This window comes from Primulina eburnea, chromosome 15, assembly GCF_022965805.1.
Source record: "Primulina eburnea isolate SZY01 chromosome 15, ASM2296580v1, whole genome shotgun sequence".
NCBI lineage: Eukaryota > Viridiplantae > Streptophyta > Magnoliopsida > Lamiales > Gesneriaceae > Primulina > Primulina eburnea.
In genome coordinates, this window is record NC_133115.1 from 7142631 (window position 1) to 7214719 (window position 72089).

At 36.1% G+C, this 72089-nt stretch overlaps 1 protein-coding gene across 8 annotated transcripts; it reads right to left on the reverse strand.

Annotated features, from left to right (window-relative positions):
* Positions 1-38112: 38112 nt before the first annotated feature.
* Positions 38113-55966, reverse strand: LOC140814323 (uncharacterized). Of its 8 annotated transcripts, XR_012114091.1 has the most exons (15): positions 55833-55966; positions 55544-55701; positions 55380-55428; positions 54787-54933; positions 54334-54434; positions 54204-54273; positions 54003-54093; positions 40742-40811; positions 40512-40607; positions 40321-40420; positions 40118-40204; positions 39937-40028; positions 39695-39853; positions 38845-38892; positions 38113-38357 (listed from the first exon to the last, which is right to left on the reverse strand). XR_012114091.1 is itself a non-coding variant. In XM_073173273.1 (14 exons), the coding sequence occupies exons 1-13, from the start codon at positions 55882-55884 to the stop codon at positions 39722-39724; spliced, it is 1245 nt and encodes a 414-aa protein (XP_073029374.1). In that variant the 5' UTR covers positions 55885-55966; the 3' UTR covers positions 38113-38354; positions 39695-39721. The 8 variants fall into 8 exon arrangements, 7 of the variants coding, with proteins under 7 accessions (XP_073029374.1, XP_073029368.1, XP_073029370.1 ...); XM_073173273.1 differs by lacking the exon at positions 38845-38892 and having other exon boundaries at positions 38113-38354; XM_073173267.1 differs by lacking the exon at positions 38845-38892.
* Between the last annotated feature and the right edge of the window lie 16123 nt (positions 55967-72089).

Below are 72089 nucleotides of genomic sequence, written 5' to 3' on the forward strand. Positions count from 1 at the left end.
GTTCAATTTATGAAACTAAAATGCAAATTCATCATTAACACGATCAAAACTGAAATTTTTGCAAATTATAGGATAAAAAATACAATTTTTCCAATATATTACACACACATTTTATGCTACAATGCGGTGCCCATAGACCTTGGTAAGTTCATGCATCTGCAGATTTTTTATGTGTTATATGCAGATTTTTTTATGTGTTGAGACTTATGAACGTAGATTTTTTCGTAGTGCATTGTATTTGGATTTGAATATGAAGGATTAGGTATTTGTGAAAGAGCTATCTTTTACTTCTCAAAAATTTACATCAAACATTGACAATCTGTTTAGAGAACTTTTATAAGTCATATGTTGTTATGTAAGCAGTCTCCGACACTTTACTTTATTTTTAGTGTAGTAATAACTTGAAAATAGCGCATCTCCGAGAAAATAAAACTCATATTTGATTCATATACTTTAAATTTTACTCTAAAGCAGAGCATTCTCTACCATTTTATTTACACCCACTAATATCAGTGTTTAAATTTATAATTATATGTACTTGTTTGATTTAATATTTGGGAAAATTGGTTTTAAATCCCCAAACTCAACTTTACCCTAACTCCCTACCCTTCAAAAACTTTGCCCAAACTCTGTAAAAACCCAAAATGTGACAAAAACACCCACATATTCAAGTGATTGATTTTCTGGGCCTAAAAATGGTATCAGAGCCTATACAAAATTATTTCAAATATACAAAATTATTATTATCATGTAATTAAATGTTTGAGGAGGAGAATTTTCTCAAATAACAGGAATCTGAACCTAGGTTCGAGATTATTTATTTACAGGAATCAGAACTCTGGAATATTTGCAACAGGAAGATCTAACTAAGGTTAGATATCAAGAAAGAACTTATCAGAGTTCTAAGGTAAATTTATGATTCAAAATAACAGGTTCTTAGAGATAGTACTGGATTCCTCTAAACTCTCGGGAGATCTTAAAGAAATTCAAAAGATGGTACAAAATTATGGTAATATGTTATATTATGTACCACAAAATATGGAAAAAATTCTTGAAAACAAAGAAGAAATTCTTGGAATATTAAAGGATATTCGAACAAGAGTTCAAATACTAGAACAAAGTCCTAGTAAGAGAACTTCAGAAAGAAAGTTATCACCATCCTTTGGAACTGAACTCTTGTTACATCAAAAAAGGAAGGCCAAGGTCGTGCAAAAAAATTTGACTAAAGAAGAAAAGATGATCAATCTAATTAAATCTGTCTCAGAATTGAAATTATGATGACAACTTTAGAAAGGATTTATCTAGAGGATCTACAATAGCTTGCAGAATCTTTTGTAAATCTCAAAGTCGTAGATCTGAAGATGAACACGACAGGAGGTGAACAACTTTCTATAGCCTGGTCTTCGCAGGAACCACCAAGAGAAAGTGTGGGGATCTTAGTATATAATTATGAGAGAATCCCAATCATACTTATACACTGGTGGAGAAGCACACCCAGCAGGAACCAGGTCAAGGAAGAATCAAATTCTTTTGCACCAAACACCCTATGGGAAATCTGTTTTAGAGCCAATACATCCTTACGAGGTTATGCTTAACCTTGATGTATTAGATTTCAAAAACAGACAATATCTCAAGATGATTGGACATCAGCTATGAGAATCGCAGCAGGAACGCTTGATCTCAACAGAGAAAGATTCATTAAACTTTTGGAAATGAGTCTTATGTGATCAGTGAAAATTGCTTGGGACATGACTTCGGTAGAAACCAAAGAATCAGTCCTAGCCGGATAATCTCTTAGCGAGATAGCCGGAAGAATGGCTACTCTTTTTAAAGCTCAATTTATAGGGGTAGACTATTTTAACAGTCAAGATACAAAAAATAAAAAGAAATATACTCAAGCTCTGTATAGTCTTGAATTACATGATATATGTTTAGTGTATAAATACATTATGTTATTAACTAAATATAGATGGAATTCTGGAGTCGAAGAAGACATAACAATGCAGCTCTTCTTATCCAAGATGCAAGTCCCTGGAGAGAAATGTTAATCAGGGAATATATTCCTGGCAATCCAGATACATTAGCACGAAGAGCCTCTTTCCTTAAAGGAAAATTGGCAGAATGGTGCCATTTGGCAGCATTACAAAAGAATTACAAACATTTAAGAGGTATGAACGCGTACTTCTTTGTGTTGTAAAGAAAATGATCTTCCAACAATTATTGGAAGTAAACCACAGAAGCATAAGAGAAAAAGTTTAAGAATTCATTTTTATGCTAGAAGTGGAAGAAGTTTTTGGAAACCAAGAATAGTTTGGTCTAGACAGAAAGTCAGATCTTACAAATCTGGACAAAGAAGTGGACCATCAAGAAGTAGGATATCATCCCAAGCATCATGTACCTCTCGAAGCACAGGAAGAACACCTACAAAGAAAACTTTCAAAAGATCTCATACTCGAGCTAATGAAGATTTTAAAGGCTGTAATTGCTGGACATGTGGAGCAAGAGGTCATATATCGACCAATTGTCCAGAAAATGAAAAAAGAGGTATTAAACGCTTCGATCCAACCCTGGATATTGAAGAAGCAGTTTATTACCAAGATCTTATTCAGGTATACCAATTTGAGGACATTGCCTCAGATGAAAGTATATATGAAGAAGAAGAAGTTTTGAGTCAGGAAGAATCTGATGGAACATAATCGGAATCTGACTGAAGACGAAGTGTTTCGACACAAAACACATGAGGATTTGTCTGGATTCTTTAGCCAGACAACAATATCTCATAATACGGTTCAAAGAATCATGAGAGAAAATCCTAGTCTAAAGAGATATCAAGGATTCTCTGCAGGACCAGTAGAAAAATTCTTAGGAAGTCTTGGCTTAAGGAACATAAAGCATCATCTAATCTATAAAGTTTCCAGAAGGGAAATGACAATTCTTATGGAACTTACAGGAAATAGTATGGAGATGCAACTAATTCCTTCCGAATAAATTAAGGAGGAATTGCAAAAACTCAAGATAGAAGTAGCAAGGACTATGTCCTGGATTCATATCGGAGCAATCTAGATTATGATAAAAGCTACTTTCAAAGAAAGAATAGATTCATTCATTGATATTGTATACGCGATAAAAGAATCGGGAACCTTCAAGATTCAGTACTGGGAACTATCTCAGGAAATCTCTGCTCAGGAAAGATTGTAGGAATAATTTATCGAGACTTGTCTACAACTTAGCAGATCGAGATTTTAGTCGAGTCTTGACATTACATCAAAATTTAAAGGAAAAAAGACCAATGAAAGAAGATAATAGACCACATTCTATTACCTATCTAATTTCATATGCTCTATCTAATACACATCATTCAGAATTGTTTATTAGAAATGAGTTCATTGAAATACCCGAGATACTTGGAAAAGTTGCCTAGTCTGTTTATCCAGAAAGAGTTGACTTTCCTTTAATACAGGAAACAAATATCCAAATACAAGACAAACCGATTATACAAAGGAATCAAAGTCTTAGATTGAAATTAAGGAGACTATCTTTTCAAGGAGATAGAATTACGAGTTACAGGTGGGGAAAAGCGCATGTCCTAGAAACCCAACATGAGCCAAAAAAACTTTTCCACCATAAGAAAGCTTACATATCCAGAAGGGTGAAAGGAAGTAGAAATAGTATTTGATATTACGAAACAAAGAAATCAATTTCCTTGTAATACCATATACTATTTGGAACAACCTATGATAGGAACTTACCAAAGAATGATCAATATCGGAGAATTGGAAGTTCATATCAAAGGAATTCCAGGAAAAGAATCATATCGGCTGGTTCTTGGACTAGAGTTTCTCGAGGAATATAAACCTTGGAAATGTCTTGAGTATGGAATGAAGTTTATGGCAGATGTTAAGATAAGGAAAATCCAATTACCACAAGCACATTCTCGATATACATTCCAGTAGGAATGTTGTACGAACAATATAAGGCAGAATATTTTGCTGCTTATATTGATTCAGGTGTTGGAATCTGTACAGCAAAAAGAGGAGTTTTTCCAAATAAATTTGGATGAAGAATTACCAAAGATTGTTGGAAGAAATTTTTCCAGAAAAATCTTAATCCTATGCAAGGGGATTAAAATGATAGAAATCGTAATTGGCGGTGCTGGACAAACATCTTGGTACAAGGTAAAAACACCACCAATTTATTTTCTTGATACAGGAGCTGACATTTTGCTAGGAAATAATTTCCTAAAAATGTTCAAATCCTATACTCAAGAAAAAGAAACTAGACGATTAGTATTCACAACACCATGTGATTATAAAATCACAATCCAGCGATTAAGAGAGGCATTTTACAGAAAATTGCCCATCCAATTTCGCAGCAAGCATGGTGATGAAGGAAAACTTCTGAACCCAAAAATGAAGGATTCTAGACAGTTTGGAGAAACAATGCTCCAACTAAGAGCAGATAAAGAGCTCCAACCTGAAGAAATAGAATGCTTTAAGATAGCTCTACATAAAAATGAGATATAGTTTGAATCTAAGGTATCATTGGAAGATGTCAATAAAAAGATCAAAGAAAATTACAATAAAGATCCCTTGGCATGGTGGGACAAAAATCAACTAAAATCTTACCTTAAAATTGAGGAAGACAAAGAGTATAAATTTGTCCGTTGTAAGCATATCCCAATGAATATCATTGATCAAAGGGATATGCAAATTATAATCAAGGAACATTTGGACTTTGGTTTAATCAAAGCAGGAATTTCACCATACAGCAGCCCAGGATTCCTGGTAAGAAATCATGGTGAAATAAAAAGGAAGAAACTCACACTAGTTATTAATTATCAAGAGATTAATAAGATTATGGAGTTGGATGGGTATTTTATACCTAGCAGAGAACATCTAATCAGTTGCATACACAATGCAAAGATATTGTCAAAGTTCGATTGTAAGTCTGGTTTTTAAATGATTCGAATGGAGGAAGAGAGCAAGAAATTCACAGCTTTTTGCACACCACAAGGACACTATATCTGGGAGATATTACTAATGAGATTGGCTAATACACCACAGATATTTCAAAGAAATATGGATAATCTATTTAAAGATTATTTCAAATTTATGTGTCTATATTAATGATGTTTTAATTGCATCTAAAAATATAGAAGAACATATTAAGTATATAGAGATTTTCTCTGATGTTTGTAAAAAGGAAGAACTGGTTCTATCAGAAAAGAAAGCGATCATTGCCACAAGAAAGATTGAATTCCTCGGAATAGAAATCGATGAGTCTGAAACAATTTTGCAAAAACATACAGTAGAAAAGGTACAAAAATTTCCAAACGAGTTAAAAGAAAAGAAACAACTTCAAAGTTTTCTAGGAGTTGTTAATTTTGCTGTGATATTTATAAAAAACCTAACAAAACATAGGAATGTGTTTAGTCCATTATTAAAGAAAGATGCAAGATTTATACGGACAAAAGAACACACAGAAGGACTTGTCGAGTTAAAGGAGATCTGTAAAAATCTTCCGAAAATGGCTATTCCTCAATGATAATTGGTGGGCGGCAGTCTTAACAAAGCTCACTCCAAATGGAGAACAGCCATGCAGATATTGCAGTGTACTATTCTCAGATACAGAAGCCATAAGATGACATATCAATGAAAAAGAATTCTATGCAGTAAAAAGGGCTTTTGAAAAATTGCCATTATGTTTACTCACCAAGAAATTCACTTTAAAAGTTGATAATACACAGGTGAAAGCTTTCTTAAGGAATAGAATTGAGTCTAAACCTGAGAAGGCCAGATTATTAAGATGGCAAGCACTATGTCAGAATTATATTTTTGGTATTGTGATAATTATATCTCATTAAAATATTCTTGTAGATTTTTTAACAAGAGATAGACAACGGTGATATCGATGCCATCATCAAGATGCAGAGTCATTTGAGGGAATACCTTGAAATTCTTCAAAAAGATTTTAACAAGCTGGTCTTAAATACAGAAGTTGCGGGAAGACTATAACAAGCCGATAAGAGAATTGTCTCTGATCGAATCACAGTATGTTTACAGGCTTATACTCAGTTATGGTCTGTAATGCAAAGGCCTATCATCCAAGGCATTGAGAAGCCATTGGCTTCCAAAATGGAGAGTTTTCGAGTATAGGACTCTATACCTGGAGCAGGGGATTCAAATACCCCTAGCACAAGTGTTAAGTCAGGATCATCTCCAGATGATTCGGCTAAAATAAAAATTGAGACTCCAGATCCTTATCTCGAGTCTTCAAGTCAACCCTTCACCTCGAGGATTGAAGAGGGAAAGATCAATCTTAGGCCTAATACTGACAAAGGCAAATCTGAGGTTGATATTAATGAAGCCACAATTTCTCCATTAAAAGTGTACCAACAAAATTGGGAGAAATTGAAAACCAGAATAGGCATTAATCCAGTTACTACCAGGGTTGATGTTGCAGGAAAATATCCTAGGGTATGGATGGAACCAAATTCATATCCAAAAGAGGTCAAAGCTTGGTATGAATTTGGGGCTCTTGCCTCAGTTTATACCACATCACCAAGCTTCCAAGAAATTTCAGGTCTACCAAAATGATCCAGGAAGCTGTTCATGAAACTTGGGCGAATAAGGATTATTTGTCCGGAGGAGATACTCCGGAGCTACACTTTTTCAGTACAATACCAGAACAAGCAGGGAAAGGCTCACACGAAGCTTTTCATTTTATCAAGTTAAGGAGGACAGATTCAAATGTCCAGAAATTTATCAAGGATCCTCCGTCAGAAGAAACACCCCTAGTTGTTTCAATTATTGAAGATGATATTTCTACCAGAAGAGCATGAGGTTTATGGGTCTGTCTAACTGAGATGGACAAATTCAATTTTTCGTTTAAATTTTATCATAATTCGGTAAACGGATCATTCCTGTTAAATACTTTGACATGAAAAACCACAAGTTTTGCAGAAGATCTATTCGAAAAGAAAAGAAATCTTCTGTGGAATAGCAAGCTGTCGGGGAGTAAAAAAACTCGTCGGAAATTCTACAATATGGCTCATGTGGGAAGATGGTCAGAACATATCTGCCCAGAGTTCCCGAATCAAAAAGAGCCAGAATTTGGCAAGGGCTTCAAACCTCGGTCAGACATGAAACATCTTCTAGAGACAGGACCAAGTGGTGAAGGACCACAACCACGTTTCTCTCGGGGAAACCAAAAGTTTAAGATTTCTCGACAAAAAAATGGACATGTGACTACCATCACTTTTCTTAGGGGATAACAAAAGCTGAAAGATTCTCCGACAGGAGGTAGTGGGTATGTGAGAAGCCCACTAAATGACCAAGAAAACTTGGACCCAAACGACTATAAATAAAGAGTAAATGGGAACAAGAAAATCCATACAAGAAATAACCCGAAATTCGGAAACAAAGAAATGTATACAACATATCTTAAAGTTTCCAAACGAAGGATCAAAGCAATAAGAAAGAAGCTGGAACCTCTTAGATACATACATAAATATAAAATATAATCAGGAAAAGAGATCTCAGCCGATATAATACAGACGCATATCCACTAGTTATGCCAGGAGATAAAATCAGAAGAACAAGCCAATTCTAGATTAATGATCTAGAAAGGGACAAAACAAGAAAAAGTGGAGGGACCATTCAATCACCCACTCAGCCCACTCAATAAATAATGCCAAACACAGCTGGATGGCAAAAGCTATGGCAAGAGTTGAAGTCCGTGAATCAAATTCGCAAAGGGCTTCTATAAATAAGAAGGCAGAAGGAAGATGAAGGCATCACTCAACCTCTTCGTTTTTCTTCAAACATTTGTAATATTTTCTCTTTCAAGTTTTTTTGTGAAGTAAGTTCAGCTACGATTAGCAGTTAAACATGTTTCTCCTCCTATACATGAGGTTACTATGTAATAATAGTTTGTATGTTTGAATAAAAGAACCAAGGCTTTTGCCTCTCTCATATATGGTTTCAAATTGAGCTTTTTACTATACACCCTAAGGTAGGAAACAAAACAGGTTTATGCTAAGTATTGTTGAAGGAATCTGCATCAGAAACCTTTTGTTATGACTGCATGGTTAGGCTGTGAGGATCAGTCTGTAAAACCCGGTGGATATAACCCGAAGATTCTCCGGTCAAAGAGGTAAACAGTTCAATTCATTATACAGTTGAATGATGGGCCTTTAAAAAAATCGATCATTTGAGAATGGTATATAGCCTGGAGACCTTGCGTAGCTACATGTCTTGGGGCTATATGCCTTCAAAAACAGACTCGATAGGTATGACAATACCACGTACCAAAATCATATAATTAAGGATATTTTTGAAAATTTTAGAAAAATGGGGAGTTTAAACAAAGAAATAGATGGATGTGGAGTGAGAAGAAAGTTGAGAATAGAAATGAGGAGTTATTGCAAGTTTGCCCTTAATAATTTCAGATAATTTTAAAAAGTATTTAACTTTAACAACTTATATTAATAACCATTTCTTCACCGGTTAGACTTGCAGAAGGAATATCCTCATGCATTTCTTCTGTAATGTCAGCAGCTGGAATTGTCACAGGTGAAGTCGAAGCCCTGCTGTCTTGATCTTCTGAAATATCAATATTAGCTTCCATCCAAGCTTCAAATGGGACACCTTCTTCCTCAGTTATTTTTTTGTATCCTTAGCAGAAGAAGGGTTCATCTTTGACTGGTCGAATTCAAACAGTAACAGAGAATTTACCACTTCATTAATAGATATTAGTGGTATATCTAGAAGCTAACTGTTCTGATTCACTGAAGGTCGTGGAGAAGATGATGTTAATGCAACAACAGCTTGTTCAGAGGTTGGCACTTGAGAATCTTCAAGACTAGTAGTTGGAGCGACCGAGTCTGCGAGTCTTCCTTAGAAGATTTCTCAGCGGCCAGAGTTACTTCTGTTTGAGTTTTTTTTAGAGTATGGCTAGTCTCCAACTTGAGTTCCTCCGAAATCAAAAGTTTCTGCATTGTCTTCTTCTTCAGGTGTCGAGAGTTCATACTCTTGTCTTTGTCGGTCGGACTATGATCATTGAAGTTATCACCTTTCTACTTAATGAACTTTCTCAACAGACTCTCTCAAATCTCCAATTCAATAAATTTTCTTTGTGCAAGTGCTTTGGAGACCATATCCATTTTAGCCCAGTCCAACATTTGCTTTCTAGTTCTAAGAGGTGTGGTCGGGTTACTGAAGACCAACTCGAGCAGATGATTCTTATTCCACTGGAGACATGGTCCATGGAGATTTGGATCTTGTTGTCAGACCTCTGGATTTTCATTTTAATTTGCAACATCATCTTCTTGAGATTCTTGAGATAACTGATAAGTGCAAGATTTGCACTTAATTTATACAATAATCCATATTGAATTATGTTAGTTTCGAACGGAATTATGTGTTTTTGGCTTGTTTTGATTGTCATTTCAGGTATGGAGAAAAAGTGAAAACGAAGTCAAGTGGACCAAGAAATGCACAGCCACGAGCACGCCATCGGACAAAGGTGCGCGCGCGGCCGCGCAACATCATACGCAGCCGCCCACGCAGACACACAACCAAGGCAAAAGCTTGCGTGCGGCCGCGCGACTTCATGCACAACCGCGCGCGCAGCGTTCAGAAAACTTATAAAAAGCCGTGAGCTAGGTCAGAAACGGGGAGTCCGCCGCCGTGGGAGAAAGAAACACGAGAAAAACACCATTTGGAGAGAAAAACACACGGGATAGAAGCGCGGACAATAGACGAAGATCTAGAGTGCGAAGAATAATCACAAATACAAAGAACGACGGATCTGGGGACAGAGACGACACTTCGGATTTGTCATCTATTCTTTCGCCTTTATATTTTCTTGTATTTCGATGTCAAAACCTTCCAATATGTGTTGTTTTTATTAAGAATTCATCATGAACTGATTTTATAGTCTAGAGAATGACATAACTTTGTAGATACGATGATTTGACGCAGTGGTTGTTTATTTGATTGAATTTCGTTTTTGTTTAATTGTGTTCTCCGTGTTTATTTTACCGCAATTTACTTGCCATAAATTGTGTGTTGTTTGATTGATCTTACAACTCGGGAGAGGGACTAAGATTATAGATAATTAGAAACACATCGTTGAATGTTTATAACGTTCGGAAGGCGTATAACTTTAGCGAGGCTTAGGTAAGAACATTGTTTGCATTTATCAATTAAACTTAGATTTTATTACGAATAATTGAATCGAAGTTTAATTGATACAATTTATTCGTCACTTGGGAAAGGGGGAATAAAATAATTAAGTGTTCTTAGTCTTAAATAATTGGAATTCGTGATTATAAAGTTACCTGGGAATAATTATCATGGAAACTTGGTAAATCACTTCTCTAGATATTTTCTCTCATTGTTATTTCTCAACTCGTTGATTAGATTAATTATTTATTTTCAATTAATTCATTTAAGTAAACCAAATCTCTTTTGATTTTTCTAAATAAAGTTGAGACCATTTTAATTATAAGCACTGATATAATTTTAGTTTACACTCCTCGTGGGATCGACACTCGTACTTAAAAATTCATTTTACTATAACTTGACGTCGTGCGCTTGCGAGCATTCAAGAAAACACGCAACAAGTTTTTGGCGCCGTTGCCGGGAAGTGTCAAATTTGAATTTATATCAGTATTGTTACCAATTAGTCTAGATTTTAATTTAGAGTTTTTATTTTATTTTATATTGATTGAGTTTTTCATTTTTTTTCTGCTTGACACTGCATGCTAAGATCGCAAAACTCTGACTCGCTTATCTTTGATCCGGAAATCGAAAAAACTGCAAGAAGATTAAGAAAAGCAAGAAGAGAGCAAATACAAACAATGGCTGAACATAGAGAAAATGACAGACAAATCCCGCTAGAGGCTATTCCTATCAGAGATCACTTCCGACCAGTGATCAACAATCATTACTCTGGTATTGCAAGAGGGACCATCAACGCCAATATTTCGAGTTGAAGCCTCCTTTGATCAATATGGTTCAGCAAAACCAGTTTGCTGGAACAGCCACTTCTGATCCTCGTGTTCATTTGAGGACCTTCTTCGAGATAACGGATACGGTAAAGATTAATAATGTTCCTGATGATATTATTAGACTGCGTTTGTTTCCGTTTTCTCTCAGGGATCAAGCAAGAGGATGGCTCCAATCGCTTCCCTTGGGAAGTATCACGACATGGCAGGAGCTGGCGACGAAATTTATGGCCCTGCAAAGTCTGCACAGTTGAAGATTGAGATTAGTACGTTCAGGCAAACTGATTTTGAGCAATTGTATGAGGCATGGGAGAGATACAAGGAGCTGTTGAGGAAATGCCCGAATCATGGTTTTGAAGATTGGGTGCAGATTGAGCTATTCTATAACGGGCTGAATGGTCCGACACGGACAACAGTGGATGTAGCGGCAGGTGGCACAATCTTTGCGAATTCTCCTGCTCAAGCCTATGATTTTCTTGAGCAGATGACTATTAATAGCTACCAATGGCCGTCTGAAAGGCCAGGAGTAAAGAGGACAGCTGGAGTTTATGTCGTGGATCCTATCACATCACTCACAGCGCAAGTCTCAGTGTTGACTACACAGATAGCAACCATGAATAAAGTGAGTACATCAAACACTGAGGGACCACCGCTTGTTGTTGAAGAACCACATTTTCTTGAAGAAGTTCAATACATCAACAACAAAATCTTTGGAGGCTATGGAGGATATCAAGGTAACCCTCCCCCTAATACTTATCACCCTGGATTGAGAAATCATGAAAATTTTTCATATGCAAATAATAAGAATGCATTGAATCCTCCACCGGGTTCAATACATCAAATGGGGAAGGGAAGCCATCATTTGAGGATTTGGTTGAGACATTCGTTTCTGAATCTTGAAAGAGGATGGCTAGGACTAAGTCTAGGCTTGACAACCTAGAGACACGCATGGCAAATATTGGTGCTTCCTTGAAAATCCTTGAGTCCCAGGTGGGGCAGATAATGAAGCAACTCATGTCTCAACCATCAGGCGAAATACAAAAGACTGCAGATCCAAATCTGAGGGAAGTGAATGCTATCTTTATACATCATGAGGAGATTGGGATGATAGAAGGAGAAGAGAAAAAAATTGATCGCACACCCAGCCGGGAAGATAAGACGACTCCAAGCAAAGGAAACCGAGGTAAGAAAGGTATGAGTTATGATTTTGATCAATATATTGATATTTCTTTGCTTCCCTATCCCAGAGATTTTTACAATTACAAGCTGAATTTCACAAGAAAAAAGGTCTTGAAGATTTCAAGAGCCTACACTTTAACATTCAGTCTGCAGAGTAGGAAGATGTGGCATTTACTGGAGGAGATGATAAGGGGAAGCAAGGAAATTTTCCTCAGAAGCTACAAGACCCCGGAGAATTTGTAGTACCATGTGAAATAAGGGGTAAATTTGTGGAAAAAGCTATCTTTGATTCAGGAGCAAGTGTGAATATAATGTCAAGTTCTCTTTACGAAAAACTTGGATTGAGTAGGATAAAGCACAGGACTAAACTTGCAGATGACAGATAAATCGGTCAGGACACCGCTGGGTATTGTGGAAGACGTTAAACTTAAGATTGATAAAATAAGGCTTCTAGCAGATTTTGTGGTGCTTGACATGGGGAACAGTCACAATGTTCGTGCTATTTTAGGACGACCATTTTTGGCTACTGCTGGAGCCATCATTGACGTGAAACGAGGAAAGTTGACCATGAAAGTTGAAGGTCAAATGGTGGCAATAAAGGCATCCAAGAAATCATACGACCCACCATGAACAGGAGTAGTGACAGTCGGGCTGACGACATTAAACCAAGCACTGTGTGGGAGGCAACCCACAATGCATTCGTTTTGTTTATGTTATTTCATTTTAATCTTTTATTTGTTAATTTTAATTTTTTTTATTCGAATACTGATTCAATTGTTTGATTTTTTTAGGTATATATATATTAAAAAAGTGGACAGACGTATGCGTGCAGTCGCGCCATTTCTCGATCAGCAGCGCGCTCAGAACATGTGGGCAGGAACAGAAGCATGCGCGCAGCCGCACCACTTCTTGCACGACCGCGCGCACTCAATCATCGAGTGGAAACCAAAACAATTCTCTCCCTCAAAACAATCACCCCCTCAAAGCTTTCATTCCACCACCACCAGATCTACCACTGCAGCCCATGGATAATGATGATGAAGATGCTGCGGACGAAAATTTGAGCGACGAGTTCTGACACTCGTGCTAGAGGTATGTGTTGTCACGTTTATCGTTTAAATTATATATTGAGGAAAATGCATACTGTAATTTTGGGGGGGTCAATTGCTTTGCGTATTGATTGTTTGAATTGTTAATTCATTGTTAGTTTAGTTATTTTCTGCACAGTAGCTAGAATTTTTGTTTATTGCTTGCTAATTTTGTTAGGAAGAGTCATGGATGCGTCATTGTGAGGCCGACGAAGAAAATGAAATCGTGGTTGTAATGCATATATGTATTCATGATAATTTGAGAGTCACAAATATCTTTGCATGGTCATGTTTGTTGATATTATCAAGGCTTGGAGACAATTTACATACCTGTGATGCTAAACAGACAATAGATATCTGAATACCAGTAGTTCTCACATGACATTAACTGACATATTTGCAAACACAGAAATGACCTAGGCAATCTTTCTCAATGTCTTTGGGCCTGTTTCATTGTTATTATCGTTCGTTAGCCCATTGAGCCTCGAGCTGATTAAGATGCTTGATTTTTCTTTGTGCACCTATCTCATATATCATTTTGATTGAAAAATACATGTGATTAGTTTGTATGAGATGAATAATGGATTGACGGTAATCTAGAACTTGTTTGAGTACTTTTCGAGGCGAAATACTGATAATATGTGACATAGAAATGATTTAGGCGATCTTTGGAGCCGTTTTGAGCCTTAAAGCCTACCAAATGAACATGAAATATCCCTAGTGTACTATTTTGAGCCTACTAAAAATCAAGTGATGTATGTCAATGACATACAATTAGCCCCCACTTGTATCTATTCTGCATCCCACAACAACCACCTAATAAAGCTTATGCACTTAATGTCCTAACTAATTTTTTGAGAGAAATAAGTTCATGGGTGTTGTAATGATTCATATACTTCTTGTAAAAAAAATGTGCAAAAAGGAGTTAAAAAAGAGACCGAAAAGAAGAAGAAAAATTTGTGAATCAAAAGTGGTGAAAAAGAAAATATATGGGAGATGAAGGACATGAACTAGAAGAAAACAATAAGTGGATGGTGAATGAAAAAAGAATGAAAATGAGGGAAATTGATAAAGTTCAAATATTTCTCTCAAATTTTGTTATCATACCATTATTGTAGCCACGAGCCGTAGCCTAACGTTACAAGCCTATAAGACCTATTAACCTTGTCATATTTATCCAATATACTAGTGGAGAAAAGTTGTTCAAGTCAAGCTTATGAATACCTGATAAACATGGTTAACAAGTATAGACTTTAATCATTTGCACGCAAGCATCTCATTGTGTGACTTCATCTTTGGTATCCTTGTGTTGAATATCTTATGAGCCAAATAATCACCAATAAAGTCATTTGTGATCTGTGAATGTGAATTTGTATTTTAATGAAATGTGAGTCGAACTGAACTGAAGATCTCTTGAGTTTATAATGCTAGTGGGAGTTGTAAATTTAATTGAGAATTCGATGGGATAAATGAACATTGACATATCACACACACACGTGACTCCTTGGGAATCAGTAATTACATGAAATTAGATAAATCGGAGGTCAATATCACTTTTTGCATATCCATGACTATAGTCGTTAGCGTTAATTTTTTCTTGATTATTTGATTTTATTTTATTGTGCTCGGGACTAGCAAAAGTTCAAGTTTGGGGGGTTTGATAAGTGCAAGATTTGCACTTCATTTATATAAGAATCCATATTGAATTATGTTAGTTTCGAACGGAATTATGCGTTTTTGATTTGTTTTGATTGTCATTTCAGGTATGGAGAAAAAGTGGAAACGAAGCCAAGTGGACCAAGAAATGCACAGCCACGAGCACGCCATCGGACAAAGGTGCGCGCGCGGCCGCGCAACATCACACACAACCGTGCGCGCAGAAATGCAACAAAGGAAGAAGCTTGAGCGCGGCCGCGCTACTTCATGCGCAACCGCGCGCGCGGCGTTCAGAAAACTTATAAAAATCCGTGATATAATGCTAGTGGGAGTTGTAAATTTAATTGAGAATTCGATGGGATAAATGAACATTGACATATCACACACACACGTGACTCCTTGGGAATCAGTAATTACATGAAATTAGATAAATCGGAGGTCAATATCACTTTTTGCATATCCATGACTATAGTCGTTAGCGTTAATTTTTTCTTGATTATTTGATTTTATTTTATTGTGCTCGGGACTAGCAAAAGTTCAAGTTTGGGGGGTTTGATAAGTGCAAGATTTGCACTTCATTTATATAAGAATCCATATTGAATTATGTTAGTTTCGAACGGAATTATGCGTTTTTGATTTGTTTTGATTGTCATTTCAGGTATGGAGAAAAAGTGGAAACGAAGCCAAGTGGACCAAGAAATGCACAGCCACGAGCACGCCATCGGACAAAGGTGCGCGCGCGGCCGCGCAACATCACACACAACCGTGCGCGCAGAAATGCAACAAAGGAAGAAGCTTGAGCGCGGCCGCGCGACTTCATGCGCAACCGCGCGCGCGGCGTTCAGAAAACTTATAAAAATCCGTGAGCTAGGTCAGAAACGAGGAGTCAGCCGCCGTGGGAGAAAGAAACACGAGAAAAAACACCATTTGGAGAGAAAAACACACGGGATAGAAGCACGGAAACGAGACGAAGATCTAGAGTGCGAAGAATAATCACAAATACGAAGAACGACAGATCTGGGGACAGAGACGACACTTCGGATTTGTCATCTATTCTTTTGCGTTTATATTTTCTTGTATTTCGATGTCAAAACCTTCGAATATGTGTTGTTTTTATTTAGAATTCATCATGAACTGATTTTCTAGTCTAGAGAATAACGTAACTTTGTGGATACGATGATTTGACGCAGTGGTTGTTTATTTGATTGAATTCCATTTTTGTTTAATTGTGTTCTCTGTGTTTATTTTACCGCAATTTACTGGCCATAAATTGTGTTTTGTTTGATTGATCTATAAACTCGGGAGGGAGACTAGGATTATAGACCATTAGAGACACATCATTGAATGTTTATAGCGTTCGGAAGACGTATAACTTTAGCGAGGCTTAGATAAGAACATTGTTTGCATTTATCAATTAAAATTAGATTTTATTACGAATAATTGAATCGAAGTTTGATTGATACAATTTATTCGTCACTTGGGAAAGGGGGAATAAAATAATTAAATATTCTTGTTCATTAAATAATTAGAATTCGTGAATATAAAGTTACCTAGGAATAATTATCATGGAAACTTGGTGAAAACATTTCTCTAGATATTTTCTCTCATTGTTATTTCTCAACTCGTTGATTAGTTTAATTATTTATTTTCAATTAATTCGTTTAAGTAAACCAAATCTCTTTTGATTTTTCTAAATAAAGTTCAGACCATTTTAATTATAAGCACTGATATAATTTTAGTGTACACTCCTCGTGGGATCGACACTCGTACTTAAAAATTCATTTTACTATAACTTGACGTCGTGCGCTTGCGAGCATTCAAGAAAAAATGCAACGATAACCCAGGCTAAAGGTCATTCATCAGCTCAGCTTCTTCAACGACTTGATTATGTGTGTTTTCTTCATATCCGATTGGACTTGCTTCAGGAATCAGGAATGACTCCAACCATTCTTAAATCCATCGTATTATCACTTCCTGAATCAAGGTTAGTATCATCCAATTATTGTTATCATCCATAATCATCAGGGTACATAATTTTCCCCCTATTCTCATCACATGTATTGGACAAAATAAGTCAATATGAAGAAGTTTCAAACATCAAGTCATTAAATTACTTCATTTGTTCTTGAATGTTAATCAGACATGCTTTCTTCTCTGGCATGCAAAACAAACCTTATCTTTAGTAAAATCAATTTAGGAAAACCAAACATCGATTCTTCCTTACTTAAGTTGGCAATATATTATAAATTAAGGCGATTGGGTTGTTTATTCTATAATTAGTAACTATTATCATGTAAAGTAACAAAACACGTAAAAGCATCAAATTCATTATCATTCCAGCTAACTTTATAAGCGTTTTGTTCTTTTGTCTAGTTAACATGACATCTTCATTTGTGGATTTAACCAAACATGTGTTAGTGAAACTCAACAGAGTAACCATTATCATATAAGTGTCTAATACATCAAGTTGTAACAAATATTTTCAACTAACAACATATTTTTAATAATTAATTTGCCATGAATAATATTACCCTTACTCACAGTCTTATCCTTAGAGTTGTCCCTGAATGTGATTCTTGGTCCTTCATGATTGATGAATTCAGTCAAGAATTTGAAGCTTGTAATCAATAAAATAGACCTCATGTACCCAAATCTAGTTGGGTCATAAACTAATTAACACTTTTAGTACACACACTTGAATTAGTCTATTAGCTTACTAGTGTGTGTATCCAAAAGAGTTTGATTTTGTGCAAAGCTTTGTGATGTTATGTGATGTGTTATATCTCTCACTATTTGTTGTTTAAGCTATTCATTCTTCTCTTTTAGTCTGTATCTCTTTAGAACCAGCTTGTAATTGTGATGAAGTCTAGTTTTCAATTTCATAGAGTAATGTTCTTTTGGACTTGGCTTCTTACAAGAACAATTTGAGCTGGAATGACTAACTTGACTTTGTCTGAACATTATACATGTCAAGCTGGACTTAGAACTCTCTGGTTCAACATATTGAGTATCTGCCTCATAATAACTACATTCATTGTTGTCAAATCCTATGCTAGTACTGTTTCTGGATGGTTTCTGCAACTCATGCATCTTCTCAATGGAAGCAAAAGAATTGTTCCAAGAATTGACTAGTAACGTCAACCGTTTATTCTCATTGATAGTTACTTGGAATACTCTTTTCATGTCATCATTTTCAACCAATAGTAAATTAAGTTTCATCCTCAGACCGTCAAGTTCCTTTTGCTGCGAGCAGCTAGAGTTTTTTGAATTATTTATTATACCTTGATTTCCTCGAATGATTGAAAAAGTCTTTTATACTCGTATACCGTGTTATGCAGTGTGCTGACAAGATTCGCTCGTGTAAATTCATCGTAATAGAAGTCAAATACCATATCATCATCGGCAATCTTCAGTTCAACATATGTGATATGTTGGGATTTATTAGTTTCAAAGTTTGAAAAATTGACCAATAACATATCAGAAGACCTGAACTGAACCGATAATTGAACTGGTAAAGCATAATTGAATTGAAGGAGACTTAGAAATTTAATAGAACTAGTAGAACTGAAGTAAACCAACTAAAGTTCTCAATGGATTTAAAGTCTCAAACTAATGAATCGAAGATTGACTGATACCAGATATAAAAAACTGAATATTTTATTTGAAAGACTGATATGGCTTAACCGAAAACTGAATTGGAAGGTTCAAACTGAAAAGACATCAGTTAGAACTGATCTTGTCCAGCTGAAATGATCATTCAACAATTTTGACTGCTGATCAGTCAGTTGTAATTTGAATCTCAGCTGAAAAACCGACATTCTGTACCTAAGCAGAACAGATGAAGAAGAACAATATGATACATCGTATATCTGTCAGAAAAAGTCATCTACATGGACTAAAAGATGATTCCATGGATATTAATCATTAAATGCATTCAATGTGACCATTGTAATTGAAGACAATATATAGCTGATGAGTTCAGTTGGATAAAATGTTAACAATCCACAAACAACTACATTGAGAACAAATCAGCCAATTGTGATTCACTTTCAAGTTTATTCAATTTGTAAATCGCAAAATTTAGCTCTCATTTCATTAATTTATTTGTAGCATTCAGGCTACTCATTAGAGCTATTCAGTTAACAACTGATAAGTGATAAGAAAAACTAAGAGTTTCAGTTTGATATTGTTCAAAGTCCAACTAAAATGGGTTATTACAGTTTTTATAATCAATCAAAGTCTTTTAGTAAATTCCTATGATTGAGATAGAAGGGATAACGTAGGAGCAGTTAAATTCTCTGAACATTCATAAAACTCTTTGTATCCATCATTTTTTCATTCTGTTATCACAATAACATTGCCAAATATTCAATCAATCATTCAATTTGTTTCCACATTATTATTATTTAATCTGATCGATATTGATATACAAGATTACATGATCATTTCATTAAATAACTTAATAATATCTGAAAGGATTTCAAAAATTGAAGTTTTTATTCAACACCCTTTTTTAAACATATCATCTAAATTAACCGATTCTAACAAATGGTATCAGAGCGGTTAAAATCTTGTCTTGAATATTTCAATACACTCATCTGATAACCATCTCTTCATTCAACAAAATTCCTATGTTTCCAGAGAGGAATTTGATGATTGGAAAATTAGAATTCAGGCTCATCTAACTGCACAAGATGACAATATTTGGTACGTCATAACTGACAGAACAATGAGAATAATGAAGGTAAATACTGCAGTTTCTCTAACTAACGGAGTACCTCATCTCATTGAGAAGCCACACGATAAGTGGAAAACATAAGGTAAAAGGAACACAAATTTATACAATGTTGCCAAGGACATTCTTTAAAAAACGCTGGATAAGAAAACTTTCAGCAAGATCAAAATGTGTAAATATGCCAAAGAAATTTGGAAAAAGCTGATCTAGTTATATGAAGGAAACGAGAAAATCAAGGAGAATAAATTTTCATTGTCGTGCAGAAATTCGATAATATCAAAATGAAGGTTAGAGAATCAATGAAGAAGTTTGATGAAAGAGTATGCAACATCGTTCCTAGTGTATTCAAACAAATAAATTGCTATGAAAGTGATGTGCGGCCTTCCCAAAGAATGAGATGTTAAAACTATTGCCATGCGAGAATCAAAAGACCTCAACAAGGTGGAACTACATGATTTGTTAGACCTGAAAGCCTATAAATTCAAAAATGCAAACAAAAAAAGGTGAACCTGTAGTCCCACCAGTCAAAACTGCCCTCAGCGCTCTGAAACTGGAGCCAACAATTTTAGTTGAGAAGATAGATGAACAGCTGAAGAATGACGCGATGTCATTGTTCGTCAGGAAATTAGGAAGATTCATAAGAAATAATCAAGGATCATTCCAAATAAATTACCACATGAATGAATCAAAAGAAGAACTGAATGCGTGCTACAACTGTGGCAAAACTGGTCACTTCGTAATTGATTGTCCCAAACCAAAGAAGGACAACAAGATACTAGTTAAAAAGGGTAAGAAGCCCTTCAAGCATAGGAGAAGATCAAAGGATTACAAGAAATCATCCATGAGAAAGCACAACGCCCTAGTAGCTGAACAGAACAAATCAAAATGAGCAGAAAATGATATCGAAGCATCATAAACTGAGAGCTCAAGCAGCTCTGGTGATGAAGAAGAGGTTAAATACCTCATGGCTAATGATGCTGAAATATAATCTAGCGGCGTGAAGGTATTCAATTTCATCTATACTGATTTTACACGAGAAGAACTTATTTCTACATTGCACGATATGGTAAATGAGTATCGTTGAAGTCTGAGAACTCTAGACTAACTGATCTGATTCAAGTTTGGAACAAGTCGTCAGTCACGTTGACTGAAATACAAGGTTTACATAAACTAGTTGGGGAAAAAATCGGTTTAGGCTTTAATAGCCAAGATGAACCCTCAGCAAGCGGTATAAAGCCAAAACTGAATATGTGCAAAGTGAAATATATTCACTTTGTTAAAAGAATTATGGTATATAAACAATCTGAACCCAATAAGCCGGTTTAACAGTCGATTGAGAACATGAATAAGGCTAAAATTTGATACAATCCAAATAGTTCAGTTTTATTCAGGCAACTGGTCACCTAAGAGGTCTAGTTATAGCAAACAGAACTATGTGAAAGGCTATTACAATCACTATTATAATTGCAAGCATGTTCAAAAACGATATCAGATGAACCACAAGGTTAACAGAGCAAAAACACATGTTGTATCATCTGCACACAACACACCTATCACACACAAATTAGGTAAATCTTTTTGGAATACAACGAATGAAAATTCAGTTCGACTGATCCAAGTCCGGGTTCCTAAAGAACTATTCAGTTTAGAACCCAAATAGATTTGGGTACCAAATTTATTTATTATTTGTTATGGCAGATTACAAGAAAACTGATCAAAAACTCAGTTTGGTACTTCGACAGTGGATGTTCAAGACACATGACTAGAGACGCTGAATTAATATCTCAACTGGTCAAATACTTAGGTCCCAAAATCAATTTTGGAGACGCATCTCAAGGTAGAAATTTGAAATATAATTTGATTTGCATCAGTCAATTACGTGACCAATAATCATACAGTTGAATTCAGGAAACAAACTTGTACTGTTAAGAATACAACTGGTGACATCATTATGACAGGAAATAAATGTGGTAACACATGTAAAATGAGTTGGAGTAATCAACCCAATGAACCAGTCTGCTTTGTAGCCTCAAATCAATCTAAGAACTTGTTATGACATAAAATGTTGAACCACCTAAACTTCAAAACCATTGCACAACTGAGTAACAACGAACTGGTAACTGGTCTACCAAAGATCTAGTCCAATACCAGTCATGAGCATAGGGGGAAAGAAATAAAATTTAGTGATTGTTGATTATTTCTCAAGATTTACTAGGGTAATCTTTCTCAAATATAAAGATCAAACTGCTTCACAAGTGATAAAACTTTTAAAACGGCTTTTAAATGAGTGATCAATTGGAATTGACAAAATAAGATCCGATCGGAGAATTGAATTTGTCAATCAAACTCTATCTCAGTTCTTGAAAATCTTGAAATCAGACATGAGTTCTCAGCTGCAAGAACACCACAACAATATGGTGTAGACGAAGAAATCGAACTCTTAAGGAGGCAATGAGAACTATGGTAGCTGATTCTGGTATTTCTCAAAGGTTTTTGGCAGAAGCATTTAAGACATCATGTTACACTGAACAGATCGATGATTAATAAGAATCATTTGAAAGCACCTTATGAGATATGACATGGTAAGAAAAGTGTGGTCTCATAATTCAAAATATTTGGGTGTAAGTGCTTCATTCACAATCATGGCAAAAATCACTTAACTGACTTTGATGTTAAATCAGAAGAATGATTATTTCTTAGTTATTCATCATTTAGTAAAGCTTAGAGAATATTTAATAAGTATACTCTTAATGTCGAAGAATCAATACATATTGTTTTTGATGAAACTGGACTAACTGATATGCCAACTGATCCAGTTGAGATGACAAACTGCTCAACATATATCAGTCTAGAGTATGACAATGAAGATGAAACTCACACTATCTGAAATATCCTTCAAACACCAGAACCCGAAGTGATAAATCAAGCAGTTGGACAAGACGCAGCTCCTAATGATGGGTTGAGGTACATCAAGATGATATTCAAACACAAACTGAAGTCATTCCAACTGAAGTAGAAGAAACTGGTGAGTTACAAACTGAACCAGTTGCGCAAAGAAGTTTGACAGATCCAACCTATAGATGGAGCAAAAATCATCCTGCTTAATTTATTTATACACTCTACTTTTATATCTCAAATAGAACCAAAGAAAATTGATGAAACTCTGGATGATCCCAGTTGGGTAATTGCTATGCAATAAGGGCTAAATCAGTTTATCCATAACAATGTCTGGATTTTAGTTCCAAGACCGCCTTCAAAATCTATTATATGTACAAAGTGGGTGTACATGAACATGTCAATTGCTTTGGTTCCAGTGGATCATGTCAATTTCTAGAAGATAGACTGATCTCATGTCTTAGCAAGAAGCAAACATCCATTGCGACTTTCACAATTGAAGCTAAATACCTAGGTGCTGGAAGTTGATGTGCTCAATTGCTCTGATTCAACAACAACTTAAAGACTAGGGAGTTATTGATGAAGAAACACAAATATTTCGTGATAACTTCAGCTCAATTGTGATAATATACAATCCAGTTTCTTCATTCCAGAACCAAACATATTGATGTCAGACATCACTTCATCAGAGATCATGCTTTAAAGAAGGACATTTAGCTAGAGTACATATCAACTAAACAGCAAGCAGTTGATATCTTCACTAGATCTCTATCCGAGACTAAGATTTCTTACTTAAAAAATATTTTAGGGCTTATTGATTTATCTTAATGCTTAATTTAGCGGAAACTTTGAATTTTAGTGTTAACTGATTAGACAAATGTTGGTTGTTCATGAACTGAACTGAGTCTGTTTCAAACTGATCAATCAGTACTTGAATCAACTGTATTATCAAATAGGTTGACTAACTTTAATTTGATTCAGTTCTGTAATGAAAATCGTGACTGACTGAGATTTGTTAATTTAAAATTATTCAGATTTTAAATCTAAATCCAGTTTTTTCATAACTGACCGATTTCAGTTTCTAAAATAAATAAAAACGGTTGAACGACCTAAATTAATGGTCAAACTACTCATGGGCTGACACATGTCCAAAATTTTAAAACTCACAAAACATATTTAGTAACCGTCTTTCTCAGATTTCAATTAACAGTGTCAAAATTCTCTAACTCTCAAATCTCCAGAGTAAATTACTTGCATTTCCTCTCTTTTTTCACAGACAAATCTATTTTGAAATCGCAGCCCAAACTCTGTATTTCTATTGAACATTGATATCGATTTCAACTCCATTGTCACTGTTAAGGATGAAGTATTCAAGGAAGTATTTCAGAAGATTGAAGCGTTTGGGCTTCGTCATTTCTTGGGGCTGGCTTTTCAAAAATTATACTCAACAGAGCTCTTGTCTGTCTATGAAACCAGCTCAGTATCTGATGATGGAAAGATCATATGATGGTCAACAATCACTCCATGATTGTTGATTAAGAGTTCCTCAGGAATTTGTTCCAACTGCCACCTGAGGGATTTAAAGCTTTTCAGAAGTAGTTGCTTTTGATATTGAAGAGATGAAAACTCTTCTCTCAGCCAGTGGAATTTGATCAAAATGTCAAAAGCGAAGAGAGAACTGAAGCCGGAGTATCATTTGCTGGCAGATATTGCTGCCAAGGGCATCTTGGCCAAGGCTGGTTCCTTTGCCGCCTTGACATTGGAGAATTTTCAAGTGATGACCGCTATAGTTAAAGGAATCAAGATGAATTGGTCATCAATTTTATTCAATATACTGAAAAACATGGTGCAGTCGATGAAGCAGTCCAAGGGTTTTGGACCATAGCTGAGTAAACTAATTGAAGATTCCAGAATCCCTCTGCATCTATCTCAACAGTTACTAAATTCAAGATCTAAAATGCTTTCAAGAAGGCTAGATATGAGAAGGAATTTGTTAAAAGGAAGAAAGTTGCTAAGCCCAAAACAGTTGCTCCTCCCAAATCAAAGAGAAAACTGGTTCTGACAACCAGTGATTCTGAGAAGACTCCTCCCCACAACTGATCAAGAAACCTCGGTCTTAGAAGACCAAGATAGTTGCTACTCCCGGAGCTCCACCAGAGCTCATATTACTTCCATCAAGAGCAGAGGCACCGATTTCTACAGTACCAATTCAATCAGTCCAACCAGCTAGCTGCAGAGCTTAGATCCAAAAAGAAAGAAGACTATCCTCAGTAGATAGTAACTGAATCTGGGAAACTCAGAAGCTGATTGGGATTCCAGCTTCCCTCATCATAGTTGTCTGCCCGACCATTCTTCCTCAGGCACGACAAAAATGAGTTCTAATCAGAGAAGTGGTGGACACGACTGGATTTATCACATGCCCTGGCTGATCCAATGGGCAAGGCCAAGCTGATTGAAGAGCCAAGGCCGAACAATGCCACTCAGACTCAAATCGACCTCATAATGGATGAAATCAACGAGTATGCTGAGCTGAAAAGTAGACACTTTGATGAATGGGTACAGTTTAGGACTGTAACCCTTGCCAAGAAGCTGAAGAAGAAATCAGTTCTGAAGCGATTTATTTCGTTGGAATCAGAAGTGATGAAGGCAGCGAAAGCTACTTCAGTCGCCCAATACATGGAAAGAAGGGCGTACTTCTTCGATTTGATGAGAATCAAGAAGCTAACTGAAGTGACGGCTGAACTAAAGAAAAACTATGATCCAGTTGGACCAACTGTGTATGCCGGTCGGGTAGTATTTCAGCAACTAGACTCTGATCTAAAAAATTTGGAGATGGGACAGATGCTGCACATTCCAGTTGACACTAGCAGTCCAACTGAGGAATTTATTTCAGTTGTTGCTGAATCTATTGCTGAAAAAGTTGATGAGGAATCAGTTCAAGAACCTCTTGTCAAAGAAACAACAGACTGCTCATCCATCAGTTTCTGATTCAGCTCAACCCTCATTCTCCACATCTTTAATCATTCTACCAGTCTCTGAACCAACAACTCAACTGACCACCTATACTGAAGAAGAGCTATCCTTAGCCAATGTGGATGATTTGTTGTTATCAGTTGCTGAAGAAATTCAGTAGGAGCATATCGAAGACTAACCTGTTGATGAAGTTTTTGTTAAAATAGTAGCAGAAGAAGAAGTGCCCCAATAACTGAGGTTGGGATACAAGCTGAAGAAGTTCAGTTGGGAATTGAAGAGATTACTAATGATAAAGAAAAGCCAACAGTCCAGGAACCATCAGTTTTACCAAACTGATTTCCACTATCTTGGTGGTTCCTAAGACTTTCTTTATTTCAAAACTTCACACAAACTGATCTCTTAAAAAAAGACTGTTGTGGCACCCAGTACTTCAACGGATCAACCTCAGAGTTTGTCTGTACAGTAAGAGGCAGTCAATGAGGTTGCAGAAGATGTTGATTAATATGCTAGCCCTGGATAGTTAGCAGTGGTGAATTTCAGTAAGAATGGAAAAGGGAAAGCCCCAGCTTTTACTAAAGATCTCTCCCCTGAACTACCACTTGCAACTGATGTCATGCTTGACAGCATACTATCCAGTCTACAAGATCTTGGATCCACGGTCTCACAAGTTAAATCTACACAACTCCTGCATTAAGTCTTGACACTCTTAAAGACCATACAATGAAAGACTTAAAGAAGTTGACAAAGGACATATCTGCTCTATTCTCAACAATTGAAAAGTTGAAAACATAAGCAGTTATGACACCTAAACCGATCATCTCCTAGGAGTCACTAGGCAACATGATTGATTTTGTGCATACGAGTCTATCAAATAAAATTGACTCTGTACAAAATCAGTTAGCTAAAGTTTCTGCTCAAGTCAGTTTAGAATTTCTTCTCATTTACAGAGTGGCGGGTGTTGACAAAAAAGGGGAAGAACGGAATAAGACAACATAGACAAATAAGAAGCACAGTGAACCAGACAGACCAACTGACAAAGGACCATGAAACGTCTATTACTCGTTTTATTTTTAAAATATACTAGAAATTTTTTTCTTTATACCATTCAGCCGATATACATACATATATACACATACATATATATATATACATATATATATATATATTGCATCATTTAAAATAAACCAACCAACCTTATTATTTAAAAATCCAAAAAAACGCATTACAAAACTCAAATCGTAAATCGTCAAACTATACCTAAAACTAGTATTTTCAAAAATAGCATAAACTCTTAAATCCTCTCAAAAATCACTTAAAAGCATTAAAATCATAAAATATTTAAAATTATACTAATGCGGAAAAATAGCAAAGGTCTTCGGCTTATCTGCACCAACAGTCCAGGTAGTTCAACCATCAAGTCCTCCAGCATCATCAAGATTATTCTCACATGCATCGATCACACCTAGTGAGTGTATTGACTCAGCAAACCTTAACCATGATATCAAGTTATACATATACATTCACAAGCAATAATGAAAATACTTTTAATAAAAATAGTCTTTCATGAATATGCATAACTTTAAACTTTTTTCCTTTCATCGTATCCTTTTTTCTTTCATCATATACATATACGTTTCCATTTTATTGAATTCAGGTCATTGATTGTGACTTTCGTATCAGCTGTAGGTCGTTAGATTCATCAACGTATAACTATGGTACCAGGCGACAAGGACATCAACGACACTCTCACCCGTCAACTGAGTTTTGGCCTTACATATCATCATATCCTTTCGTATTAGTCACAATCAAGTCACCTCCTTCAACCTTTCATTATAATCATCACTTGTAAAAATTCATGCATATATATTAATTTTCTTTTAAACCAAGCATGCAACACGTCTTTTAGCATATATCGTTTTTCATCAAAAAATTCATAAAATAGAAAAATAAACATTTTAAAATTCATTACAGCATTCAAGGCTCTGCCAAGACGTCTAACAATTTTCAGGTGTAAAATGACCGTTTTGTCCCTGAAACCTCAACTTTTTCAATTTACCATTAGTCCTTAAAACGACGACCCGAATCCATCCAAACTTAACATGAATCATTAAAATACTCTCATAAAAAATTCTAAGATGTAAACTTAAGCTCCTCAAATAATTTTTCATTTCGTTTTAAAACTTGAACGTTCCAGTTTTAACTCGAATCAACTCGAAACTTAACCAAAATTTCTCAAACTTGAACCATAGCTTATTAACACCTAACCATACCTTATGCAATCCAAATCAAGTGAATTAAAACCATGAAGGACACATAGAACCTTGTTGGAAAATTATGCCCTAGTTTCGAAACCCAAAATGGAACAAACCCCAAAGGCCTTTGACCCTAGCCCATGGCCGACCCAACCAGACACTAGCTGACCATCACTACAAGAAAATAGACATTCAACAACAAATCAAAGACAACAGTTTTTTACTAAAACCATTGTGTTTTTTCTTTTAACAATGGTTTCATCAAAAACCGTTGTCGTAGCATAAAAAAAACCCGCTCATAGACAACATTTTTTTATAGACCATTGTCTATTAGCGTGTTTTTTTTTTTGGACAAATGACAACGTTTTTAGAAACTGTTGCGGATTAGCATGTTTTCTGGACAAACAAAAACGGTTATCTTAAACTGTTGCAATATTTAGCAACGGTTTTGCTAAAATCGTCATATTTTTAAATTAGCGACGATTTTTATTTAAAATTAACGATGGTTTTTGTTAAAACTGTCACTAATTTAAAAATTGCGACGGTTTTATTAAACAACCGTGCTAAAATCGTCGTATTTTTAAATTAGCGACGATTTTTATTTAAAATTAACGACGATTTTTGTTAAAACTGTCACTAATTTAAAAATTGCGACGGTTTTATTAAACAACTGTCGCTATAATAACCATCGCAAACCAAAAATTGTCACAAATTGTCTATAAATATTTGAAATATTTCAAACATTATTTATCTGTTCAGCAGATTTTTCCTACATGTAGATTCTTCGCTTGCAGTCGAATATGGATATTGTTGTGTTAGCTTTTATAATCTTCATTGGGCGGTTTGTGATTATATATCACATGTCATCATCATGTGCTGCTAAGTGTGCCTGCATTCGTATATTTCAATCATCATAATCTTCTTTTGAGAACATAATGATCTTGTTAAATATGTCAATATTAATATATGATTATAAAAGTTCAATAAAAAAAATCGCTTTGATGTCACTTGTTGGGATCGAAATAAAGTTTATAGGGAGTGAATAAACTCTTTTAAAATTTCTTATAAAACTTAAGTTGGTTTTAAAACCCTTTCTTGAACAGCTAGGTTTAACTGGACTACATAAAATGATTTTGAGTGCGAAAAATGGTTTGTTTAAATTTAATGATAAAGTATATATTCAATAGAAGCTGGAGTTAACAAAACATCTAGAATAAGAAAGCAAACAAGATAAAGTGCGTAAGTAAATTGGATAGAATTTATGAATGTTTGGAGATACACACTCATATGTCACCCCTTATTCCACTTAGGAAGAAATTTACTAAAAGACTTTGATTTATAACATCCTTGTACAAGCTTACTTCGAATAGGACTTATCACACAGTCTAAGTAGAAAGTCTTAGTCTCAATTCAACACAAGTTCTGGCTTGACTAAGAACCCTCGGTTTCTCAAAAAGAACAAATTTTCCAATGATCAGCTTTGGACGACTACATTTGGTAGGGTAGCACGAGTTGATCTTTGAAGATCTGATACGAACAGATAGGCGTGTGCTAAGTGAGCAGTTTGATATCTTAGAAAAAATTATTGTGCTCGAATTCTTCATATATGCAAATTGTAAGCTTGACTCTTGTTAATTGAATCGTTGTAATATGTCTTCTGAAACTGTATATCTATACTTTAAAAGCTTCAACGGTCGGAAAACTTTTCACCGATCATCTGTGCTAACTCTCGACATAATGACATTGTCAATTTCTCTTCATCGTACGATGCATTAAATGCACATTTAATGTTTCTTTGTTTTTTACGGCTTCGTCTTATAGCTTCTGAAAAGTTGATTTACTTTTTTATATTTTAGGAAATATTTATGTTAATCGAAAGTTGGTAGGATATTATGTTTGTCACTTTATCTGATAGTCATGGAACGACTTTATTTGTTGTATCCATCTTGATATGATAATATCCGATTGACTAGTTTGGAAGTCAGACTCTGAGAATACTTCGATAGAGAGGTCTGACTTGAAACACATACAAGTAATCATCTTCTGCTGATGTCTAAAGCTTCTGCTTCTGATAAAATAATGAACGGTTTGACTTATCCAACGGCTAAAATCCTGTATTTACATGAAAAAGAAATATGTGCCTGGAATGGCTCGATGTTGTTGTTTGTCATTGACTAGTAGTGATTGAGCTTCGGAAGTTGATTTACTTCACCAAAAAAACTCCTATTAAATTGTCTTACAGGTCAATTTTGTGTGATGAATTTTTGATTCATTCTGAATCGAGTCAAATTATCTAAAAAAAAAAATTACCCTTACTCAAATGATAGGAATAAGGTATATTAAATACTCAAGATTTGTTGGGAGACTGGACAACACAACAAATTTATGGATTAGGATATCCTATTTTAAAATAGGTCAGAGAATATCTTGTCTTTTTTATATTATTTAAAAAATGTGTTGATGGGTGACAAATTTTCTAGAAAACATGTATTTGATTTGATTTTTTTTTAATAAAATTTTTAATTTTCATAAATATTATATTAAATTATGGTGTATTGATAATGTGATGGATCTTGGTCAAAAAAATAACAAAAAATGGAAAACAAATACAGGTTCTGAGACTGAAATGCAAATCATCGTTGACATGACCAAAATTGGAAAATTTTGAAAATTATATGATAAAAAATATCAATATATTACACGTAGATTTAATGCTACTATGTGGTGCCCTACATCTTAGTAAGTTCATGCATATGTAGTTTTTTTTTATATGCTCTGATACTTACGAACGTAGATTTTTCGTAGTGCATTGAATTTGAATTGGATATGAATGATCAAATATTTGTGAAGTAATTTTATCTCTTTATTCTCTGTAATTTACATCAAACATTGACAATCTATTTGGATAACTTTTATAACATATGTTGTTACGTATATAATATTTGACTCTTTATTCTATTTTAGTGTAGCGCTAACTTAAAAATAGCGTATTTTGCGACAAAATAAAACTCAAATCCAGCTCATCAACTTCAAAGTAAAGCATAATATTGCCGACAATTTTATTTGCAATAATTGTCTTATCGCCCTAAATATGAATGTTATATTTATAATTATATGTACTTATTTGGTTTAATTAATTCAATTAATTTTAAAAAATTTATTTAATTTAAGAACAGTTTATACTAATAGCATGAATAGAATCAAATGATCAATTGATTATATCCAGCTGGTAAGGAGAATGAAGATATTTGCATGGATCAAGATTAATAGACTTTTCTATAAAATCTAATTTCATGTCTTCGAACCGTCTATATCCTTATGATTTAGCCATATGAGATATAATTTTACGATTAAATAATTAAATTAATATTTGAGAATTATATTCTCGCCAAAATTAGCTTTGTGTATTTGTATTAATAATCATTTTGAGTAACATATGTTTTTAAATTTACTTATAAAAAAATGGGTAAAAATTAGTCGAATTAAAATTATTGTAGGAAATTCTATTTAACATAAACGGTAAAAAAACTATGTGTATCAGACATTAATATTGTCCTAGATATTGTAACATCTAATAACAATACACAGCGAACTAATAAAACAAAAAAATAAATAACTTAAATAAAATAACTCAGTGATAAATATGTACAAGTATAAATACTTTCACAATATTGTCTTCAAACGTCTCCAACAACCACGACTACATTGTTGTTAACAGTGAGATTATTATCCAAAAAATTAACAGCTAGTAAATAAATATGATCTAACCTATGTATATATGAATTTCCTAATCTTCAATTGTTGGTGCATCGTATTCTCGCACCCAAGACACAATGGAAGTTTAAAATTTTTGTTCTTGGGCATCGTGTGTTTACAAACATTCATAGGACGTTTAGAATTATACTTTTGTTTTCTAAACGCAGGGCTCCAAACTATTCTGGTGTTTAGGCAGATATAGTTTTTCTTGTAAATCCCTACGAACTGCTCTTCTCATTTGATCGCCTAATTATGTCCACGAACGAAGACTGTCTTCCTCGCTTGGTTTGCACTAGAAAATCCAAACGATTTATGCGTTGAGACTGTGGTCTCCGAATTTCCGAAATCCGGAGGCGGTGCGGCGGCGGCGGAAGAACGAGGTGGCCGAAAATTTTCTTTTCACCAAGTCTTGTGATGGCCGAGAGTTTTTTCAAAGTGGAGAAAATAATTGATTCATAATCAATCATTATCCAAGCTAATCAAATCATTAATCCATAATATTGCATGACTTGATTTTAAACTCAACTTGGCCGTAGGATTCTTTGCAATTGGGAGAGGAATTTTGTGAAAAATTATGGTGCTCATTTACGAGTCCTAGTGGTGTATGTATAGAGGTTGACTCCTAATCCCATTAGGAGTTCCTCTTCCATAAGCACTCTAATAATTTCATTATATCAAAAACTCTCATACAATTAATATATAATGTTTTATTAATTTTTAATATTACATTATATAACAATACCATATACAAATATTTTATATTACCATATAAAATTAAATAACCATTATTTCATTATAAATTAACTCATTGTTTAATTTAATTGTAGAGTCTTCTAGAACATATATGAGAATTTGTGCATGTTAGTAATCATCACTATCAGCACAATCATTTAATTAGTAAATTTTAAATTCACAAAAAAATGATTCCGAACTCATTATAATCTCGATCGACGATCTCATAGCGCCGAGGTACCAATGATACAAATCTTGTTCATATAATGAAAATTTAAAATTTCAAAGATCAAAATTTTCATTTACCAAATTTAGAACTTACCATATATGGCAGTTACCATATTTGGCACCTGTCAATTTTGTAAACACCTGTACTAAAACATGCAGTTTCACTCTCATTCCTTATTTAGCAACCAAGCTATCTTTCATTTCTTCCATCTTATAGAATCAGCTCATAAACTCCTATATAAGCTTCTTGTTTGATCTCCATCAAACTACAGTCGCCAAATTCCAACTCCTTGAAATTTGACTATCTCAACGAGAACACAGAGTCTGATACCCGTGTGACCCTCAATGATTCAGGGATACAGCTAGTCGTTGGTTCACATCTCCATGTTATTCAGAATAACATTTATTCCTATTCGGGCTTACCCTAGTTAGCCTTATTCTTTTCATCGACACCTTGATCAAGAATGTCAGAACTCATTTCTAATTGCACCCATCGGATCATGGTAAGAGCATCTAGTAGCATCTCCCGATGATCCCCTAGATATCACTGATAGTGGCTGCAAGAACTTTTAGTCATGGTTAACATACAGTACGGTCCCTTCAACCCATATATCCCGATCGAATATGCAACAATTGGTATATCGAGAGTTGCATATGAATTCGACAACGATGTGATTTATCTTTGAGTACTAATAGTGACATGATATGTGCAACAGGGAAAACACCTTTCCCTAAAGCACATTTCTTGCTCTGGCCAGTTACTCCTTGCACTATCAACTCATCAGATCACATAGGATATCTGCACCCGTAGGAGAATGGTTAATCCTCGATAATGCATTTGCTCCTACGTATTTTGAAACTACATCCAACCTCGCCACCTGATGACCTTTGATCGAGTCGGTAAACAGATCAAAGTGCATGCTAGTACGTATAGCCCCTACATTGTCTCGGGTCAAAGGACTAATGGTGTACAATCATAACTGTGCACTATTCCACTTGATAAGTGAGAACCACTTGGACAGTCCGAGGGAGGGATGTTCAGTGCATCATCATATGATCACCCATATATGTGAATGGACATCTCCGTGCCTTTGCCAATGAAACATGACGATTACACCGTAGATGGTAGTCTCAAGCTCGAGCAAAGTTTATCCTTGTTTTCGGCGGATCAACAAGGAACCTGTTTTTGAATATACGGTACACTTCTTAATGAGTTCCATGATCTTATGTTGCGACGCAGACCTCATGATACCTATTGTATATTCAAAAACTTTATCTATGAAGCTTGCATGAGTATACAAATAAAGTATAATGCCATAATCGAATGAAATCGTAAAATATTATTAAAATAAAGATTGTTTTACATTAAAGTCAATAAAAGCTCGAGCCACAAGTTGGCTTTCTGGGCACCTACTCTAACATCAATATCAACATGTAAAAGACATTCGACAAATTATTTATTATGAGAATTGGCGTTGATACAAATTCAAGTATATGCGAACTTCCAATTTTGATTGTTGTGATTTTGTTTCCAAATCCATCAGATGATGAATACGTTCCTTGCTCGCTAGTTGGTGTACCGGCACTCAAGCAAAAAAGAAAAAATGGGAGACAAAGAGATTACTTGGTTCGGCCTTGAATGACCTACTTCCACGAGAAAAAGAACGACCAGATCTTTTATCAATCACCAGGGAATATTTACAATTATAGAGATATGAATAACACACAAGAATTTACAACGAAGCCTAATATTCTTGATCTCTTCTCTCTTCTTGTGCTTGAGCCTCTCGTAACTTTACTTTTTGTGTCTTCTGTGTGTTCTCTCTTCCTTCTTCAGCCGAGAAATTCCCCTTTTAAACCATAACCTGACCTGTGTTCCTTTCTTCACAGCTTATCCAACTCCCCAAAGTAACAGCTCCCAACTCCTCCAACTGACGTAACACATCCAGGCAATTAACTCAACGATTTTCAGCTCCCATTGACTTAAATTTGAAGCATCTTTTGAGAGACATCAACCTTCTCTCAACAGATAATAATACACCTGAATATATGCTTTGGTTGTATAAACAGCCCTAAATGGGCTATAACCCACCAATTTTGGGAAGATCTTCTAGTATAGCCACTGTTATAAAAAGTGGTACGTGGACGATTGCCTAGTGCCTAGCGCTTAAGGGGGCGCCTAGGAGATTTTTAAAATTAATTTTTATATTATTTAGTAATAATATATATTAATATCTTTGATTTTATTTTATTTATTTTTTTATTTTAAGGTAAATAATTGTTTGATAGATAGAGATTACATGAATAATAAGAAAATAGATGAAATTTTTTATTTTATAATATTAAAATATTGTTTTAAACTAACTCAATATTATCATTATGATCCTCCTCTTCATTGGATACAAAATCATCCTCGTTAAGTTTTATCATTTTAGATTGCAGATGAAGATAAAGTTTGATGTGTTAGGGACCAACAAGAAATCACATTTCTTGTTGGACTCTTGATGATAACAAAAATTTTTTGTACCTGAGGTTTGGTCTGATGAGCAAAAATTACCTGATGGTTTGTGATATGAATCTGATCGGACGTTACGAGCTAATTATTGGAAATAAGTTCCAGAAAACTCCTCAAGGATTCATGGCGAGCTACCAAGACCATACCAATCAAGTTTGGGGCCATTATAATATCATTCAAGTACTAAAGAACCAAGGGAAGAGAGGCCAGGCCGAGGACAGCGCGCCCCAATAGAAGAAAAGTCCCGCCCCAGTATGCCAGGGCAGAGGCAGTCCCACCCAAGCTCGCGAAATTCCTCGCCCCAGCTTGCCCTCTGCGCAACAACCCGTCCCAACAGAAGAAATTCCCCGCTCCAGCACGCATAAATCCAATTTGAAGATGGAAATCCTAAATACGAATTTTAGTGTATTTTTATATAAAACAAAAGTTGTAACTTTTATATAACAATTATTGAAGATTGAATATATTTATTTGAGTTTTCTCTCAAGATTTTCCAAGCTTTGCTTTGTACAATCAAAAATCAAACTCATCGAAAATTTAATTTTTGTGGTGTTTATCGATTGTTCTTCACTCAGACTGTCAAAGGCGAGTTCTTTGAAGATTCGTTTGAGATAAGTTGTTATCTTCGTGGATATTTATTGTTAAGTTTTCGTAGCTTAAAGGTGAATATCACAAACAGTTGTTTGTTTCAAAAAGATCGAGACAACCCAACATTCTTTATTTCATCGATCGAGGGCGTGACGCCGTTTTAGAGCGCGTTTGCTTTTCGTGTCTAAAAAATCATATCATTTGGTATCAGAGCTTTTAGTTCTATTTGATTCAATTAAGTATCTCGTCTTTAATTATCAGATCTTGTTATGTCATTTTGTTTCAAATTTGCATGATTTTATCGTTACTTGTCATTTCGTGAATATTGTGATTCTCAAAATTTTGTAACCCGTTCTTCGTTTTTTGGATTTGCACAAATCCTTCTTGGGCAAATTTAAAAAAAAAAAATAGTACAAAAAATCGAAAAATTTGTGCTAATATTTAGAATTGAATTTTGTTCTTGTCTTTATTGTGAACCATATTCAAGTGTCTCTCTGAATTAAAAAAAAAAAAAAAGAAGCTTTATTTCAAATTTTTTGCCTCTGCGCAGTCTAAGTGGGAAAGTTGCGATTGTCCATGAGTTAGAATCTGAAAGTTTGATATATACATATACAAATCTTGAGCGCACCTTCGAAAGAACTCTCAAATTCGAGTGAAAATACTTGAGTGCGAGCATTATTTCTTTGGAATGATTTGTGAGTATTTGTAATGAGACTAAAAAAAGAAAGTCGATTGAATATTTTTTAGTCACCGTGAAAATTCGGGGTAAGAAATATTTTTTTCTTTCCCAACCTGTTATGGCTTAGCCAAACCAATCCACAAAAAAAAATAACAATCACAATTTAATCATTCATATAAATTTTTTTACATTCAACCATATGATCCAACAATTAATATCATTATCATAAAAAATTAAAATTTAAAATTGAATAAAGTTACAAAATTTAAATTTATAATTTTAATAAAGTTTTAAAAAAATCTTAACTATGATTAAATGTAATAAATTATATATTAATTATTAAATGATGGTTGTTATTTTATTTTCTCTTTATTTTTAGGTCTTATTATTTTATTTTATTTTTATAGTGGTTAACATGTCTAAACAACAATATGAGACGAGTCAGGTTGAGGTTTTCTCGACCCACCAAGTTGGCGAATTGACCTGCCCTGTGGGTGGCTGGCTAAGGCAGGACTATGCGAGCCGGCCTGTTGCGACAACTTTAGTTTCAATCTGGTGCACCACTACATGGATCGTAGTGGTGCAATAGTTTAAATGTAACCCGATCGTGTTCACACCAATCACAAATATGTTTTCGAGTAATCAAAAGAAACATATCCCAGGTAGGAGATCCGATATGACGAGCACAACATTCTCTTCCTATCACGTAGTATCATTACCATAAAATATTAAAATTTAAAGTTTTACAAAGTTTAACAAAATCTTAATTATTATTCAAAATTCATCAACCACTAATCAATATTAAAGGTGAGCAGAAACCAGATCAAACCGAACCGAACTAGAAAACCAAATCAAGCTGCACGTTTGGATTGATAGTTAGTCTATCATAGGATTTTAAAATTAATCAAACCAAATAAAATAGTTTTTTTTTCCTTCAAAATTTTCACTACAAAAATTCAAACCAAACCGATTCTATGAATATTTAATATTTCTAAATTTTATATTTATAGAAAATTTGATTTTTAGTTTATATCATGCGACCAGTATTATGAAAAATGGTAATATATATTAATTTTATAAATCTCAGGTTCTCCAATTATTTAAACTGAAATTGAATGGATACAAAAGATAAATATCTCACATTTGAAGTTCGACGACTGATGAGTTTTTTTTTTTTTTTTTTTTTTTCAACTGAACTAATTCATTGTGAGAATTTATGTATTTTGATACGAAAGTTGCGTACATTATAATATTAAATTTTTTAATATTTGTACGCATATTGATATTTATATATTTACAATAGCGTTTTAATTTTTTTTTAATTATGTTTGCAAATAGTCAAATATTTATTGAATAAAAATTAAAATTGATAATTCAAACCAATCTTAACCAAACTGAAACCTAGGTCTTGCCCGGTTTTTAATTATTAATGATTTGATTTCGTTTGCAATTTTGCAAAACTCGTAGCATTGATTTGGTTCCAATTTTTAGTATAACTCATTTAAATTTTCATCTTCCTCTTCATATATTTTCCTTCTTTCATCAATAATTTTCAAAATATTTGAACCCGTTGGATAAATTTGTCTTAATATCTATATAAAATACACAGATAAAATAGTTAAAATTTAAATCTCAATAAACCAATATACAAACTATATTTTATTGTTTTACAATTTTTTTTTATTATAAATATGAACATCTAACCTGCACCTAGCCACGAGTCCATGGCCTAAACGGGCTGGCATTTTGACACATGGTTGATAAAATCATAACAAATTTTTTTGTTTGGCAGGTTGAGTCTGAGTGCTGGAAGGATCATCCAAACTGAAGGTTTGTAAATTCATAGCAAATCAATGGAATAGCTGTTACTTTTATTCTCCAATATTCATTTTGTAAGTATGCATAGAACTAAAATTGAAATGATCTCCTCCGTCATCCGAGCTCCCAAGTCGGCCAAACGGCCTTACTAGTTTAATCTTGAACAAGTTACCGGAGGTCCCAAATTGAAAGCCAGGAATCCTAGGACATCCGGCTCGATTATCTGAGCTTGCCATCAGTTCAGCTCGTCTTCTGAATTCAATAGTTAACACTTAAACTACTGAAGACCCATATGGACAGAGAGTACTTTCCCAGATTTGGAATTGACTTGATAATATAGACATGCTCGAAAGATAAATCACATGTTGGCTATAAATAAAACCCCAATGAACACGAAAAAAGGACAAGGTTTCAGGGATTCAAGGTTATCGACGATTTAATGCTGAATAAGGGCCTTATTTCGCCTATGAATACCCAAATATAATTCATTTCCAGTCTCTTTCAATTTATTCCATTCCTCTCATATTTTTCCCTTTGACATTGGTGTTAGACAGATTCCATAGGAAGAACTCCCGGTACCTTCTCACCTATTTTTTTCGTATTTTTCATGTTACTTTTTCTTGGAAATCATCGGAACATAACTGTACGGCATCTCATCCAAACTTAAACATTATTCATGTCGCATACAAAATCATGCTTCAATAGTTTAACATGGAAGAATCTAATAGAGTGTTCTTACCAATGTACCATGACGTTACTCTCTCAAAGTCTATTGGGCAAAAGATTCCTAATGAGATTAAAACAATGTCATAGATATCTTATATGTCAGCCGTCGAAAAAATAATGCACGACATGCTATGAATAAGATCTGATGTTGCCAATGCTTTTTAAGTGTCACAAGCAAAAACATCAGTTTGATCTTGGACAATTGCACCTGAAGGCTCTAAAGGACGTCATAAAGTATCTGTGAAGGACTAAGGATTTGCTTATGACCTACAAGGAGGATAATGCAAAACGAACAAAGTAAATAGTCTTTCTTTCTTTCTTTCTTTCTTTTTGTCGTTGCGGGGAAGATTTGGTGCTAGGATGCATTCAAGGATCAAAAGTTATTTTTTTACATGTGAGGTCCACTGAAAATATTATGGATCCACATGTAAGAATAGACGCCCATCCTAGAATGCAACTTTAAGACAATGCCCTAAATGTAAAATCAAACTTACATACATGTTGTTGCAGATATTCAATTAATAAAGAATAAGTACATAATAAATAGATATATTACAAAATTTAAAAAAAAGGTTTATTCTTAAATAAGATATCACATGAAGTCATCGATTATGGAGAGGCTAGGTACTACTAGTCTACTGACAAGGACTACACACTCATCTTCATCGCATAATACTTTTAGCAATTCAGAAAAATGGATTAATGTAACATCATTCGACAATGTATACCAAAAGAACCAAGAATGCAACCGGGACATTTCACAATTGCAAGAAACATACTAGCAGATTCACTCAATAAAAAGAACTTCAGGCAATGAAGAAAGCTAAAAGGTAAGCAACTAATACCTGTGGCAACTAATTTACCTTCCACATTTTCATAACAAATTGCTGTCATGTAAAGCATTTGACAGTCCCAACTAAAGCAAGAGATTCCATGAGTGCCTTGAGAAGATAATCCGGGTAAGCTTCAATGCCAGCGTAACCGTGTTCCACTTGCAGAGAACTCAGAACCTTGCCAACTATCTGAGTTATGTCGTTTTTAGCACCTTAAAGTAAAATAACAAGTACCATCAAACATCAAACAACAAAGTACTTGCCCCGTTTACCTTTCGAGCATAGCCGCCAAAAGCTACACCACTGATCAAAGCATCCGACGAATCAGATAAATTTAATGGTATGACCTCATCATTTAATTTCTCTGTGAGTGAAATTAATTAGTAAATGTAATACTGTTGAATCTCCTAATGTGTTTTTTCCATTATTATATCTAATGGCAAGACTAAGTACCAGGCAAGCTGGCTGTTTCAAATAATCCCTCCCTTTTTAGCCCATTTATCGTGTGGGCGTTGGTACCACCGGCTAATTGAAGGAAACCTGTTACTTACGAAGAACTACACAATAATTTTCTCTTCAACTTCACAAAGAAAGAATCGTCAAATGTACTATCATGGAAACTAAAAGATATTCAAAAGGTGCATCAAGGTGGTAACCTTTAGGCCTATCTCTTGCTGCAGATAAATGTAAAGCAAACGTGATTGCCTGCCTTGTTGCTCCTCGTCCAATATCTCCACTCATGGGGCGACCATCCAGCTTATTACAGTAAAATGACACAGTTCATTGAATGTTCTCGTCAATATATTGTCGCAAACTGGTACACATAAGAAATTTACAGGACTTTTACCTGCCATAAATTGTGGCAACGTAGGTTTACGTTCATTGTTGCATAAATAGAATGCATCACAGGTATAGTTAACTCGTTCATATCAGGTAAGCTAATCTGCATTTATTACAAGAGTTTTCATTTGCCAATCCGAAAAACTAAACATACCATTTTGACTAGTTATTTTTTTATGATTTTCACTACCACGACTGATGAACTGATTCATAAAGTTACTTGCAAGGTACACTTACCGCGACAAGCCTCAGCTTATCAATGGAATCTCCCAAACTATTCCATAGTCCTTGGAATGACTCTGCCTGCCTATGATCGACCAATACATAATGTGAGTCACGTAATTTAAAATGGGTATGAAATTCAATAATAAGGTTCAACAATAATAGTTTTGGCATGATATTATCGCTGTAGTTTCTTTTTTTGGTTGGTAATCGTTTGTGCGGATCACTCATCCGCTTATTATGTACTAATTTTCATATCAATAATAATAGTTTCTTCTAATAAAAATAATAATAATAATAATAATAATAAGGTTCAACAAAGATTCAAATACAACAAGTTCACATGGACGAATATGATGTAAAAATGGCAGGCAAGTGTTTTAACAACTGAAGGCTACTGATAAGCACGAATTATATAGCATTTTAGGGATTTTATTTTGTCGCATTCGTGCTTATCTGGCATTGTTATTCCGAGTTTTGCGCTTAATTTGTGTTATTATTGCCATTTGCAGGTTTGACCAAAAGATGTTAAAAAGCCAAAGAAAAGAAAGAAGAGTCAAACATCGCAATGACATGTCAGAAAAACCCGGAATAATAGGAGAAGATCACAATGAGAACACTCGGACCTATACACGGACCCCGGATAAGGGTCCGTGTCCTAAAATCCCATGGAAGATTATTCACGAGAAGACACGGACCCCAACCCGGAGGCCTGCACGGGGTCCGTATACAACAGCATCCAAGAATGAAAAGTTGCGCAACTACACGGACCTGAATCCGGACCCCTACACGGGGTCCGTGTCCGATGATTCCCAGAACAATAATTTAATCGCAACTACACGGACCCGATGCCGGAGGCATGCACGGGGTCCGTGTACATGATTTTGAGATCAGATTTCGCGAAGATTTGCTCGTGCATTTGGGGGAGAATAAAAGGAAAAAGAGATCAAACAATTAGGGGTTGTTCAATATTGGAGAGCAGCCGACTTTTGGAAAAAAAAAAAAAGGCGCAAGCTTTGAGCACCGAAAAAGACGGCGACGACTTGGGCGAAAACAGTGCAATTTACACGCAAGATCCGCGCACCGTCATTGAGATTTCTCTTCTCTTTTATTTTCTATTTTTCAAACATGAATTCAAACATTAAATTGGATTTTAGTTTTGAATTTATGGAGTAGTTTTTCTTGTGATTGGGACCACGATAGGGACAAACGACTGATTTTGTTCATTCGTTGGATCGTTTAATTCATCAGTTATTTCATGTTATTGATTAATGTTTGCGTAATTTTCGTGCTTTTGATTTGGCCAATTAATTGCATGTTTGTTGTTCGATCTTGACTCGAAAGGGAATAGATTGGAATTAGCTTCAAAAATATTAATCAACACACGGTTAAACCGACTAGAAATAGTATTCTGGTTCAGTGTGCGATTTTAGGCGACAGCTGTAATTCCATCGTTGATGCATGCGTTTTCGTTTAATTAAATTCAAGTAGAAATAATTGGACTGTTAAATGAAAATAGGATTATAAATTCTAGAAATAGATTTATAATTAAATTAGAGGATTACATCGTGACTTCGAATAATTGCCAGTCGAATAATTCCAGTGCTTGAATTTAATCAGAGTTTGTTACCGTTGTGTGTTCCCGGTCATCCTATTTAAATTTGAAAATCCCGCGATCCAAGCTTCTCTGATATTTGACTTAGTCATCAAATTTACATAAATTAGTTTAAAAATTCTCTTAGTGGAAATAACAATCAAATCGCTCGTTATTGTTGCCTAGATTAAATAAAATAATTGAATCTTAGTAATTAATTAATAGTCTCTGTGGGATCGATACTTGGACTGTTCGTCCATTTACTATAACTTGACCTAGTCCGCTTGCTAGAATTAATCCCAACCGAATTCGTCGGTCAAGTTTTTGGCGCCGTTGACGGGGACTATTTATTTGATATTAGGATAAATTATTTGTTTGAGACTAGGCTTTTACTCTTAGTTTAAAATTTATTTATTCTTTCTTTAGCATTTTAATTACCATTGTTTATTCTACTTATTCTCTCTTGGAGCTTGAATCGTGCACTTAAATTTTTGATTTCAGGGGTTAGCTCGTGTTATATGAGCCGTGCTCAAGACGTCAGGAATCTAGTGCCACTTGATCTTGAGATTGAAAGCACTCTCCGCAGTATCCGCAGAGCCCGAAGGAACAACAACTTGACTCTGGAATTTGAATCTGAAGCAGAATCTGAAATAGACCGTAAACCAGAAGTTGAGGAAATGGCCGGAGAAGAGGATAACCGTACATTGATGGAGCTTCATCGACCAGCATTTGAAGGTTATGGGTCTAGTATCATCCGCCCTACGATTCAGGCAAATACATTCGAGCTGAAGCCAGGCATCATCCAGATGATTCAACTCCAAGTCAAATTTGGAGGATCACCGTCTGAAGATCCTAATGCACATCTGGAGAACTTTCTGTCAATCTGTGACACAATCAAGTGCAATGGGGTGAGTACTGATGCCATTCGACTCAGATTATTTCCATTCTCCCTACAAGGAGAGGCTATGGAGTGGCTTCGAGACCTTCCAGCTGGTTCTATCACGACATGGGATGGATTGGTCGAGTTCTTCATGCACAGGTATTTTCCCCCGACCAAGATTACACAGTTGAGAAATGAGATCACATCTTTCAGGCAGAGAGACGGGGAATCACTGAATTCAGCATGGGCAAGATTTAAAAAGTTGTTGAGGATGTGCCCAAGACATGGTTTTTCGGTAGGCCAGCAAGTTGAGACATTTTATTATGGGGTAGATCCTTCTGTGAGATCTATGCTCGATGCGGCAGCCAACGGAAGCTTATACAGGAAAACGCCAGCAGCAGCGCTTGAAATCATCTCGAATATGGCGGAAAGCAATGTGGGTTGGCAAGATAACCGAAGGGAGAAGAAGGTCGGATTTCTTGAGATGGATGCTTTGACAGCGATTACAGCGAAACTTGATGGATTGACACATCAGATGGCACAGTTACAGGCACAGAAGTCAATACCAGTCAAGTCAGTGAATCAGATTCAAGGAAGTGCTGAAATGGTTGGTGGTTCATCTAGTGACATGCCATTCATGCCAGATATGTCCTGTGAGGGAATACAGTGCTTTGGAGGGGACTCGGTGAATTATGTGGGAAACCAAGGTCGTCCACAATACAATCCATACAGTTTTTCATATAACCCGGGCTGGAGGAATCATCCGAATTTTGGATGGAAGCAACCTGAAACTTCTGTTGAGCAACTACAGTTTAATCCTCCACAACATCCTACACAGCAAAGACCTCCTCAACAACCACCTAAACCGCCACAAGGTGCAGGACCTTCTATGCCACCTGGTTTCAAGCCACAGGATAGCAAGTCGAATCTCGAGGATATGCTTGCCAAGTACATAGCTGGGAATGAGATGAGATGGCAAAACCATGATGCCATGATGCAAAGAGTAGAGACGCAACTAGGGCAGTTAGCGACACAAATGGCTACACGAGCTCCGGGTACACTACCTAGTGACACGGAAAAGAATCCAAAAGGTGTCAATGCTGTCACGGCGACGTCTCCCATAAAGCAGGAAGTGATCGATGTTGAAGGAGATGAGAAGGAGAAGAAAATATCCAAGCAAAGGTCAAATGCCGCAAGGGAGAAAGGTAAGTCTCCGAACTCGAACTCGAATATTGATATTAAATCACTCCCATTTCCCCAAAGAGCAAAGCAACTGCAATTGGATACTCAATTTTCAAAATTTCTTGAGATTTTCAAAAAGTTGCATATAAATATCCCATTTGCAGAAGCTTTAGCTCAAATGCCTTCATATGCGAAATTTCTTAAAGAAATTTTATCAAACAAGAGGAAATTGGTTGACTTTGAGATAGTTAAGCTTTCGGAATCTGCAATTTTACAAAATAAACTCCCTCCGAAGCTTAAGGATCCAGGTAGTTTCTCTATCTCTTGCATTATTGGAACTTCAAATTTTAGTAAAGCTTTGTGTGACTTAGGCGCAAGCATTAACTTGATGCCATATTCATGTTTTGAGAAGCTGAAAATAGGTGAGGTGAAACCAACTACAATTTCCCTACAGTTAGCTGATAGGTCAATTAAATACCCTAGGGGAATAGTAGAGGATGTCTTAGTGAAGGTCGACAACTTTATTTTCCCAGTGGATTTTGTTGTGTTGGATGTGGAAGAGGATCGTGAGATTCCTCTTATTCTAGGAAGACCGTTTTTAGCCACTGGGAAAGCCCTGATAGATGTACATAAGGGTGAGTTGGTGTTGAGACTGAATGATGAGAGTGTGGTGTTTAATGTTTTTCAGTCCATCAAATATCCTAATGATACATCTGATTGTTTTAGAATCGATGCTACTGACGAGCTTGTTGAGTGTGTTTTGCAGGAATTAATAGGTGAAGATCCTTTGGAGATTTGTTTGACTGATTCATGCACAGGAGAGTTGCAAAATGAGGATATTAAGGAATACATGCAATATCTGGAAGCAGGCAGACCAATTTCAAAGACGGTAAATTCTAGGATTGGGGAGCTTGGGCATATCCCAAGACCTTTAAAGTCATCCATCGAAGAAGCCTCTCCCTTCGTATTTAAAATATCTATTTTTGCGTGATAATGAAAAATTACCAGTGATTGTTTCATCTACTTTGACAGGTACGGAAGAGGAAAAGTTGTTGCGTGTTTTGAGGGATAATATCAAGGCTATAGGATGGAGTATTGCAGACATTAAGGGGATCAGCTCTTCTATGTGTATGCACAAGATTCTGATGGAGGCCGATCACAAGACATCTACTCAGCCTCAAAGGCGTCTGAACCCGGCTATGCAAAGAAGTGGTGAAGAAAGAGGTGATAAAGCTACTGGACGCAGGTGTTATCTACCCGATTTCTGATAGTAGGTGGGTCAGTTCAGTACAGGTTGTTCCAAAGAAAGGTGGGATCACTGTTGTGAAAAATGATAATAATGAATTGATTCCCACGAGAACTGTTACAGGGTGGCGTGTTTGCATCGATTATAGAAAACTTAACGACGCCACCCGTAAAGATCATTCCCCCCTCCCATTTATTGATCAGATGTTGGAAAGACTAGCTGGCCATTCTTTTTATTGTTTTCTGGACGGTTATTCTGGTTATATGCAAATTCCCATTGACCCTGAAGATCAGGAGAAAACTACTTTTACTTGTCCTTATGGGACATTTGCATATAAACGAATGCCATTCGGCCTATGTAATACACCAGCGACTTTCCAACGATGCATGATGGCAATTTTTCATGATATGATTGAGGATTTCATTGAGATATTCATGGATGACTTTTCTGTATTTGGCTCCTCGTTTGATGCTTGTTTAATTAACCTGTCTAAGGTTTTGGAGAGATGCGAGGAGTCAAATTTGGTCTTAAATTGGGAAAAATGTTATTTTATGGTGAGAGAGGGAATAGTGTTGGGGCATAAAATTTCTGAAAATGGCATTGAGGTTGATAAGGCAAAAATCGAAGTGATTGAGAAACTCCCAGCCCCAACCAACATTAGAGGAGTGCGTAGTTTTCTTGGGCATGCGGGATTCTACAGACGCTTTATAAAAGACTTTTCTAGCATTGCCAAACCTATGACTAATTTATTGATAAAAGAAGTGCCTTTTGATTTTTCTGTTGAGTGTGTACAGGCATTTCAGATCTTGAAGGAGAAATTAATCACAGCACCTGTGATGATAGCACCTGACTGGGGGTCGCCATTTGAGGTGATGTGTGATGCAAGCGACACAGCGCTAGGGGCAGTGTTGGGGCAAAAGAGAGAAAAATGTATCCATGTCATCTATTACGCTAGCATGACACTGTCAGCTGCCCAACTGAACTATGCCGCTACAGAAAAAGAGCTCCTCGCCATGGTGTTTGCTTTGGACAAGTTTAGATCATATTTGATAGGGAGTAAAGCTGTCGTGCACACCGACCATTCAGCATTGAAATATCTGATGTCCAAGAAGGATGCAAAACAAAGACTAATTCGCTGGATTCTTCTTTTGCAGGAATTTGACTTGGAAATAATCGATAGGAAGGGCACAGAAAATCAAGTTGCAGACCATCTCTCTCGTTTGGAAAATCCTATTCAAGGTAATGACTTTATTCGAAATGATTTCCCGGACGAACAACTCTTTGAAATCGACAGCTTGCCATGGTATGCCGACTTTGTTAATTATCTATCAAGTAAGTTCATTCCTCCCCATTTTATATATCAGCAAAAGAAAAAGTTTTTCTCAGATTTAAAATACTATTTGTGGGAGGACCCCTATTTGTTTAGAATATGTGCAGACGGTATAATTCGTAGATGCATTCCCCAAGAAGAGGTAAGTGAAATTTTGTTCCATTGTCATGCTGGTCCGGCTGGAGGCCACTTTGGGGCAACTAGAACTGCTTCCAAAGTCCTCCAGTCCTGTTTTTTTGGCCTACTTTGTTTAAGGATGCGCATGAATATGTCACAAAATGTCCGGATTGTCAGCGAACAGGTAATATCTCTAGGAGGCATGAATTACCTCTCAATAACATTCTTGTGTGTGAATTATTTGATGTATGGGGTATCGATTTCATGGGTCCGTTCCCGGTTTCGTTTGGGAACAAGTATATATTGGTGGCTGTAGACTATGTATCTAAGTGGGTGGAAGCAATTGCATGCAAAACAAATGATTCTAGGGTTGTCGTTCAATTTCTCATGAAAAATATTTTCTCACGTTTTGGCACACCTAGAGCCATTATTAGCGATGGGGGCACTCACTTTTGCAATCGTCAGTTTGATGGTCTGTTGGCTAAGTATGGGGTCCGACATAAGGTGGCAACACCTTATCACCCCCAAACTAGTGGCCAAGTCGAGGTTTCGAACAGAGAACTGAAACGTATTCTTGAGAAGACCGTCGGTGCTTCGAGGAAAGAATGGTCTAGGAAACTCGACGATGCACTGTGGGCATACCACACGGCTTTTAAAACCCCCATTGGCATGTCTCCTTTTAAATTGCTGTATGGAAAGTCGTATCACCTACCTGTCGAACTTGAACATAAGGCTTATTGGGCTACTAAATTTCTAAATTTTGATGCTAAAACCACAGGTGACGAGCGAGTGCTGCAACTGAATGAACTGGATGAGTTTAGGCTGGAAGCCTACGAGAATGCCAAGCTTTACAAAGAGAAAACCAAACGTTGGCATGATCAGAACATCGTTCATCGAGAATTTGTGGTGGGTCAACAGGTACTGTTATATAATTCTCGACTTAAATTGATGCCAGGTAAGTTGCGTTCCCGGTAGTCAGGACCATACACTATCACACAAGTCTTTCCCTACGGGACAGTGGAGATCACTAGTGCAGCAACTGGAGCTTTCAAAGTAAATGGGCATAAGCTGAAGGTTTATCATGGTGGTGCCATACCCGATGAGCCGACCACAGTGGATCTGCAGGATCCAAACTGAATCAAGGGAGTCCAGTCAGGCTATCGACTCTAAATTTAGCGTTTACTGGGAGACAACCCAGTGTTTTATTTTAGTTTTCTTTCTTTTTTGTTTTATGCATTTGTTTAGTGTGCTAATCTCAGTTAATGGTGATGCAGGTAATTTATTCACTGGTGGTCGGATTTTCTAGTGTGGGGGAGTCCATCAGGACGAGCGGTTTCAGAACGTCAATTAGATCAGGGAAGTTTCTGTACAATCCTTAAATCTTGGGTGCTTGATTGAGTTTCGAATTTGATGCATAGATTTATAGAATTGTACATTCCTGGCTTTGCGTAGATGTTTGGTTCTAGTATTTAAAAAAAAAAAATGTTTGTATGCTAATCTCCGAGCGGACACGGACCTAACACCGGACCCCAGCACGGGGTCTGTGTCTAATTACACCAGGAATGTCAAATTTGCGAGGGAACACGGATGTATACCCAGACCCCTACACGGGGTCCGTGTCTAAGCTCTCCCAAATTTTTAATTTTTGCGCATGGACACGGAGCCATACACGGGGTCCGTGTCCTTCATTTCCCGAGTTTTCGAATTTGCGCATGGACACGGACCCATACACGGACCCCTCCACGGGGTCCGTGCCCTCTATTTTCTTGCCAAAACCAGAAATCCTCCGCGACCCTGTATCCTAAATCCCTAAATCAGATAAACAACCAATCTCCCTCCCAGCCGCCGCCGCCATATCTCCGCCGCTCCCCTGCCGTCACGGCCCGACACCACCTCCACCTCCAGCAACCTTTTGAGAACCCACACCACCCCAGAACCACAACTCCCAGCCGCCGCCGCCAGGTCTCCGCCTCCGACGACCTCCCCTCTCTGCACTATCACAGTTCACCTTTGTTCCGGTAAGAGTGGTTATCCCTTGATTTCGATTGCCGATTATCCGCGTTGGGAGGTCTATGCTATTGTCCACCGAATTTGTTGCCCGTTATTTCTGGTCGTGATTGGGTGTTGTTCTTAGTTGTTGGACTTGGACTTCGTTTGTTTACGGTTTGAATTGTTTACGTTGGGTCTGCCTTCGGATAACTTGTGTTATTGCTCACTGGCCGTATAAGTGATCGTGGTGGATTAGCTTTGGTGTTTCGTTGATTATCATTGGGTGAGTCTATTGTTTGTGCACTGCATTGGGCTCGGTTGAGTTAGTTGAATTGAACTATTGAATTGTGGTGCTTTATTGGTTGGGGTGTTTGAAACTAGCGGTTTTCTTTGCAATGCCTCCACGTAAGCAATCTAGTAAGCGTGCACGAGCCGATGCTTCCTCGTCCTCATCATCTTTTGATGCCTCTAGATTCACTAGCCTCGAGAACTTCGAGTGGTACTCGGCACTTCATGGGAACTCTGTTATTGTCGAGCGGTCGATTCATCCCCGTATTGATGCCGAGGTGCCACTGAGAGGTGAATTTGATAGGTTTGGTTGGGGACCCCTCCTAGACATCTCAGGCCCCTATTTCCCCGATTTGGTTTGGCAATTCTTTGCCAATGTTGAAGAAAAAGAGACGACTGGTAGACCGCACGTGCGTACTTATGTGAAGAGGGTTCCTATCGAGGTGACTAGCTCTTACCTGGCAGCGATCTTGAATGTCCCTAATGAAGGACCGCCTGTGTCCTTCAATCAGGTAGATATCTTCTTTTCAGACCTCACTTTTCGAATCACTGAGGCTCGGCGCCGACTCCGTTACCACACCACTCCTACTGGCTCCCGATCTACCGTCCTCCCGACGACCATCCCGCTGCTGGATCGTCTCATTTGCTACTTTACGGGGTCGAACATTATTCCGCGGAAACCCGGGAACAATGAGGTCCGCCATCTGGATCTCTATATTATTGACAAGATGCTGAATGGGTTGGGGGTCATTCCTGCTATTCCGGTGGCTTCGATCATCATTTCCCACATGCGCTCCGTCGCCCACATCGACCCCACGAAGAATAGGACACCCTACGCCCCCTACCCTATTATCATTTCCAGGGTCCTGGCAGCCCATGGTGTCGATCTTACTGGCGAGACTTCTCTCATGCCCACGTCTACGCAGATGCTGACCGCCCAGGCCATGCAGGACATGTATTTTATATTCCGACAGGGTGCGTGGTACCGTAATCCGGACAGCCGCCATATCAAGGAACACTCCCGCGACCCGCCGGTGCCTCCACCTACACTCGATGACCGCGCCTGGGACGACCGTGTGGAGGAAGAAGCGGCTTTGGATGCCCGACCTGGCCCTAGATCTGGTGTATCTCCTAGACCGCGCAACGCGCAAGCCCGGCGTCAGTTTTACTCATCCGTCCTCGACTGCATGGACGACATCCGAAACCGCTTAGCTCGTATCGAGCAACAGTCTCCCGACGCCTATGCCCCACCCTGGGAAAGAGCTACTCTAGAGGCATTCATGGACTTTTTTTTTTTTTTTTTTGATAGGAAACATTAATATATTATATTAAAACAATGTTACAACAAAGGCTTGGATAAGTAATCCACCGCCAAATTACAATAACGATAAGAAAGCCTAGCAACTAATCATCTTAAGCAATGAATTCTTTATCCCAAGAACAATAAAAACTCAATACAATATCAACTTAGAGTTGGGATCCGAGGACGAGCAGTAGTTTATTTTGTTAGGATGTGTGGAGGATGTTATTGTTTTTCTGGATTTCGCTTTTTTTTTTATGTTGTTATCCACGTTTTCAGACTTGATCTTTATCGTTACTATCATTTGAATTTTGATCGTATGTTTGTGTGTTTCTCCTATTCCTTTTTATGTTTCCTTGTGTATTCGATGTCGTGCTTTTCAGGAGTTGCTGATTTCTCCCACATTTTCACCACTTACTCGCAATTTGTCCAGGGAAGTGTTTTTGCTTTAACTGTCTTGATCGTTCCTTTTCTATTGCTTTACACTGAGGGCAGTGTCGTGATCAAAGTGTGGGGGTGGGTTAGTCTTGTTACACATCGTTGCACAACACTTAACAACACTTTTCACGTAGGATGGAACTATTTTTAGACTAAGAACTCTTGTTTCACTTGATAATCGGATTAATTTGTTAGATTTTGGATCACCCGGAAAATTGTTTCATGCCTAGTATTGAGTGAGAGGAGTCGTAGTTTCAAGGAGAGAGTCTAACATGAACCAGTTCTGTATCAACATTTTGTTCAATGCACGTGGTCAAACTTTTACTCATTGATAGTGAATTGGTGAATTGTGAACTAAAAAAAAAAAAGAGAGAGAGAAATCGAACAACGATCCCTAGAACTTGTCTGATTAGCCCTCGAAGCGAAAATACGAACGATGGTGACTTAAGGATGGTTTAGGCGATCTTTGGACCGTTTGAGCCTTTCAAGCCTGACCGATACATCATTCATTGTCTCTAGTAACCCCTTTTGAGCCTGAAAAAAAAATCGAATGGTGTGTGTCAATGACACACAGTTAGCCCCCATTCGTCAGTTATTCAATGTCCCACATCAACTACCTGAATCTTAGCCTATACACTTTTTCCTACCTACATGTGAGAGAAATAAAACTCCTGTGCACATTGAAATGTTTGAATTACTCCAATGGATTGAAGAAATATGTGTGAAGGAGTCGATGAATTTTTATTCATGAAAAAAAAATAAAAAAAAAAGAGAAAAGAAAAAGAAAAAGGAGGAAATTGTATAGTGTTGAAAGCACCCGGAAAAATCTGTGGGTGCAAGTTGATGAACAATGAGAAAGAAAAGAGACAAACGAGCTCTGAAAATGATGAAAATACAGTGATTGTTGACGAGTCGAAAGTTGAATGAATGTACTACAGGAATAATTTTTAGTTTTTCTCACTTTTGATTCTCATATCTTTTATTGTAGCCGTGAGCCTTGGCCTTACGTTATAAGCTTGAAAAGACCTATTAACCAAGTCACTGTCGTTCAACATTTAGTAGAGAGGGGTATGAAAGTCAAGCATATGGGGCGTTTCGATAACAATATAAAAAAGTGATCATGAAACTAAGTAGCTGGAGATGAGTACGAGTCTGACCTGCACACTACACACATCTTGTTCTGTTGATCTTTACTGGGTAAATGTTTGAAATTTGAATTGTGACGAAAACGAATCTTGTGATATGCGAAGCGTGATCTTTTGACCGGGGGTGAAAGAGTTTGACAAATTGAGAAGTTTTGATTGTGATACTCGAGTTCTGAATCTGAAATATTTTTCATCTTAATTTTTAGCTGATTTGTTCGAGAACGAACAAAGGTTAAGTGTGGGGGAGTTGATAAGCACGAATTATATAGCATTTTAGGGATTTTATTTTGTCGCATTCGTGCTTATCTGGCATTGTTATTCCGAGTTTTGCGCTTAATTTGTGTTATTATTGCCATTTGCAGGTTTGACCAAAAGATGTTAAAAAGCCAAAGAAAAGAAAGAAGAGTCAAACATCGCAATGACATGTCAGAAAAACCCGGAACAATAGGAGAAGATCACAATGAGAACACTCGGACCTATACACGGACCCCGGATAAGGGTCCGTGTCCTAAAATCCCATGGAAGAATATTCACGAGAAGACACGGACCCCAACCCGGAGGCCTGCACGGGGTCCGTATACAACAGCATCCAAGAATGAAAAGTTGCGCAACTACACGGACCTGAATCCGGACCCCTACACGGGGTCCGTGTCCGATGATTCCCAGAACAATAATTTAATCGCAACTACACGGACCCGATGCCGGAGGCATGCACGGGGTCCGTGTACATGATTTTGAGATCAGATTTCGCGAAGATTTGCTCGTGCATTTGGGGGAGAATAAAAGGAAAAAGAGATCAAACAATTAGGGGTTGTTCAATATTGGAGAGCAGCCGACTTTTGGAAAAAAAAAAAAGGCGCAAGCTTTGAGCACCGAAAAAGACGGCGACGACTTGGGCGAAAACAGTGCAATTTACACGCAAGATCCGCGCACCGTCATTGAGATTTCTCTTCTCTTTTATTTTCTATTTTTCAAACATGAATTCAAACATTAAATTGGATTTTAGTTTTGAATTTATGGAGTAGTTTTTCTTGTGATTGGGACCACGATAGGGACAAACGACTGATTTTGTTCATTCGTTGGATCGTTTAATTCATCAGTTATTTCATGTTATTGATTAATGTTTGCGTAATTTTCGTGCTTTTGATTTGGCCAATTAATTGCATGTTTGTTGTTCGATCTTGACTCGAAAGGGAATAGATTGGAATTAGCTTCAAAAATATTAATCAACACACGGTTAAACCGACTAGAAATAGTATTCGGGTTCAGTGTGCGATTTTAGGCGACAGCTGTAATTCCATCGTTGATGCATGCGTTTTCGTTTAATTAAATTCAAGCAGAAATAATTGGACTGTTAAATGAAAATAGGATTATAAATTCTAGAAATAGATTTATAATTAAATTAGAGGATTACATCGTGACTTCGAATAATTGCCAGTCGAATAATTCCAGTGCTTGAATTTAATCAGAGTTTGTTACCGTTGTGTGTTCCCGGTCATCCTATTTAAATTTGAAAATCCCGCGATCCAAGCTTCTCTGATATTTGACTTAGTCATCAAATTTACATAAATTAGTTTAAAAATTCTCTTAGTGGAAATAACAATCAAATCGCTCGTTATTGTTGCCTAGATTAAATAAAATAATTGAATATTAGTAATTAATTAATAGTCTCTATGGGATCGATACTTGGACTGTTCGTCCATTTACTATAACTTGACCTAGTCCGCTTGCTAGAATTAATCTCAACCGAATTCATCGGTCAGCTACCTTCCGCTCGTGTGAATTTCTATGGCATCAACACCATCCTGTTTAAGTAGTTCAGCTGTAGTAGCAGCATCCCTTATATATGTAGATGCTCCTGCAATGAAATTCAACTAGATTGGCTGAATAAAGAGCAAGAACCAATTAATGTCTCAAGAGGAAGAAATATCCAGGCGCGAAAGAGAAATTAAAAAATATGGAACTGACTTATTTTATCATAAGGACAAATTGGTAAGCATCGGCCACAGCCATAACATCGCTCGGCCAAGACACCACCCTGCTTATAGATGATATAAATAAAAATTGATAAAGCAAAATTAAGGAAATTGAGATGAACCTTCGGTAAACCAGCTTTTCCAAAATATGAGATTGCATTAGCAGGACAAATACTCTCACATGGCCTTGAGCAATCTACTGGACAATCATCCGGATCAAATTCTAGAAGCATAGTAATTCATCATCAGAATCAAACTCCAACAGCATGGAAATAAATTATGTCAAACACCAAAGTCCTGGAAATTATAAAAACGTGTTCAAGTTAGTGTTATTTTATGGAATCCAAAATTTCAGTCCACAAATTGATTTAAAACTTTTGCACCAAGTTACTTGACTGTCATTTTGATCTATTCTAAATCTTGCGGACAACAACGTAACTCGAGATTTAACTTACAGTTCTTATAGCAATCTCAATCTCTGAAGCATAAAGGACACTTCAATCAGCAAATGAATGAGGTAATACAAGTACAAAAATGTTCAAGGAGGAATCCATAAATTAGACTGCGAAGACTACCTGCTTTACGAAAATGCAAATCTTCATCATCGTTGACGCTGACCATCACCCAAGGCCTGCGAATGGGAATAATAGCTCTGGCTGCTTTGATTCCATCATTTACAGCATTGACAACCGAAGCCTCGGCAGCACAATCAATACAATCGACTGCAGTTGACACATCATAAGAACATAAGTTCTCAAATCCGAGCACCAAAGATCAAACTCTATCGACATTAAGAAAAAAAAATTCTTCAATAAAAGATTATATAAACACAGCTTGCCACTGGACTCACTTTGGCATAATCTTTTGAGATTGTTATGCCTTCGAAGGAAAAATGAAAGATATAGTATATCGTCACAAATCGATACAACAGTTGCACATATTAGGCCGTTTTAAAAGAAAATGAATTCATATTGTTAAAAATTAAACCTCTGAGACAATCTTAGGGATATGGTTCAGTGACCCCTCTCTCCCTGTATATACATATATATATTATACATTCACTCAACCACTAATCTAAAACTAAAAATCCTACTTCCCTTCCTGATTATATTCAAAAGCATGCTCTTTTATCTTTCTATATTTATCAAATCTTTCTTAGTTGTTTTACCTCCAGAAAGAGTATAAACCAGAGAAAGATTTCTGATGTCAACCACATCCTATATGATAACAAAAGGCAACAGAATTATTAAAAAAAAAACTTGAAGAACATCTTCGATAAATAGTTTATCGAGTGATGATAAAAAAAAATATTGATAAATTTCGAAGAAGTGCCTCAAAGCTAGCACCACAAACGAGCTTAACCCAGTTGCCCTTTCTGAGAGATTCCAATGGGGATGTCACGATAGAAGGAATCCCTCTTTTTGTTAAGAGATTCTTCACCTTTTCAAGGTCTGCACTGCTGCTGCTGCTGCTTCGTTTGAGCAGCTGACCTGTCGATAATAAACAAACCATGTGTAAAATTCAACCAGAAATCTTCTCCCGTCTATAGATAATGAATCCATAGACACACAGAGAGACGTGTGCGTGCGTGTTTGTATGAGTCAGGAATAGAGAGAGAGACTGGGAAGCTGTGGGGAGAGAGAAGCAGAGCCAGAGAAGCCGAGAGAGATCATAGAGGAGATGACAGGATGGACTATGCGGTCTTTTGTTTCAAGTATCTATGTATCAACAAGGATGTCAATTGGGATTTGATCTATCTATGAATTAAATCGAAATTGTGGGGTGGAATATATGTTACGAATATTGTATAGTTTGGAACTGTTTTAAGTGTAATATTACATTTATTGGTTGAAAATAACTAAGGAACATCGAGTTTGAATTATGTAAGTTAAATGTTCGATAAAATAACAATATGAACAAATAAGTGAAAGGAGATGGCTAATGGACTGAGAGAGAGTATTTTGTTCTTGGGTTGCAAGTTCTTTGTTTTTTATTCATTTTGTATGTATGTTCGATGTTTGTTTGATCCAAGCCCATTTGTATCTTTGTTGTTTGTTAAATTGATTTCCATTGAAATTTTGATGAATAGGGGACGACATCTTTTGACAAAATATATTACGTCACCTCAACTTTAGAAAATCGAGACATACATGCTCATCCTCTTTTTGACAATCAAGCTCCCGCAATTACTAACTGATGGTATGATCGAGAGACCTATAAATACCAGCGATTGAAGTCCATAAGAACACAACTCATAAAAAAAATACACCATCTACAGAGAATGTTGGAGTGCTTAGAAAGCTTCAATCGGAGGAAAAGAAGATAACCTACAAATTATTCAATAGTCGGAGGTAATGTTCGATCTGCTTCCGCATATTGTTTATCATGTTTATAAATATATAGAAACAAAAATTCTAACAGATATCGTATACATAATACAAAATTTTGGAACTATAAAATTTAACCATTCCTAACGAAAGAACCACATTATAGATTACTGATATTCAATACCTATAAGCCTGGAAAAATGTGTGCTCAAATTATTACTGTAATTATGTACGAATTGGAAGTTGAAAACTCACATGTTTTGCTGTTTTTTTCCAAAGACATACCTGCCTTTACAGGTTGTTGGAAAAAATAGCAAAACATGTGATTTTTTTAATTACGTGCTTGTTGTATATTGTTATTGAAAGAGTGAGAGGGGTTGAATACCACTTCACTAATCTTTTAGAATTTTTAAGATTCTAGAAACAATCTATGCTTGGATTTTCAGATATTTTTTTGGTGAAATTCAATTAGCGAGAAATCGTTGTGCTATGTATTATCATTTTTTATCTCGTAAACAGTAACATCAATATTATGTGTTTAGCATATGAAATATTATATAAACATATTGTCAATCAAAATTTGATGATGATGTGTGATATTGAAATATAAATTCGAAATTAGATAGCAAATTAAGAAAAAAGAAACCGATTTATAAGATCTAGAAAATTCGAACTACGTAATCTGACTATATGCAATATAGGATTTTAACAAGATATAAATTATACATATTCGGGAAACCCGAAGTCTGCTATCTCATTATCCACCGTTGATTTAACGTATCACACATACATTAATATTTGTTTCGCAAAAACACAACAAGTCACACCATTCAAATATCTCATGCTTGACAAAAAAGAATTTCTTGTTAAGGTTATTGTTCCTCGACAAGGATACGAAGTCTCCACCAAGCATGGTGATACTCACGGGAAAATTAGGATCCGCTCCCAGCAAGTGTCACTAATACAGACGCAGGGTTTTGAAATGGTCCCGAGCCTGAAATCAAGAAAAAGACCGTTAAGCGGGGGCCAGGAGGGTGTCCTGACGTAGCCCTTCCGACGCTTAAGTCAGTGACTGAGGATATATGGGGGGAGCAGCTAAGGGTGCTGCTGAAAACAATATAGTGAATCGAATGCCTGAGTTATACACCCGAACCTGATATTTATAGGAGAATACATGAGCCCGTAATGGGCCATGGGTAATAGGCTCATCTATGGGATATCACATGGAAATATGATCCCAAAAATGATTCTCGTCGATGGGGAGGCTCAACATCAAAATTTTTTATGTTTCTGAAATAATTTTGAATAACTTAATAAAATAATGTAAGAAAAAAGTGTTTTCTGAAAATAATGTTTCACGCCTCTTGACTTGCAATTTTTTTTTTAAATTCAAGTCACACATAATGACATGGCATGACTTGCATAATATATATATATATTTTTAAAAACAAGTCATGTCAATTAATTGGACGTGATCAGTTGCATATTTTTTTAAAAAAAAAAAAAAACAAGCCACGCCAATTTAATAAGCGTGACTTGCTTAATTATTTTTTTTAAAATAATTGTTGGACGATTGTGATGGAAGAACCATCCTATGTGAATGACTGTTATTAATTATTGACATATGCATGCATTTTTCTTTTTTTTTTTACAAAAAAGACGTTAAAATTTTTTTAATTAAAATTCGTTTGTTAAAGTGATGTGATGTATCACCCAGTACTAATATGACTTGTTTTTTATCCGAAAATTTTCTTATATATCATTTGCCCTCGTTTCAAATATAACATTCTTGTGCTTTTATCATTCTTCATTTATTTGGATTTTCGTTCGATGTTTGATCAACAACACATGAGGTTTGTATGCTTTAAATTAAGTTTGTCCTTCATGTTTGATTAAAACCGTTAATTTTTATTTATTTGTGATTATATATTTGCAGATAAAATTTTGAAGAACTTCTATTTGAGGCAAGCGTTGATATAAATTAATTTACTTGAGTATTTGAAAATAAATTATGAATTTATCATAATCTTACGTTTCGAGTTTATGATTAAAACGCTTAATTATTTTTCCATATATTATTATTTTTTCTTATTATTTTATATTATGTAAATAATAATAACAATACTTAATAATATAATAATTATTATTTTTGTTTTATATAGGTAGTATCAAAAATTAGTATAACAATTAATTTATTTTACACAAATAATATAAATGTTCTTATTATAGATATTGTTAATGTCACGCCCCGGGACGGGGGTTGGTTGACACCGGCGTTGCTCTCAAATATTAAATTCGAAACAACAAGCCTCAGAAGTACAGAATTTCAGAAACCCGTCTTTTATTCATAATAATCATTGTCGGTTACAACTCAATGATAAATGTTTTACAGCGGAAATGTAAAACCATAAAATTATAATGTCTGAACAGATGCAGCGGAAAATAAAACATAAATCAGAACTAAGAACAACGATCTTCATCACCAGCCCCAAAACTGACGTTGCTCCTCTTCTTCTATCAACTCTTCCTCGTTCTTATCTGAGATGGGTTTGGTGGGTGAGTGATATGATTGTCACTCAGTAAGCAGGGACGGGAATAACTCTCAGTTTTCGAAATCGTTTTCAACAGAAACAGTAATATAATAATAAACAGAAAACTCGTATTTTCATAACAGAAATCAGAATTCAGAATTTACAGGCTTCAGAACAGAAATCAGAATTAGCAAGCACTGAACACGTTAGTGAATTTCATGGCTAAACTGATATCAGTCCCCTATATGTTATCTCCTCTAAGGGGTGAGGCCAGAATCAGAATCAGAATCAGAATTCAGAAATGTTCAGAATATATATTCCTACCATTAGTTCACTAGGGAGTTTCAGTGCTTCAAAATCAGAAATCAACATACAGAAACTGAACTTTAACACAGAATTATCAAACAGATTTCAAGATATTTATATGTAAGCCCACTTACCGTAATTTGCTTAGAGGTTTCGGTTGCAGTCTGGAAATATGCTTTCTCTCGCTACTAGTTTCTACTGCTCGAAATTCAGCACCCTCTTAACTCGAAAATTCAAGAGATAACTCAGGATTTGTGTAACACCAATTTCAGAGACTTGAGAGTGTTATTTATAGGCCGAAATCTGACTGTTAGGCTCCCTATTAATGGTCATAATCTGCATTTAACAGCCTTGATTCCATTTTAAATGCTTCAGTTACAAGTCCAAGCTGAATCAGTAATTGTCTGCTGCTTTCTCGCTCTTCTGCTGCTGGATTCTGTCTGCTGGAAAAATACATGTCTGCTGGAAAGATACCAGCTTCTGAAATATTATCTTCTGTTGGAAATTTTGCATTGCTACTGAAATGCTGGAAATTCGGGTTCTCACATCCCTCCCTCCTTATGAAAAGTTTCGTCCTCGAAACTTGGCTATACTTGATCTTCAAAGAGATAGGGATATTGTGCTCGCATCTTTTCTTCCAACTCCCAAGTAGCTTTTCTTTCGGTATGGTTGGACCATTGTACTTTTACATATGGAATAGTTCGTCGTCTCAGTACTTGGTCTGTGAAATCCACAATTCGAATCGGAATTTTTTCATACTTCAGCTGTTCATTTAGATTGCCCTCAATCAATAGTGGTCCAGTTTCAAGAATATGACTAGGATCGGAAATATATCTCCTCAGCTGCGATACGTGGAATACATTGTGAATTCTTGACATGTCGGGTGGGAGTGCTAATCTATAAGCAAGTGTTCCCACTTTCTCAAGAATTTCAAATGGTCCGACCTATCTGGGATTTAGTTTCCCAGCTTTATTGAATCGGATTACACCCTTCATGGGTGACACTTTCACATATGCCTTCTCTCCAACTCCAAATTCCACGGGCCTTCTTTTCATGTCCGCCTAGCTTTTCTATCGATCTTGTGCAGATTTGAGTCGCTCTTTGATCATATCAACTTTATCCACTGTTTCTTGGATCATTTCGGGTCCAACACTGGCTTTTTCCCCTACCTCATCCCAATACAGTGGTGATTGACATTTTCGTCCATACAGGGCTTCGTATGGTGTCATTCCAATGCTGCTGTGGTAACTATTATTGTATGCGAACTCGATTAAGGGCAGATGTTCGCTCCAATTACCACTGAAGTCCAAGACACATGCTCTCAGCATATCTTCTAGAGTTTGTATTGTCCTCTCAGTTTGGCCATCAGTCTGCGGATGGTAGGCCGTACTAAGAGTAACCTTAGTTCCCATAGCTTGTTGAAAGCTCTTCCAAAATCGAGATGTAAATCTAGGATCTCTGTCTGACAGTATGCTAGCCGGTACTCCATGTAATCGCACGATCTCATTCATGTACAAGGTGGCTAGCTTGTCCAAATTATAATTCATGCGGACAGGTAAGAAATGTGCAGATTTTGTGAGTCTATCTACGATTACCCATATTTCGTCATGACTTTGTCTCGACTTTGGTAAACCAACTACAAAATCCATGGAAATATGCTCCCATTTCCATTCCGGGATTTCTAATGGTTGAAGAAGTCCACCAGGTCTTTGGTGCTCCGCCTTGACTTGCTGTCACACATGACACTTGGAAACAAAAATTTCCACGTCTTTCTTCATTCCACTCCACCAAAATTTTTTCTTCAAATCTCTGTACATCTTGGTACTGCCAGGATGGACTGAAAATTTCGACTTATGTGCCTCACACATTACTTCTTGTCGAATATTATCGATGTCTGGTACGCACAATCGTCCTTTCATCCACAAGGTTCCTTTGTTATCCGTCTCGAAATCTGGTGATTTCCCTTCTTTAACTTGCTCTTTTAGTTTCACCAAAGCGGGATCTCTATCTTGACTCATCTTGATTGTCTCTCGAAGACATGGTTGTGCTGAAAGTGATGTCAGGATCACCTTACTCATATTCTTTCGACTTAAAGCATCTGCTACTTTGTTGGCTTTGCCTGGATGGTAGCTTATTGTCAAGTCGTAATCCTTCATGAGTTCGATCCATCGTCTTTGTCTCATATTTAGTTCTTTTTGTGTGAACAAATATTTGAGACTTTGGTGATCGGTGAAAATCTCACACTTGGCTCCATAAAGATAATGTCTCCAAATCTTTAGTGCGAATACCACTGCAGCTAGTTCGAGGTCATGCGTTGGGTAATTTTGTTCATACGGCTTCAACTGTCTTGACGCGTATGCAATCACCCTTCCCTCTTGCATGAGTACACATCCTAAACCTTCTTTGGATGCATCACTATAGACGGTGTAGTTCTTACCTTCCATAGGTAATACTAGCACTGGTGTGGATGTAAGCTTCTTCTTCAAAGTCTCGAAGCTTTGCTCACATTTTTCACTCCATAGAAACTTAGAGTTCTTCTGTGTGAGCTTGGTGAGAGGTATGGCTATTGAGGAAAATCCTTCAACAAATTTTCGGTAATAACCTGCTAGTCCCAAGAAGCTTCGTACCTCTGTCACATTCTTTGGTGTAGGCCAATCCGAGATTGCCTCCACTTTCTTAGGGTCCACAGATACTCCTGCTGCTGATATTATGTGTCCCAAGAATGCGACGCTCTCTAGCCAGAATTCGCATTTCTTGAACTTGGCGTATAGTTCATTTTCTCTCAACTTCTGTAGGGTGAGACGAAGATGTTCTTTGTGGTCTTCTTCACTTGACGAATATACTAGAATATCGTCGATGAATACCACAACAAACTTGTCTAGAAATGGTTTAAACACTATGTTCATGAGATCCATGAATACTGCCGGAGCGTTGGTTAATCCGAACGACATCACTGTGAACTCATAGTGTCCGTACCTTGTCCTGAAGGCTGTCTTTAGGATATCGTCTGATTTGACCTTCAATTGGTGGTAGCCTGACCTTAAATCGAGCTTGGAAAAGACTGAAGCTCCTTTGAGTTGGTCAAACAAGTCATCTATCCTTGGAAGCGGATACTTGTTTTTGATTGTGATCTTGTTCAGCTCTCTGTAATCGATACACATCCTCATACTTCCGTCCTTCTTCTTTACAAATAAGACAGGAGCTCCCCACGGAGATGCGCTTGGTCGGATTTGCTTCTTGTCCAACAACTCTTGAAGTTGCTCTTTGAGTTCTTTCAACTCTGCTGGAGCCATTCGGTATGGTGCTTTTGAGATTGGTGTAGCATTGGGCACTAAGTTAATCTCAAATTCCACTTCGCGATCAGGAAGTTCGCCCGGGAGTTCTTCAGGAAAGACATCCGGGAATTCTTGCACTACCGGGATCTCTTCTAATGTAGGTGAAATTTCTTGTTTTACCTCGCTTAACATGGCTAGGTAGACTTCTTCTCCACTTTTCATGGCCTTCCAAGTTTGAGAAGCAGAAAGAAGAGTCTTTCGTTCTTTGGTCTTGCCATGAAATAAAAGTTTCTCTTGGTGTGGAGCTTGGATGGTTACCGTCTTTCTATGACAGTCTACTAAGGCATGATTATTGGCTAACCAATCCATTCCAAGAATTACGTCGAATTCCACCATGTTTAGTTGAATAAGGTTTGCCTTGAAATTCTGATCTTCTATGAGAACACCAATATCCCGATATAGAGTGCGAGTTTCTAAAATTCGATTTACAGGGGTTGCTACTCTATATGGTTTTTCTAAGTTATTAGGCTTAGCTCCTAGCTTCTTGGCAAATCTCTTAGAGATGAATGAATGCATAGCACCACAATCAAATAACACATAATCAGGTATATTATTGATTAGAATGGTACCGGCTACGACATCATTTGAGTTGTCCGCCTCTTCTTGAGTGATAGCATAGACTCGAGCATTGGGCTTGTTCTCCTTAGGCTTATTTGGAGTTGTTCCACCTGCTGGACCATTCCTTGGATCTGGAATAGGACATTGAGCAATGCGATGGTCCATCTTCCCACAACGGAAACAAGCTCCAGAATTCCTACAATATTCACCAGTGCGTGTGAATCCGCAAGTTTGGCACTTGACTCCTTCTTTGTTTGATTGAGAAGAAGGGGTTCCTTTGGATGGAGCACTAAATTGGTTGCTTGCAAACCTAGGCCTCTTGAGTTGCTGGCCCGATTGGTACTGGCTTGGCTGAGGACGTTTGAGTTTGTTCTCTCCTTCACGCCTCTTGATGTCATTCTCAGCCCTGATGGCGGCTCCCATCAATTCATCAAAACTATTGGGCTCGATAACGGCAATGGCAGATTGAATACGGCTGTTCAATCCCTTCTTGAAGCGATGCATCTTCAAGGCTTCGTCTCCCATGATGGTTGGGGAGTAAGTTCCCAATGAGTGGAACTTGGATGAGTACTCCACCACTGTCATGTTTGGTTCTTGCACCAAGCTTTCGAATTCTGACAGCTTCTGCACTCGAACTACTGTCGGAAAGTACTGCCTCAGAAATGTCTCCCGGAACCTTTGCCAAGTGATAGGTCCAGCCTCTATCATAGCTGGTGAGACTCCTTCCCACCATTTGCCAGATTTATCCACAAGAAAAGGTGTAATCACCTCTACTCTGATCCTTTGGAGGAACCTCAAGTAGTCGAAGATGATTTTCCACCTCTTTCATCCAATTCTGTCCCACCTCTGGATCGGTGCTTCCATCGAAGTTAGGGACTCTTGCTCTTCGGAGAGCCTCGTAGTGCTGCTTAGTCCCGTTGTTCTGAGCTGGAGGTGGTGGCGGTGGTTGGTTAGCATTTGGGTTGACCAACCCTTGCAGCGTAGTTGCCACAATCGTGGCTATGGCCATCAAGTCCACCTGACTGAGTCCAACTGCTGGTGGTGGTTGTGGGGGTTATTGTTGTGCCCCCTCATTGTTACGGTCGTCATTGCGATTGTTGCGGTTTCCATAATGGGGGTTGCGATTGTTTCTTACTGGTCTTCTGTCCATTTCCTACAAGTACGAAAGTTCTAAGGTTGATGACAAAATATGGACTCAAGAAAAGAAACAAAATGATTGAGTAATTGCTCGTAATTTAAATATGAAACCAATGGATAAAAATAACTTTTATTGATTTCCCAAGAAAGTGCAATTACAACTGAATTTCGAAATGAAAACAGAAATGCAAGTGGGACAAGTGTTATTACAACTACTACTACCGGTATTCTAATCTATCACTTCTCCCAAATCTAACTCCATATGATCCTCTTCAACTTCTTCTTCCTCTTCTGGATCCTCTTCAGGTTCTTCTTCATGGTTGGCTATTACTGCTTGTAGATGTTCAATATGACCATGCAGAACTGCATTCTGGTCGCTAAGAACTTCAACAGTACTCTGCAACTCGTGAATTTGAGCATCAGTCTGCTCACTATACTGATTGTGCTAGTGCACGAGTTGATGATTTTGATCCCTGAGTATTTGGATTTTCTCAAGCAGTGTATCACGTAACTCGATGAATTCCACCACAGTCTCTTGGTAGGTTTCAAACTCTTCTTGAGCCTTCCTACTCCTCTCTTCTGCTTCATGCAGATAGTGGGCATAACGTTGAACATCAGCCTCTAAGTGCTCTGCTCGACGCTCTAACTCATCTTTGTCCAACTCTAGGCAATAGTTATTCTCCTTGAGTTTTTCTAGCTTCCTCTATAAGCTCTTAATGTAGCTAGTTTGGTCCGCCATATCCTACATCCAAAAACATAAGGGTAAAGGTTCAGAAATGAACTCAAGAATATAGGTTGAGTTATAGACAAATACTGGAATGAACAAAATCAGTACTGTCTATACAATTAACAGCAGAAATAGCTCAAAAATTTTCAGTCTCAGAAATCTGTGAAAATTTTACAAAAAATCCTTCACATCAAGAACATGAATGGTACCAAGTTTGGTGTAAAAATACTAAGCCAATTGGAAATGAAAATTCCTCAAAGTTTCGAAAAATTGGAAAATTTTACGGAAATGATGATATCTCTATCTAAACGGAGGATTTTGGGGTTCGTCGGTGGTGCTAGAACGAGGATTCTCCTCGTCGAGAGCTTTCCAACGCCTACTTTTAATAGTAAAAATTCCTCCCGGATCAAAAGTTATGGCCGTTTGAAGTTGGCGCGAAAAACACCTCAACTTCCATGTTATTTGCAAGGTCTACTGCATTCCCTTGCTGGAATACACTGTCTACTGCAACTCTGATGCTGCTGCATTTCCAGCGTTGTCTGCTGCATTCCGAGTCTACTGACTCAGTCTTCTGCATTCAGATCTACTGGTTTCCATCTACTGATTCTGGTTTCGGCTACTGGTTTCCATCTACTGGTTCTGGTTTCGGCTACTGGTTTCCATCTACTGTTTTTTTTTTATATGCTACTGTATTCTGATTTATTTCTCTACTGATTTTCCTAACTGTACGTAGTTAGTCTATCCTTTCAGTAGTCTATTACAGTAGCTTATTTCAGTAACTTTCAGGACTTATTTTCAGAAGTCTATAAGAACTTATTATCTCTAGTTGCTCCTCCCCAGATTATGAACCCGGTTCTGCTCTGTTACTACTTCAATGTCACGCCCCGGGACGGGGGTTGGTTGACACCGGCGTTGCTCTCAAATATTACATTCGAAACAACAAGCCTCAGAAGTACAGAATTTCAGAAACACGTCTTTTATTCATAATAATCATTGTCGGTTACAACTCAATGACAAATGTTTTACAGCGGAAATGTAAAACCATAAAATTATAATGTCTGAACAGATGCAACGGAAAATAAAACATAAATTAGAACTAAGAACAACGATCTTCATCACCAGCCCCAAAACTGACGTTGCTCCTCTTCTTCTATCAACTCTTCCTCGTTCTTATCTGAGATGGGTTTGGTGGGTGAGTGATATGATTGTCACTCAGTAAGCAGGGGCGGGAATAACTCCCAGTTTTCGAAATCGTTTTCAACAGAAACAGTAATATAATAATATACAGAAAACTCGTATTTTCATAACAGAAATCAGAATTCAGAATTTACAGGCTTCAGAACAGAAATCAGAATTAGTAAGCACTGAACACGTTAGTGAATTTCATGGCTAAACTGATATCTGTCCCCTATATGTTCTCTCCTCTAAGGGGTGAGGCCAGAATCAGAATCAGAATCAGAATCAGAATTCAGAAATGTTCAGAATATATATTCCTACCATTAGTTCACTAGGGAGTTTCAGTGCTTCAAAATCAGAAATCAACATACAGAAACTGAACTTTAACACAGAATTATCAAACATATTTCAAGATGTTTATATGTAAGCCCATTTACCGTAATTTGCTTAAAGGTTTCGGTTGCAGTCTGGAAATATGCTTTCTCTCGCTACTGGTTTCTACTGCTCGAAATTCAGCACCCTCTTAACTCGAAAAGTCAAGAGATAACTCAGGATTTGTGTAACATCAATTTCAGAGACTTGAGAGTGTTATTTATAGGCCGAAATCTGATTGTTAAGCTCCCTATTAATGGTCATAATCTGCATTTAACAGCCTTGATTCCATTTTAAATGCTTCAGTTACAAGTACAAGCTGAATCAGTAATTGTCTGCTGCTTTCTCGCTCTTCTGCTGCTGGATTCTGTCTGCTTGAAAAATACATGTCTGCTGGAAAGATACCAGCTTCTGAAATATTATCTTCTGCTGGAAATTTTGCATTGCTACTGAAATGCTTCTGAAATATTATCTTCTGCTGGAAATTTTGCATTGCTACTGAAATGCTGGAAATTCGGGTTCTCACAGTTAATTTTGTTCTTTACCACTTAAATACAAAGAAATATTACAATTAATTTCATTTCTTATTATTTTATTTGACATGCATAGTATGAAAAATTATTATTATAAAAATTATTATTTGTAATATTATTCACTTATGATGAAATGCCCGAGAATTTATATCACTGAAAGCAGAGGTTGATTAATTGATGAAGTAGTATGTTCAAGGAAGGCATGAGCAAGCAAAAGAAACAAAAAAATCAGCCTCAGACAGAACTTTTGGCATCCGAGCGGTAAAAAATGATCGTCCGAGCGCCAGTGTGATACAAGAGTAGTGCTCGGACAGAACATTCGGCACCCGAACGGTAGAAAATGACCGTCCGAGCGTCAGTGCAGAACCAGTGTAGAAAATGGGCAGAACCTTCCGCGCCCGAACGGTAACTTTTGACCGCCCGAGCGCCCCCTGAGTTATGAGAAATATCCATGTGTCTTTGCCATGCATATTTAATATGATAAGCCTTCATTCCTTCAGATTATTATCAGCAATGAAGGGAAATATTATTTCCTAAGTTTATTGATATGATTTCTTAACTTAAAATAATTTCCCTAATATTATCTTTTCGTTGTTGATTTGATTTATTTAATATTTAATGAGATTTTGCTTTTCTAGATAATGAGATAAATATGTTAGGATTTTATTATGATTTGATATCAATATTTAAAAAGAGTTTGTTTCTAATTAAAATCTTACTTTTCTTGTGAAATAGGTTTCCTTGTGGAGATAAACTCTAGGAGAGATGAAGGTCTTTAAATAAGAGAAACAAGGACATTGTTGGGTTGGCTCTCTTGTGCACGCTCTCTCACAGATTAATCATTCACGCACTTTGCACGACACGAACCTTTCAGAGAAAATAAATTACAAAGTCATTGATGATCGAAGAGGAGCTTGAGGATTCTGATTTGTGCACTCTTCGCGTAGAAGTTTTCGTTGCTGCATATTGATGCACTTTGCACGTTGTGAATTTCAGAAGAAAATATTCTACGAGGACGTTTCTGTTTTGGAAGTGTGCTTATCGCCGTGTTGCCTTGAATGTTGCCAATATCTACAGACAACATCCGTAACAATGTTGACTGAAGATCATATTTAGTTGCTTTTGATTTCGGGATCACGGTTTTTGCTTTCTTATTTACGTTTTAGTGTTGTTTGTTATTTTAAAAGCATTTGTTTTCTCAAGTTGTTGAGGAAATTGATTTTAGTCTTAATCAGTAGTGATAGGTTTTTGTAAACGGTTTGATTTTTTAGTGATTAATATTTTGCCCTGAGGCACCGCACAAGTATAAATACTTGTGCATATTTAATCTTGTTCATCTAGTTATTTAAAGTAAATTTGTGTTTCAAGTTTTAATATTCCGCTGCATGTTGTCGTAAATGTTGTAACACAAATTTCGCACAACATTTAATTCTGATAAAACACAAATTTATGAGTTTATTCTAAATTGGTATATTTCCTATCAGTATTATGTTATTACTATTATTTACGTATTTATTCACATATGTCAAGCAAAATAACCTTACAAACAAGAACGAGACTCCATATGTAGAAATTCCCTCAAGCTTCATCATAGCTTCAATTGTTGATTTTGAAAGATCCGGCTGTCCGAATTTAGATCCGAGTTCATATCCGTGCTCCTCTCGTTACCAGCTTCAAAAGGGTGTAAGTTTCATCACTTTCCTGTATCTTTTGAAGTTTCGATGTTGGGGAAATTCTGATTTGAACACGTCCGGGTCACCACATATAAGATACAACTAAGAAATACAATTTTTGTATTTTAGAATAATAATCAACTTTTTTTTAGAAAATAATAATAATACTTATGTTTATAATTATTATTGTGTTGTTGTTTTATATAGATAGCATATAAAAAATTAAGTATTACAGTTAATTTATTTTATATAAGTGATATAAAATTTATTATTATAAATATTGTATTTTTCTTCTTATCGTATTGAATACAAAATAAGTTGTATAATTTATTTATTTTATTATTATTATTTTATTTTACAAGCATATTGTGAAAACTTATTATTTTATTATTATTTGTATTTGTAAGATACAAATAAAAAATACGATTTTTTATTTTAGAATAACAATAATTATTATAATTGTGATGATTATTGTTGTTGTTGTTGTTTTATTTAGGTATGTTAGAAAAAAAAAAATAAGTATTAAAGTTGGTTGATTTTACACAGATAATATAAAATCTATTATTATAAATATTTTTATTTTTGTTCTTATTTTATTAAATAAAAATAAGTAGTATAATTTTATTAATAATTTTATTCGTATTTAATATGATCGTTTATTTATTGTACAGGACGGATAAAATTTTATTATTATTATATATTTTTTTTAAAATAGTATACATTTAAATGATTTAACTATTAATTTTTTTTCTATTTAGTATGAAATCGATTATCATAATTATTTTTATTGTTATTAACTTATTAAATGAAAAATATTATTATTTTTATTGATAGTAGTAGTTTAATCAAATCAAACAAATTTAGCATTATCATCATTATTATTATATTTAATCCTAATAAAAATCAAAACATATGTAAAATAATTTTAGAGTGTATTATTTTATGATATTTCACATTTTGTTATTTAATTGTAATATAAAAAATTTGTTATCACCATTTTATTTTGTCTGGCCTATTGAATTTTTTTTATAGGAATGGACAGTGTGCCGGTGCTTTTATTCGTAGGTGATAAAGTTATTATAGGACATCACACTGTAAAATATAGCACCAATGCGTTGAGGGCAACACGAATACCAAGATCTATTAATTTTCATGAATTGAAGGAAGTAGTGTATCGTCTGACAAATATTGAAAGTTCAAAATTTAACTTAAAATTGTCAACAAAATATTCCTACATGGATAAGTCGCATTGTGTAGAAGTGCATCTTGAAATCAATGATGACAACAATTTACAGTTTATGCTTGATTCTATTAACGAAATGCGATGTATTGAATTGTATATCGAAACGGATTTCATTTAGCATAATGTAAATATTGAGGTTCCTGAATCATGCATTCCATGTATAACTGAAGGGTTCAATTCGACGTGATTTAGTGATGAAGCTGTTACTTCTGCTGATGCATTTTTCAAACCAATAGATGAAAATCGATTTAATTCAAATGATTGGACTGGGGGATGGGATCGGTATATTACTGGCACCGTAGAAGAAAATATTAGCTGGCCGATTTCCACATGAGGATGAGATTCTGGTGCAAGAGGATGGTACTCAGTTGACACAAATCATTCAGGTTTCGATTGTTCACTGAGTGTGCATCCTAGTGGATCGGGTCATGTATTGACACCTGTCGTACCTGATGAACAAAGATCAAGTGAGTTGTCATTAGATGTTCACCTTGACGCCACCGAAATATTTACTGAACCATATACAGTTGCAAGTGAAACAGATGAAGATGAGCATGAAGACGAAAATGCCACATTTGTTGATATTGTTCCATCTCATACCGACACCAGTGATCATATGCATGCATATCCTTTTGAAGGCATTTCAAATCTTGAACACCGACCTGATGCATTACCATTATCTGTCCCGCCTGTCGGTCTATCCTTATATGATGTACCTCAATTTTTTAGTACATTATATGATGAGCAATGCCATAATTCTGTTGGAACTCCATCTGCATCGAATTTGAGTTATTACAACACAGATAGAGGAGAACTTTGCACGAACATTTTTTTTAAAGATAAAAAGCATTTGATAGCAGCAGTTAAGGACTTTTCGGTTAGAGTTGCTCGACGTGAATATCAAGTTGTAGAGAGTACATAGACTTTATATTATTAAGCATTTGATAGCAGCAGTTAACGACATCATATAATCAATAATAAGAATAATATATTATTATTATTATTATTATTATTATTATCTATAACAATGTGGTCTAAATAAACAACTACAATATCAATTATCAAAAGAATTATAATAGAAAACATTAACTATAAGTAAAAAATAATAAATACATTAAAAATGATATTGTTACAATCTATGAGTTTTAGAAATACCAAGTTATTTTAATAATAAAAGTTTATATACATACACAAATTTAAATTTTATATTAAAATTTTACCGACATGAAAAATCTAAACACAAGTATTGACAATCTAAATAAAATCGAATAAAAAAGATAACTTGAGTTAGTTTAATATATTCAATAAAATATAATAAAGTAATTATTCTATCTATTAATATAATTGATAATTTGAAGATCTACGTAAACAATAATAATAACAAACACGTAATAATTTAAAGATATATACATACTAATAAATATTTGACTGTGTTACACAAACATTTTTTTAAAAAAAAATATCAGTGCCACACTCTCTCAAAGGGATCAACTTATTTTTTTTCCAAAAAAATTTAATTAAGGCATCTGAGGGGGGTGGCTTGATTATGTTGTAATAAATTTTCGAATCTATTTTAAACAATTAAATGAATCTAAAGATTATTCTAGTTAATAATAACGATTGGATAGTGTATTTTATTAAAATATTTAAGAATTTATTTTTTTTAAAAAAAATAATAACAAAAATCGTGGTTTTTTAAGACAAACAACTTAACAAAAATATGCATACAAAACATATTATATTTAAAATTAGTATTATCCTAACATATGATTATAGAAAAATTATAAAAATTAACAATAACCAAAAAACAAACATATAACATTATTGTGGTTCATAATTAGCGGAGAGTGTATTTTTTTTAAAAAAAAATATTCAAGTAAAAAAAATTAAAATCAAGCATATGTCAATAATTAATAAGACTCTATTTTTTTTAAATAATTAAAGGCAATCATATCACTCT

Coding starts and splice junctions, on each gene's coding strand:
- LOC140814323 (XM_073173273.1), bottom strand. CDS start 55,884: ATGATCTCTCTCGGCTTCTCTGGCTCTGCTTCTCTCTCCCCACAGCTT. Junction 54,435..54,786: donor TTTGCATTTTCGTAAAGCAG/GTAGTCTTCGCA, acceptor CTATGCTTCTAG/AATTTGATCCGGATGATTGT. Junction 39,854..39,936: donor TTGGCGGCTATGCTCGAAAG/GTAAACGGGGCA, acceptor GACATAACTCAG/ATAGTTGGCAAGGTTCTGAG.